Below are 72,089 nucleotides of genomic sequence, written 5' to 3'. Positions count from 1 at the left end.
CAATATTTACTAATCTTCAATGATTGCATTAAATAAAGTGGTAAAACCTATTAAATTTAGGCCAACAAACATATGTTTGGAGAAAATAGGACCTAAGGATAAAGTTTTGCTATGGATATCTATGAAAAAAATAACACTCATCATTAGAAGTTACAAAACATTGACTAAAACTTAAACTATCTCAAAGAATTTGGGTAAATATAAAAATCTATGTTGAATTTTACTTCCTAAAACTAAGCTTCTTTCGATTGTGATAGAACTGAATGAAACTAGTAGTGCTTTCTTATGTGGAGTATACTATTTGAGAGACAAACTTGGAGACATGAGACAAAAATTGTTAAGTAACAATTTAATTATGATTATGTCGAATGAAGTATTTTAAAAATACCTTTTTTCTTAATAATATTCAAGCACTTAGTAAAAGGGTAACACTTTTTTATGTCTAGATGTCACTTTCTTGGGATTCAATTTCGTTAAGTAAGTCATTCATCTATGACCATTTCCATGAAAGGTAGTCATAACTGACTAATTTCTCATGATTTTTGAATAATCCACTTAGCACTCATTGTATTGGTTGATGTTCATAGGGGTGAAGAAGTGGGATTGAAACTAGTGAGATGAATCACATAGCGTCAATCATCACTTCAGGGGTTCGCACCTGGTAATCAGGATTTCCCGAGAGGTAACCCATCCCAGACTTCCATTGGCTCGAGCATGCTTAACTCTAGAGCTTTCCCCACAATCAAACCCACTTAGCTTTCTACCCCATTTACTTTTTTATGCTTTCAAAAATATTATCATGTAGGAGGAACATAAGAGGAAAAATGTTTAAAAACTTGTGATTCCACACATTTTTCATTAGCATCTAAAGGAAAGGCTAAAAAATAAGGATCTATATTGAAATCAAAGTAACATCAAGGAGGGAAGTAATAAAAAAGACTATAAAACTTTGTCGAGTAAGAAGTTAATTGTTTTTATTATGATAAGACTAGACATCATGCAAAAAAATGTAGGGTAAGGGAGTTTAATGAATCCAACTAGAGATGTTAAGAAGGAAATTTCAATGAGAAATAATGTGAGATAAACACTTTTTTGAAGCCATTCATTTTAGATGTAACTTTATCTGTGTGTGATGATTAGTATATTGATTTAAGAGCCACAAATCAAATAATGCCTCATAGAGATTGGTTTTCATCTTCATGAGCGTATTAATATTATAGAAGTTTTCTTAGGACACTGTACGTCTTACAAAATAATTGTGGTAACTTATGTCTAGAATTACTAAATGGACATATATGGAAACTCGAATATATGATGTGTATTCATGGAATAAATTAAAATTTAATACTTATTTCAAAATTTGAGATCAAGGATTGAAATTTTAATCTATGAAGACAATATGGTATGTGAAAAGAAATCTTAATAACAACAAGATGATTTTTAAAGGAATTATAGTGGTAGGCCTTTAAAATATTCAATACATTGTTGTAAACCATCCAGAAATGACATATGGAAGTATAATCATAGATGATATTTGGAACTTTAGATATGGTCATTTAAATTTGAAGGATCTTGCTTTGTTATAAAGGAAGTATATTTTGATTTAGCTCTTCCTAGTTTGAAGGGTAAAATCCCCTTAATTTTTCATGGGATTAAGGTATAATTACAACTATGTACTTAGAAAGTAAGATTCTAGTAAACCTCTAAAAATTTAGAAGTCCTAGTGAATATTTTTTTTGTTTCAATTGATTTTTGAATCATTTGAGAATATTTTGATGTTTAAGAATTTTCAAATATTTCAAAATAAACTAGGATCAATATTATTGATAAAATAGTTAAATATCTTTTCAATTGGGATATAAGCATCCACATACTCATAATACTTATTAGTATTCAATGGTTTCATTTAATAAAATGGTCAAATCTATTAAATTTAAACCAACAAACATATTTTTGGAGAAAAAATAACCTAAGGATAAAGTTATGTTATGAATATATATGAAAGGAAATAACACTCCTCAAAATAAAGCGGCCAGACATTACGGGGGCTTCACTATGGAAGCAATAACATATCATGTGCTTTCATATTGGGGGATATATATTGAGGGAAAAGTGACATAATATAATGAGCATAAAATTGGCGGTAAAGGGTTTTTATATTGACAAGTATAAAAAATAGAGATCAAATTTAATGAGAAAACATAAAGGGGTATAAAAAATGTTAATGAATGGATATCTACTATATCTAGTGAAAGTGAGTTTTTGCTTTAATTGGGAAAATGTATTAGGTTCATATCGGTGGGGGCTTAATAATGTGATTTTTAGATGTATTTTCCTATATATAATCAAATTAAGGGTATTCTATATTATGCCATGAACATACGTGACATGTGATAAGTTCTTTCAGTGAAATCCCCACATTAGACATTCACTAAAGCTTAAACTATATTAAAGAATTTGTATAAATAGGAAATCTAAGTTGACTTTTGCTTTATAAATGTAAGCTTATTTCGATAGTGATGGAACTCAATGAAGCTATTAGTGCTTTTTTATGTAGAGTATTTGAGAGACAAACTTGGTGATATTAAAGAAAAATCATTAAGTAGAGATTTAATTACTATTACATCAAATGAAATGTTTTCAAAATGCCATTTTTGTTATTGATATTCATGCATTTAGAAAAAGGGTACCACCTTTTGATGATTTGATAGGCATTCTCATATAAGAGGATGATAGGAGGAAAGATGCGTAAAAACTTGTGATTCCATATAATTTTCATTGACAATTAAAGGAAATGATGAAAAATAAGGAGCTACGCCAAAATCAAAATCAAAAAAGGAGAGGAGTCATAAAAAACACTGCAAAACTATGTCTAGAAGGAAGGTAATTATTTTTTAATTTTTGTAAGCCTATACATTTTGCAAAACAATGTAGGGTAAGGGAATTTAAGGAATCCAACTATAGAAGATAAGAAGGAAATTTTATAGAGAAAGAAGGTGAGATATAAAATTGTTTGAAGTTAATCGTTTTAGATGTAAATCTATCTATATGTATAAATATGTGTGATGCTTGGCTTATTGATTTAGGAGCACACTTCAAATCATTTGTGATAAGGATTGGTTTTATATCTTCATGAGAGTATTAAAATTGTAGAAGTTTTCTTAGAATATCATTATTCACAAAATAATCGGTGTAATGTATGTGTGGAATTACCAAGCGCACATCTATAGAAAATTGAATATGTGATGTGTTGTAGCTTCCATTGTTATTTTCTTCTTATTTTTAATTATATCACAAAAAGAAATAAAAATAAAAACAGAAGAAAAATCTAACCTTTGTTTAAAGGTCCGCTACGGGAAAACAATAAGTCTGAAGGTTAATTAAGGCTCAACCCCGCAGTTGACCGCAACGTGAGCATGGTTGACCACAACGTGCGGCCAAGAATCATTACGGGGGTTCGTTTTCAATGTAGTTCCTTTATATGCTTTACCCACGCAAAGTCTAAGAAAATTCAAGTATTTTGTTTAATTTCGCACAAGTTAACTTGAACGGGTTTTGTTTCGGAAATCTGATACGACGGTATGCTTGCGAGAAGTTTTGGGCCGTTGATCGACAAATCACTGATCCAATGGAAATCAGGCAACAACTTATCGGATGTGACAATATATCGAATGTAGTTCGGGCATTTTGAAGTCCAGGTTAATCTCAGTTGTTCATCCAAAAAGACGGGATCCAATGGATATTGGGCGAAGAAAATATCAGGTTTTAGCGCTAAAGTCGGACCTAATAGATTATTAACTGGTGATATATATTTCCCATCAGGTTCATATGGGATTCAACGGAGCGTTGAACATGTGGACTTGATAGGATTTATTTCAAACGAGTTTAAAATCTCGTGGGTTCTAAAGGATCAGACCGTTGATTGAACAAATGATCGGATGACTCATGAACAACTAAGGCAGAACCGATGGGTTTATGAATCAAACTGTTAAATCTTTTCAGTTCTGTGGCAAACTAATGTTTCGCGTAAAATAGCCAATTCTTCTATTTAAGTGAGACAATCAAAATTAGCGGTGGATGATTAAAACTTCAAAGGAAGGTGATTGGTCGGGTTTTCTTGTGTTTTGGCCAGTCAAAACGTGCCCGATACATATGAAAGCCCAGGTTACGCATGGGGTTTCGTCAAAGTTTATTATAATTAAAATGGTTTAATCATTATTAAAGCTTCTACACAGAAACTCAACAACCGAACAACAGAGCTGAAAAGCTAGCAGTTATCATCATTGTCTAACTTTCGTTACTTCCTCTTATTCTATGTTCTTTAGAAGGAGGTGTCTTTTACTCTCTGTGGAATGTTTTGTAATAATTTTTACTCTAGACAGTTAGGAAAATAATTAAGTAGTTTGACAGTTTTGGTGATCACCAACTATCTTGTAATGTATAACAACAGGTAAATTTAGAAAGAAGGGATTCGAGTTTTGGAGAACTTGGAGACTAAACTACTGAATTCCTGATACAACTATTGATTAATCAAGAATTGGAACTTTTCCATACATTGTTGGGTATGATTTTGTGTCTTCTCTGTAATGTGTCATCTTATGTTTTCTTCCTTTGAGTAGAGTAACTGAAGCTGCGGTTCTTTACTTGCCTATGTAATAAAGTTAAATTCCTTAAAGAGCGCTCTTATACTTGAAGTTCCCATCTCTGCAATTCTTCTAAGTTACAGATAGTAGTTTTTATATAAAACAACATATTATCTATAATGTCTTCTAGTGTCATAGATAGTAGATCCTGTGTTAAACATCATATTTTCTATGACTTATTCAATATTTTTTTATTCTTCATTCATATTCAACAATCAAATGGCATTCTGATGTTATCATGTCACCTAAGTATTGAGGATCAAGAACCAGATTTCCTAGGTCCTTCATTTGAGAACATAATATATAATTGAGTGATAAACAAGTGACAAACAAGTGACAATATTTGTAATCATTAATGTCTTAAGCACAACTTCTATACAACCAAGAAATTAGTTTCTTAAGGTATAACATTAATTGGCGTCGTTGCTAGGGAGAGAAGACAAGAGCACTTTTCCCTAGGTTTTCAATATTTTCCTCTGGTGTTCAGTGAGGAGGAAATATTTGGTTGTTTTAAACAAAAGCAATAACACTGGCTCTAAGGAGACCCCATACAAGGTCAAATACCTCACAGCAGAAAGTTCAAGCCCTTTCAAACCCTAAAAGGCTAGTTTTCAAGAGGGTTAGAAGGCCTAAAACTCCACTTACACCAAGTCCTACGCTGTCTGTAACATGTAGTAGTTCATCAGATCTTTCACATTCATCTTTTATTGACCAAGAGTAACCTTTTACATTAAATTCATTTCAAGAGCCCAGCTGTCAAGAATAGTCTTTAGGGTCTGTTTTTTTCAGTATCCGCTATAGTTATTCAGCCTGAACCTATAATTGCATTACCACCTTTGCACACTCCATTTACTCCTTAGAGTTTCCACATCTGTTGGTGATCAAGGTTCAATAAATTTTGGAGTAAACATGGCAACTCCTACATTCTTGATGAATAGATATGCACCTCTTCAAATGCCACAACCATTGAATCAAATGCCACAAGAATACCTCAAGATTCTTCCCCACTTTATAGGGGAAGATGAACAAACAACGGAGAATCATGTATCAGTATTTTGTAACTTTGCAGAAAACCTAAATGTTGAACATCTGGATGTTTTTCTAAGACTTTTTGTTCAATCCTTGGATGGAGAATCTAGAAAATGGTTTAAAAGGCTTCATAATAACTCTATTCCTTCTTGGGAAGCACCCAGATATGGGGAGAAAAAAGAGACCATGGGTATTCACTAATAGAGTTTTACACTATAAAGAAGAAGTCTAACGACACTGTAGTTGAATTTGTTAGAAGATTTAATAAATTGTACAATAGTCTTCCAGTGGAGATTAAGCCCCCTCCTACTACTGCCAAAATAACTTTTTCAGGGGCTTTTGAGTCAGATTTTGGATTTACATTGAGGGAAATGAGATCCCCAACCCTTGATCAGATCCAAACAGATGCATTAGAGATCGAATCAAATCTGGTGGCTTTAGGCAAAAAACCAGAGACACAGCCTATCCAAGAAAAGGGAAAGGAAAAGATATAATCCTCTCAAAGTCAAACAATAGAGGATATGAGTAATGTAAATAAAACTTTGTCAGATAAATTGAATAAGTTAGAGTTGGAAAATAAGAATTCTCATAGACAAACACAGTATAATAAGAACCTTAATCGCCAATATAGAAGATAACCTTTGCAAATCTTGCAAAAGGAGAGGAAATATTAGGATCAAATTCAAGCACCATTGTATATAGAGGAAGATCCTAGTGAAGTACTTAAGCACCCTAGGGACCATGAAGATCAAATTTCTACGTTATATGCAATAGATGAAGATGATCTCAGTGTTGAAGGAGAAAAGTATAAATATGTTGAAACATGTGTTATTTGTGATGAAATTGAAATTGATGAATATTCGAAGCAACTCTCTAATTTTATGCAAGCAGAAATACACAAGAAATATGACTTCAGATCAAGGAAAAGATCAATAAGTCAAGAAAATGAAGGTGAGTAGCAAGTTCTAGCTTCCTCAGCAAAGGCAACTCCACAAGAATCTTAGCCTGCAAAACGAGTAAATAAAGGAAAGCAACAACAGAATGTAAATGGTAAGACATAAATACTTCAAGGTGAGTCTTGTCAAGACCAAAGTGGAAAAATTCCTTTGGAGAATCTTGTTTCAATTCCCCAAGTAATTTCAGTCATGAAGAAAGGAGAAGATGAAAATGAAAAGAATGTTAAACAGGGTCATTTGTTCAGTCTTACTAAAGAGTTGGAGAAGATAAGAATTCAAGTTCCCCTTACAAATTAGCAAAGACAGTAGCATATCAGAGGGAGGTTGCTAGGTTTATTAATTTAAAAGAAAATGTGAATATTAACGACACTGTAAATTTGCGAGAGGATAAACCAGCAGTGGTTTTTGGCCCACATGTAAAGGAAGTAGATTCTTCAACACCCCCTGTTTAGATTTCCTTATTGATCCATGATCTCCTCTTGCATAATTGTACGTTTGATTCAGGAGCTTCATACAATCTTATGCCATTGTCAGTGATGAAGCAACTAAATCTACAAGTCACCAAACCCTATAGAGACCTCTACTCTTTTGATTCAGAAAAAGCCAAGTGCTTGGGGTCATTAAGGATCTGGTAGTGTCACTAGCTGAGATTCCAGCTAGAAGCCTGGTCATGGATGTAGTAGTAGCAGATATCCTTGCTAGATTTGGAATGTTACTATCTAGGTCATGGGGGGCTAAATTGGGTGGTGTCCTGAAACTAGATTTTACATATGTTTTTATACCGACTTTTGGTGGGGATGAGAGGATATTGTACAGAGAAGCTAGATTTGTAAAAACAATAACAAAAACTGGAGCAAGTAATTTGCCTATATATAGCCAAGAGAAAGATGACTTTTCTTGCTTCATGTTTCATGATAATGCAAAGTTGGTTGAAGATAACCAGAGGCAACTTACTTCAGCCTGTGTAAATACAGAGCTGCAAACTGAAGGAATGTGGAAATGCTTCTTTGATGGAACCTATTCCAAGGAAGGAACATGTGTTGGCTTTCTTCTACCTAGAGGTAATATGTTCCCTTTTTCCTTTAAATTAGAGTTCAAAGCAACAAACAATGTTGCAGAATATGAGTCCTTGATTATTGCTCTGCAAACAGCTAAACAAATGGGAATTAAGTCAATTTATGGAGCTGATTATCAAACAAATAAAAAATCATTGTCAGACAAAACACCCTAGGCTTAGGGCATACATGAATGAAGTCTGGGATTTGGTTGAGATTTTTTTTGAAGCTTTTAATATTCAATTCATTCCAAGGGATGGGAATAGATTAGCAAATTCATTGGTTGTGGTTTCTAGTACTTTCCGGCCTCCTATTAATCCAAAACTAAGAAATGAGGTAGAAATGAGGCACAGAACTTCTATTCCTTATAATATTAAACATTGGCAAGTTTTTGAAGATGATTAGCAGATTAAAGAATTTCTTACTATGGTTGAGGAGTTTCAGGGCACAGAAATTGATCAGGATGAAGATGAAACAACAAAAGTTTTATAAGTTAGTGGTTTAAAAGATTGAATAGCTAATCAAAATGTTTTTCAATTGAAAGATAATATTTTGCCAAAGCGGCTTGTCCCTCTTCAAAGGCTTTTTAACCCTAATGATGTGGTTGTTGACTCGGGAAAAATTTCACAGGATGAACACATTCAGGATCATAATATTGGAACTCAAGAGAAACCCAGGCAAGTCAAATTATTGAGTCGAGTTTCACCTAATTATCAGGAGAGATATATTAAAAATTCCAAGGACTATGTTTATGTATTTGCATGGTCCTATGAGGATCTCAAAACATACGATGTAAATATTATTTAGCACAATATCCCCTTGAAGGAGGGAATTAAGCCGTTTAAAAAGAAGCTTAGACAGATAAATCCCCTGCTTCTACCCTCAATTGAAAAAGAGGTCAAAAAAATGCTTGATGCCAAAATAATAGCTCCGCTCAGGTACTCTGAATGGGTGGCTAATTTTGTGCCTGTAAGAAAGAAAAATGGAGAGATAAGGTTATGTGTGGACTTCAAAAATCTCAATAGGGCTTCCTTGAAGGATAATTATCCATTTCCTAAGATGGATCATGTGCTGTAGAAGGTAACGAGATCTTTTAGAATGTCAATGCTGGATGGATTCTCTAGGTATAATCATGTGGCTATGGATAGAGAAGATCAGAAGAAGACAACATTCACAACTCCCTGGGGGACCTCTATGTATGCCAGAATGCCTTTTGTGTTGATGAACGTAGGTGATACATTTCAGAGGGCTATGGACATTGCTTTTGTGGGAGATAAGTTTGTAGTAATATATCTGTATGATATTAATGTTTTCCCAAATTTTGATGAAGATCATTTGGACCATCTGAAAAATACTTTTGAAAAATGTAGAAGATTTGGGCTTTGCTTAAATCCCAAGAAATCTATCTTTTCTCTAGAAGAGGGCAAACTATTGGGGCATATTGTTTCTAGAGATGGAGTGAAGATAGACCCAGCAAGAGTACAAGCTGTGCAAAAAAACACCATTGCCAAGGAGTAAAAAGGATATTCAAAAGTTCCTGGAAAAAATAAACTTCTTATGGAGATTTGTGTCCAATTATGCAGAAATTGTAAAAGAAATTACTAATATGCTGAAGAAAGAGAATGAAGTGCAATGGACCAGGGAAGCTAGTGAATCATTTTCTAGGATTAAAGAAGCATTGTAGGCAGCTCCAGTCCTAATTAGCCCTGATTATAAAAATCTTTTCCAAGTTTTTTCATTCGCATCACTGACTTCAATAGCTGTTGTCTTACTGCAGAAGAATGATGAAGAGAAGGAGCATCTTGTTGCATTCTTCGGTATGATTCTTAAGGATGCTGAGTTGAAGTATAATATTCTTGAGAAGAAGGTGTATGCTTTGGTAAAATCCCTAAAAGCCTTTAGAACTTATGTGTTGCAGTCATAGATCATTGCCTATGTGCCAAATGCTGTAGTAAAAGATGTACTAGTATAGGGAGATGTAGAAGGCAAAAGAGGAAAGTGGATAACCAAGATCCAAGAGTACGACTTGGACATAAAACCCACAAAGTTGGTGAAAGGGAAAGGATTGGCAAAAGTGATGACAGAGTCGAACTTTCAGGCATTGGGTATCAACTTGCTAACATTTGTGGATGAAGGAACAAATGAAGAAAATGAAGAAAAGCCAGATCCATGTATGAAGATTAGGTATAAATCTTTATGTTTAGAATGGTACAAGCATATAGTTCATTATTTGTGTTATCTCTCCTATCCCCAATCCTTGGATAGAACAAAGTATAGAGCATTAAAGATCAAAGCACAGCCCTATGTGATTGTGGAAGGCAAATTATATGGGAAGGATCCTGTAGGAATGTTGTTGCTATGTTTAACAGAGGATGAGTTTACAGATGCAATCAAATATCATCATGAAGGGCTATGTGGAGGAAATTACAGTTGGAAAATGATTGCACATAAAATCCTTCAGACATGATTTTATTGGCCTACTTTATTTGGTGATACATTCAAGTTTGTCAGAAGCTGTCAGAAGTGTCAACTTTTTGCTAAGAAGAAAAGGTTAGCTCCATTGCCTCTAATCCCAGTCTTCATAGAGGAACCATTTAGACAATGGGGATTGGACTTTGTTGGAGAGATTAACGCACCTTTAAGTGGATAGCACAAGTCAATTCTCACATCTACCGATTACTTCACTAAGTGGGTAGAAGCTATACCTACTAAGAGGGAAAATGATCAGGTGGTGATGAAATTCTTAGAGGAGAACATTTTTAGCAGATTTGGATTCCCCATCAAAATCAAAACAGGTAATGCTCAAGTCTTTAATTCAAGTAATTTTATTACTTTTTTTCAAAAGTATAATGTCTTTTTGTCCCATTCAACAGCTTATCATCCACAGGGAAATGGATTAGCTGAATCCACTAACAAAACTTTGATGAAGATCCTTAAGAAAGCTATTGCAAAGAACCAAAAAGATTGGGATTCTATGTTAAAGCTTGCTCTATGGGCTGCTAGAGTGACTACAAGAAGATCTACATGAAAAGCACCTTTTGAATTAGTATATGGAACTTAGGCTCTGTTTCCAAGTCAACTCGTGAAGCCTATGATTGCAATGATTCAGGAGGCAGAAGAAGAACACAATGATTTGATAAGAAGAATGAATAAAGTAATGGAGCTAAGTGAGAACAAAGACAAGGTAAGAGACAACTTGATTATGTATCAATCAAAGATGAAAAGTATTTTTGACAGAAAATCCAAGGAGATCGATTTTAGAGTTGCAGATCTAGTACTAAGATGGGATACTAGAAGAGAAGATAAAGGTAAGCATGGGAAGTTTGATCCTCTCTGGTATGGTCCTCTTAGAATTGTTAAAGCAAGGTTCAATAACACTTTATTTCTCGAGAATATTCATGGAGAAACTATACAACTGCCTATCAATGGGTAGTACCTCGCGCATTTCTTTCAGTTCTAAATCATAAGCATTTATCATTGTAAATATCAGAGTGCATTCAATGTACAAATACCATAGAATTTGAATTGGTTGCAATATATGACTCCATACCCGAGGTGAAGGCACTGATCTACGGTTCTTAGTGCTTCTGTGGCAAAAGAACTATCCCTAGGTGGAGCCAGATGTTGTAGCTTCCATTGTTATTTTCTTCTTATTTTCAATTTTATCACAAAAAGAAATAAAAATCAAAAGAGAAGAAAAATCAAACCTTTGTTTAAAGGTGCGCTATGGGAAAACAATAAGTCTGAAGGTTAATTAAGGTTCAACCATGCAATTGACCATGAAGTGAGAATGGTTGACCACAACGTGTGGCCTAGAATCATTGCGAGGGCTTGTTTTCAATGTAGTTCCTTTATATTCTTTACCCTTGCAAAGTCTAAGAAAATTGATGTATTTTGTTTGATTTCACACAAGTTAACTTAAATAGGTTTTATTTTGGAAATCTGATGTGAAGGTATGCTTGTGATCAGATCTGAGTCGTTGATCGATGAGCCACTGATCCAACAGAAATTAGGCGACAATTTATTGGACACGACAGTATATCAAATGTAGTTCAATCTTGTTGAAGTCCAGGTTAATCTCAGTCGTTCATCAAAAAAGAGAGGATCCAATGGATATCGGGCGAAGAAAATATTGAATTTTAGTGCTAAAGCCGGACCCGATATATTATTAATTGGTGATATATATTTCCCATTGGATCTGTATGGGAGTCAAGGGAGCATTGGACATGCAGACTCGATAGGATTTATTTCAAACGTGTTTAAAATACGGTGTATTTCGGAGGATCAGACCGTTGATTGAACAAATGATCGGATGACTCACACATAGCTAAGGTGAACCCATCAGGTTTATTAATCAAATTGTTAAATCTTTTCAGTTCCGTGGCAAACTAACGTTTCACATAAAATAGCCCATTCCGCTATTTAAGTGAGACAATCAGAATTAGTGGTGGATGATTAAAACTTCAAAGGAAGGTGATTGGTTGGGTTTTCTTGTGTTTTTGCCAATCAAAAAACGCCCAATACATATGCAAGACAAGGTTCATGCATGGGGTTTTGTCAACGTTTATTATAATTAAAATGGTTTAATCATTATTAAATCTTCTATAAAGAAACTCAGCATTTGAACAAAAGAGCCAAAAAGCTTTTTCTAACTTCTGTTACTTCCTCTTATTCTATATTATTTAGAAGGAGGTGTCTTTTACCCTCTGTGTAATGTTTTGTAATATTTTTTACTCTATACAGTTAGGAAAATAATTAAGAAGTTTGACAATTTTGGTGATCACCAACTGTCTTGTAATGTATAAAAAGAGGTAAATTTAGAAAGAAGGGGTTCGAATTTTGGAGAACCTGGAGACTAAGGTACTGAATTCCTGATACAACTGTTGATTAATAAAGAATCAAAAGTTATCCTTACATTGTTGGGTATGATTTTGTGTCTTCTCTGTAATGTGTAATCTTATGTTTTCTTCCTTTGAGTATAGTAATTGAAGCTGCAAGTCTTTATTTGCCTATGTAAATAAAGTTAAATTCCTTAAAGAGCACTCCTATACTTGAAGGTCCCATATATGTAATTCTTCTAAGTTATATATAGTAGTTTTCGTATAAAACAACATATTATCTATAACTTTTTCTAGTGTCACAGATAGTAGATCCTATGTTAAACAACATATTGTCTATGAATTATTCAATATTTTTTCATTCATCATTTATATTCAACAATAAAATGGCATTCTGATGTTATCATGTCACCTAAGTATTGAGGATCAAGAACCAGATTTCCCAAGTCCTTCATTTGAAAAATAACATATAATTGAGTGATAAACAAGTGACAAACAAGTAAAAATCTTTGTAATCATTAATGTCTTAAGCACAATTTCTATACAGCCAGGAAATTGGTTTCTTAAGGGACAACATGATGTATGTTCATGGAATCAATAAAAGAAGATACTTATTTTAACAATTGAGAACAAGAAATGAGGTTTAATTTATAAAGACAATATGCTTTGTGAAGGAAAATCTTGATAACAACAATGTTATTAAGTATTGAGAGGTTTTTGCAGTGCATTATAATATATATGATTTTTTTGGATTCAACTGCGTTAAGCAAGTCATTCATCTATCACCATTTCCATGACAGATAGTTGTAACTGACTAATTTATCATGGGTTTTTGAAAAGTCCACCCATTGCATCGGGTGATGTTCATAGGGGTGAAGAAGTGAGATTGAAACTAGTGAAATGAATCACATAGTTTCAATCATCAGTTCAGGGGCTTGCACCTAATAACCAGGACTTCTCGCGAGGTCACCCATCCCAGATTGCATCTAGCTCGAGTGCAAGTAACTGTGGAATTTTACCCCCAATCTATCCCACCTAGGTTGCTACCCCATTTTCAAAACCTTACCTAGTATTGTACCCCATGAACCATTCAAGTAGAGCTCCCTTCACTCTTTTGTATTAAGTATTTATGGGTTTTTGCAATGCATTATATTAGATATCATTTTTTGTGATTAAACTACATTAAGTAAGTCATTCATCTATGACCATTTCCATGAGAGGTAGTTGTAATTGACTAATTTCTCAATATTTTTTTTTGAATAGTCCACTTAGCACTCATTGCATCGGGTGAAACTCACATGGGCGAAGAAGTGGAACGAATCACATAGCATCAATCATCACTTCTGGTGCTTGCACCCGTTAACCAGGACTTCTCAGAAGGTCACCCATCCCATATCACCTCTGGCTCAAGCGCACTTAACTGTGGATTTTTCCCACAATCCAACCCACTTAGCTTGCTACCCCATTTGAAAAACCTTAGCAAGTGTTGTACCTCATGAACCATTCATGTAGAGCTCCCTTCACTCGTTTGTATTAAGTATTCATGGGTTTTCGTAGTGCATTATATTAGATATAATTTTTTGGGATTCAACTGCATTAAGTAAGTCATTCATCTATGACCATTTCCATGAGAGATAGTCGTAACTAACTAATTTCTCATGTTTTTTTTTAATAGTCCACTTAGCACTCGCTGCATTGGGTGATGCTCACAAGGGTGAACAAGTGGGATTGAAAGTAGTGAAATGAATCACATAGCATCCGTCATCACTTCTGGGACTTGCACTCGGTAACTAGGACTTCCTGGTAGGTCACCCATCCGAGATTGCCTCTCACTCAAGTGTGCTTAACAATGGAGTTTCCCCACAATCAAGCCCACTTAACTTGCTACCACATTTGTAAAACCTTAGCAAGTATTATACCTCATGAACCATTCAAGCAGAGCTTCCTTCACTCTTTTGTATTTAGTATTGAGGGGTTTTCGTAGTGAATTATATTAGATATCATTTTTTTGGATTCAACTGCGTTAAGTAAGTCATTCATCTATGACCATTTCCATGAGAGGTAGTCATAACTCACTAATTTCTCATGATTTTTTTGAATAGTTCACTTACCACTGATTGCATTCGGTGATGCTCACAGGGGTGAAGAAGTGGGATAGAAACTAGTGAAATGAATCACATAGTGTCAATCATCACTTCTGGGGCTTGCACCTAGTAACCAGGACTTCCCGAAAGGTCACCCATCTCAAATTGTCTTTGGCTCAAGGGAAATTAACTATGGAGTTTTTCCCACAATCAAGCACACTTAGCTTTCTACCCCTTTGCAAAACCTTAGCAAGTATTGTAGCTCATGAACGATTCAAGTGAGATCCATTCACTCTTTTGTATTAAGTATTGAGGGTTTTTTGTAGTGCATTATATTATATATCATTTTTTTGGATTCAACTGCGTTAAGTCAGTCATTCATCTATGACCATTTCCTTGAGAGCTAGTCATAACAACTAATTTCTCATGTTTTTTTGAATGGTCCACTTAGTATTCATTACGTCAGGTGATGCTCATAGGGGTGAAGAAGTGGGATTGAAACTAAAGAAAGGTTATTGTTGAAGACATTATTGTGGAAGGATTTTAAAAGCTTGAATAGATTGGTGTAGACCATCAAAAAATGAAGTTTAGTATTATAACCAAAGGGTATATTTAGAACTTTAGTCATGGTCCTTTAAATTTAAAAGATATTTCATTGTTGTAAAGAAAGTATATTGTGATTTGTATCTTCCACGTTTCAAGATATAACATACTGAATCTGAAGGGTGTGCACTAGAAAATATTATATAAATGAAATTCTAGTAATAATAGATATAAAAAAGATCTTATTGATATAGTATGTTATAATGGAACATATGAAAACTTGGTCACTTGCCGGAGCATCTTCTTTACTTATATTTGTTGATGATAGCACTCATTATAGATAGATGTACCTCAATAGAAAGATGAGTGAAGTATTTGAATATTTGAATGAACATAGACACATGATTGAAAACCAGCATATAAGGATATTAAGACCCTAATCTTAGATAAAGTAGGAGAGTACCATTCAAATTAATTTGTAAAGTATTATAAAGAAATATATGCGTTAAAGTAGTGCACGAATTTATAGATTAATCATAAGATGTGGTAGGTGAAATAGAATATTAGTTGAATGTACTATAACTATTTTGAAGATTAAAATCCCTTTAATTGTTTGTTTTGTTAAGCTATAATTACAACTATGCACTTACAAACTAAGTGTCGAGTAAACCTCCTAAAATTCGGAAGTCTTAGTGAATATTTTTTTTGTTATAATCCATTTCTGAATCATTAGAGAATATTTGGATGTTTAAGAATTTTCTCATATTTCAAAATAAATTAGAATAGAAATCGATGCAAAAATAGTTAAATATATTTTCAATAATGATCTATAAATGGTCATGAATGTTCCACTGAAATAATTTTTCATAATGGATATTGAAATATTCTCAAATGTTTTAATACAATGCATTTCATTGCATGTCATATTTATTATTATTAGCTTAATTCTCTAATTTATGGAAATAATTAAAATTTAAAAATGAAAGAACAAGTAAATGGACATATTGTCCTCACAAATGAATATTAGAGATAACCTAGGAAACCCTACATGGGAGAAAACCTCACTAGAATGTAAGGCCCATGATCAACAAGATTTTCTTCTATAACTAAATGTAGGTAGAAAATGGAGAAATCAGAATGAAGTTTCCTTTGACATTGTGGACATAATGACCAGTACAAGATATTCTATCTCCTCTATTATGCTCTGAAATCCAACTTTCTACAAATTTCTTTGGCTAAAACTCCTTCAAAAGACAAGCTACAACTTGCTATTACAAATTTCTCTAGCCACAACCAACGAGAATCTACAACTCCCTGATTTATCAGTTACAATTGAATGGAGGTACAACCCAAAATATTTACAAGCACCTATTGGAAGGAGAACCAACCTCTAATATGGAAACTACAACTTTCTTGACATCTATGATTCATTTTTCATCCATTCTCAATCCAGAACCATGAATGCCACCTCTGCTTACAAAATAAAACAATTTGTCCAACACCATCACACCATCAACCTCAAACCAACTCGCACACTCCTATTGCATGCTTGTAGAATTCCTCAATCGATTATGCCTATAAATAATATTTCTTTCCTATATTTTTACCCTATTATCTTTTCTTGCACTCTTCCATGATTTATATTCAATTTCATATCCACATTAGCCTTCAATTTTTTCCTTTTTCTTGTTCATTTTAGTCTTCTAAATCTGCACTTCAAGCTATAAGGTTCTTTTCTGCCATTTAAAACTCAAACTGTGAGTTAAACTACTAATTTTGGTTATTTTGGCACTTTTCAGGGTTTAGCAGTGACTTTAACAGTAGTTCTAACTTTGATTGATAACTTAATAGAACAATGTAAACTTTAAAATGAGAACTATAAAAGTTCAAAATGGGAACTCTCACCAAAAAACCCCGAAAAAACATCAAAAACAGTGCTAAAAATGAAAAGTGTGTATACTGGAACGAAGGTTTTTTTTTAGGGTCAATTTTGAACATGTTTTAAAAATGGCAGTGAAAACGAAATTTTCATGCAAAAAAACCTTGAAAAGGAAAAGGTGTTGATACTAGAATGACAAATTTTTTTTAGGGTTAATTTTCAACATTTTTAAAAATTGCTAGTAAAACCGAATTTTTATGTGCAAATACACATTGGTTTATGAGGAAAAAAACACACTAATGTTTTTGGTAGAATAACATTTTCTTTCCTAAGTATAAATTCAACATGTTTTCAACCATAACATGCTAGATACAAAAGAAATTGGAATTTTTTCAACGATAAAATTAAAAAACCATGAAATTATGAACAAATTACATGACTAAATGAATCAAAATGTCATTATTTGTATATTGAATGAAACATACATTACATCTCTAATTTAATGTTGCATTGTAGATATTCTAAACAATAAAAATTATCATAATTAAGACATATAATCAAACAACATAAAAATGACTCATAACTTTTGATTGAAGACCATATGGAAATCAAAATTTTTATTTCAAGATACGATGCAAACATCACTTATACAAATTGTCTTAGACAACTATTCAAAATCACTTATATTTTCTTGCACACCATCAGAATTCACATCTTCAAATGAATGACTGGATGTAGAAGAAGGTGTTCCATATCCTTCTCTTTCATCAACTAGTGCCCCATCTGAGTCCCCATGCATGCCCACCATTTCAGATTTCAAAATTCTTCTAGATCTATGACTTGTTTCAGCAGACTCCCATCTCAACATTGTTCCTTCTCGTAACAACCTTTTCAGAATATCTATCGTCATAGCCAAGCTAGACACCAAATTGGTGTATGAGACCCCCTTGTTTGTGGGACAAGGGACCCACCTCCACGCAACGATTTGATTATTATTTCTACGAAGGCATACCTACTCTAATCCCTTCTGGTTTATGAATGTGTGACCTCTTAGGAGGAAACACATGATCTTAACCATTAGGCCTATTCATGCTCTAAGAAAGTGGATTTGATTAGCTAAATATAGTAATATAGAAACTCACAATTATAACTCATGATCACAATATATAACACACATGTAACACACCTCTAAGATTACAAATTATGATAATATGTTTGAGAATAGAAGCATAACTATTTCCTTTTATGCATCTCCAATGGGAATGTAATTATGAACTAGAACATTCATGCATGTTTTTTTTCCATTAAGACATTCATGCAAGTTAGTAAATTGGTGGCAACAAAAAAATTGGATAAAGGACTTTGGTTAACTATTATGTAGTCAAAGAAATCATTTTTGGTTAAATCATGATCATTCATTATTTAAAATATAATCTTTAACTATATATAGATTCAACACTTGAAAAAATCCTTAAAACTTTTTAACTAAAAATTCACAATTGAAATTTGTGATTTTAACAAATTCCTACCAACTTATAAATAAATTCAACCAACAAATTATACTTAAAAAAATTAAACCATATAACACTAACACAACACATGAGATAACATGGATACAGGTTGCCGCAGTGATGTGACCAGGGGTGTGTACTATGTAACTGTCACTTGGAAGTTACAAACTTATAAACCATAAAGCCAAATATTTTGGCTATATAACTAGGTTTTTTATTTGTAAGTTTTGTTTTTGTGTGTTCTTTTTCAATTAACCCCAAGAAAATAAAGATAAAGATTAAAAAGGTAAAGAAGACAAGGAAAAAAAAGTGTAGCTCTTAAAAGGGTAAGTTTTTTTTTACTTTAAGTATGTTAGATCACTTCGAGAAGCTAATTTTGTCCAAAAAAATGAATAAAATTACATTTTCGAAATAGAAAAAAAGAATATGGTAGATGAGAACAGTTACAATTACATCTTTGAAACGTAAAGAAAGAATAGAAATTGATTACCTCAATTTGACTTGGATTACGATGAAGGAGTTGGCTACATATTTATAATATTTTTTTGAGAAAGGCTAGTTGGGCATTAGGATGTGTTTTCATGTGTTTTTTAGTTATTTAATTATTTATAAGTGGAGTTGGTTAAACATAAATATTGTTATTCATAAATGAAGTCAGTTATTAGTAAGTGAGAAATTTTATGGGCAGAATGTAAGAAGTTTGTAAGAAGTGGGCACATGGGGTGATTTTGAGAATCGTCGTAGCCCCACCACCCTGCAAAAGCATGCATGCAAGTTATGTGATTTGATGCTGCGAGATTAATCATTGTAATCACATAACTTGCATGCTTCCACCCTGCAAAAGCATGCATGCAAGTTATGTGATTTTATGCTGCAAGATTAATCAGTGTAATCACATAACTTGTATGCTTTTGCGGGCTGGCGGGGCGAGGGCAATTCTCAAAATCGCCCCATGTGCCCACTTCTTACACTCTCCAGAATATTTTAATGCACACTTCTTACTCACAGAAAAATTCTCACTTACTAATAACTGACTCCATTTATGGATAACAACATTTATGTTTAACCAACTCCACTTATAAATAATTAAATGACTAAAAAACAATTTACTTTTTGGTTTTACATCTACATGAAAACACATCCTAAACATATGAAGAGATGTAATACGTAAATATATAAAAGGACAAAGAAAAAAACATGGGACATTTGTTTCATATTATTATTATGCAAATTCCCAAAAAAAAATGAAAACCAATTGAATTATTGAAATTAAAATAAATAACAATCTACTTGATTTCAAATTTTCCCACATTTACTTTTAATAGGAAAGATATATATATATATATATATATATATATATATATCTTTCCTATTAAAAGTAAATGTGGGAAAATTTGAAATCAAGTAGATTGTTATTTATTTTAATTTCACTAGTTTAATTGGTTTTCATTTATTTTTTTGGAATTTGCATAATAATAATATGAAACAAATGTCCCATGTTGTTTGCTTTGTCCTTTTATATATTTACTTATTGCATATCTTCATATGTTTTTCCAAAGACTGTAAAGTACAAAAATACATCTAATATATATATATATATATTATGTTTTAAGAAATAAAACTATTGGGCAATAGGATGTGTTTTCATGTAAATGTAAAACCAAAAAATAATTTTTTTTTAGTCATTTAATATTTATAAGTGGAGTTGGTTAATCCATAAATGGAGTAATTTTCTGCGTGTAGGAAGTTTGCACTATGGGTACATGGGGCGATTCTCAGAATTCCCCTTGCCCCACCACCCTACAAAAGCATGCAAGTTATGTGATTACGTTGATTAATCTCGCAGCATCAAATCACATAACCTGCAAAAGAATGCAAGTTATGTGATTACATTGATTAATCTCACAGCATCAAATCACATAACTTGCATGCTTTTCTGGGGTGGAGGGGCTAGGGTGATTCTCAGAATCGCCCCATGTACCCACTTATTACAAATTTCTTACATTCTCCGCACAAAATTTCTCACTTTCTAATAACTGACTCCATTTATGGATAACAACATTTATGTTTAACTAGCTCCACATATAAATAATTAAATGACTAAAAAACAATTTATTTTTTGGTTTTACATTTACATGAAAACACATCCTAATATTTTATGTTTAAAACTGTTGGGCATTAGGATATGTTTTCATGTAAATGTAAAACCAAAAAATAAATTGTTTTTTAGTCATTTAATTATTTATAAGTGGAGCTGGTTAAACATAAATGTTGTTATCCATAAATAGAGTTAGTTATTAGTAAGTGAGAAATTTTCTACGTGTAAGAATTTTGCATTAAAATATTCTTGAGAGTGTAAGAAGTGGGCACATGGGGTGATTATGAGAATCACGCTCGCCCCGCCTGCAAAAGCATGCAAGTTATGTGATTACAGTGATTAATCTTGTGTCACGACCCTTCCGTAATACATAAAAGTAAACTTTTTTTTTATGGTAAAATTTATGATAACCTTACATATCATCTTTAACGTAACTGGTTGTCGCACATAGTATGTCATTACATATAGCCGTTCGGAATTGATAACATCTTGGATATATTTCATTTCCATGTCAAACTATATAATTATTTGATTCACGGTTCGGCTCGTTTGCATGGTTTACATGTGTATTTATTTGGCAACCGGAATGTATGCATCGTTTGCGACCGGAGTAACATTTCCGGCGATGAGTTGTTGGTTGCTATTAAATTTCATGGGCAGCTGTTTAATGCCCCCAGCACAGGTGTCCTGGCTCACCTGCTTGGCCATGTGAACACGTCGTTCTTCGTACCCTCGGCCCTCACGCCTTTGGTTCCCGCTCCTTTTCTACGGTGTAGATCTATCGACTCAGATGCGAGGGCGGAGATCCATCTGAGGGTTTTAGAACTCTTCATAAACACTCGGAGTTTCCCTCGCGGCTCATTTGGTTCTGGAATAGCTTCGGGATTATGCTTGTCTCTTCACTCATTGGACTTGTTTCATTTTTCGCCTCCTCCAGGGCTTCATCTACAACTCAGAGGTTTCATGCTCAATTTCCCAGAGTTACCATGTAGGTAATGTTTCATTTTTTTTGAAATTAGCCCATAGTTTCGCCATATGTTATTTTTTCCTTACGGGTTTCACCGCTAGTTCTGCATGCATTTTTTAACAGTTTTTCTCTTGTGATTTGGGCGTATGAAGGTAAGGATTATGGCGATGCAACCTTTCTGCTTGTCGGTTGACGGGCCTTCAGCGTTCCGACCTCCTCCTCCGCGTGCCAGGTATGAAAATCGGCCATAGGTTCCTGATGCGATGACTGGGGTTTCCCTTATTGTGCCTGCGTTGGCTGTGATTCATACATGCTTGGTTTTTGTTTACTGGCTTCCAGATTTCTATAATCTGATCGAGGATTCACAGGACAGGATCCTCATGGTTTTGCATATGTTTTCGTATTCCCAGGTTTCGTGTTCTCAGCTTACCCTGTTGGGTTGTGAGGAACAGTCGGTTCCCTTGCACGGGATATGCCTTAGCCTTTTACAGCAGTTGAATTATTTTGAAGGAAAACTTGTTTTCTATGATTAGTCAACCAGATGTAATTGTTTATGTATAAATGATAAGGGATACTGTTGAACTGGCCGCGGAATATGGACCACTCTGTTCAAAGGGTGTTTTATTTACATTTTTGATGAATATATTTCTTTTACACTTCCAGTTTTGTCGTTTCCTGGAATAGACACTTTCTCTGTAAATGTTTGCTTAATTTTGGTTTTTCTCGGATGGGTTTAATAGCAAGCCATTTGTGTTTCAGATTTCTTGACCCGATATTCAATGGACTTGCCACTCTGAATCGGTTAAACGTTTAATCTTGTCCTTGATGTTTGTATAATCTCATGGTTTCATGCTACAGAAGTTTGCCATTGTCCTTAAGAAGAGTAGGAAAGTTATTATTTCCTTGCTGCTCGGATTTGTTTAAATGCTCCTTTTTAACTGATACAAAATTCTATTCTTTTCCGGCATATGGGTTCTTACTGTTGACATGCATTAATTTGTAATGAGAATATTATGGTCATTACTGAGTATATGTGTTTAATTGGTTTGAATATATATATATATATATATATATATATATATATAGATATATATGTGTGTGTGTGTGTGTGTGTGTGTGTGTGTGTGTGTGTGTGTGTGTGTGTGTATACTCCCGCTGTCGTATCCACGACCACGGCTATGGTGATTTATGCGGTTGCATTTTCGTTGTCCATTGAATGGAATACTATAGAATCTGGTTCTGGTTCATATTCCTCTTGAACCCTCTCTTAAAGTTATTCGTTCTCGTAATAATTACCTCTGTCAGTATTTTTTTAGTTATATGTAATTGTTTTACAGTTTTAAGCATACTGTCTCGTATTGTCATAGACTCATATAGTTTCTAGACACTAAACTATGTTCACACCGTAACATTAAGATGATTCGTCCAGCGGGTTTTCATACTTCAGTTTTGATAACCCCAGCTGGCAGTCTAAAATAGCTCAAGGCCTGTTACATTCCTTCCTTTTAATAATGGATAGACTCAAGTTATTTAAAGATAACTTAGTCATTCTATTTATGCATTAACTATTTGGAAAACGTGCACAGTACTTTTGATCTCCGACTTATTGTTTATATATTTTTTTTGAAGCTACCAATATCATGTCAACATCAGGTTTTCCCTTTAACAGTTATCTAATAATAAATTCGTAATATTTGCCTGAACCAGATATATTACAACAACATAATATTAATATAAGATTTTTATAATTTAATTGGTCTTCACCGCCAAACTACTGTGATTTTAGCTAACAGTATTATCTACAATCACTGTTGAACTAATTTTCTTCAAAAACTGTTACATACCTGGTTCGCCAGATTTGTATATATGCTTCAGAAGTTCACCTGTAATCCATTTTTGCTCTTGTCCACCCAACCACGAGATCCATCGCCAAGACTGAAATCTCCCCCCGAGCTATCTTGCAGGCCTACAGCCCTCAACAAGATACATGCAACTTGTGCCTGGTTATCTGGTCCTGACCAGACTTCATCAGTTTTTTTTTTGTCTATCACTAGAGCACATAATTTTTGTCTCTACCCCCCCTTTCCCTTGGAGGTCTCTCCAGTTAGGGAGGGTAGTTTCATGCAGTTTTCATAACTGATTTCCCCTTCAAATCTTCCTTTCAGAGGTTGCCAACATTTCAAGAAGTATATATTTCTTTTCAATATATATTTAACTCACAATAAAATAATATGATTAGAGTTTAAAAAAAAAACAGTCTTTCAATTCTATCTTTTACTACAGTAAAATTCCAATATTTACATTTCCTGGGGTCATCACATCTCCCCCTCCTAAGATTGGACATCGTCCCGATGTCTGATTCCCATAAACAATTCTGGGTAAGCTTTTTTAATGAGCTCTTCATCTTCCCAAGTGGCCTCATCAGGCCCATAGTGCTGCCATTGCACTTTAACTTGGGTAATAGCTCGCTTCCGCAGCTGCACTTTTCTCCGATCGAGGATGTTCAGTGGCTCGACCAGAACCTCACCTTCCGGTTCGACCTGCAATCAACAACAATTCCAGTCACTTCCTTTCTGGAATAAAAGTTTAATTAGATCAACCAGATTAGTTCTTACCTGTACATCCTGCCATTTGATCACATGTTTAGGGTCGTAAACATATTTTTTTAGTATAGAAACATGGAAGACGTTGTGGATTCTAATATGGCTTGGCAGGGCGAGTTGGTAAGCTACCAACCCCACTCTTGCCAAGACCTGAAAAGGTCCAAAATAATGAGGTGCAAGTTTGGCACAACCGCTCCATTGCAGGGTACTCTTCCTGGCTTGGATCCTCACATAAACATGGTCACCGACCTGGTATTCTTTGAAACTTATTTTTCGATCTGCAAAGCTCTTTTGTCTGTCCTGAGCAGCCTTTAAATTAGTCCGTACCCTTTTAACCATGTCCTCCATTTCTTTGAGCATTTCTGGCCCCAATCTTAATTTATCCTCAGGTCCACCCCAGCTTGAGGGTGTGCGGCATTTCCGCCCATACAAGACCTCAAAGGGGCTCATTTGGGTTGACGTATGATATCCATTGTTATATGCGAATTCAACCAAATGTAAATATTCCTCCCACTGAGTTGGTTTCTGCATTACGCATGCTCTTAGCATGTCCTCCACTACTTGGTTTACTCGTTCTGTTTGACCATCGGTCTGGGGATGATAGGCTGTGCTGAAGTTCAGCTGTGTTCCCAGTTCGGTAAACAATGCCCTCCAAAAAGTTGATGTGAACTTTACATCACGATCAGATATTATTGTCTTCGGAAGTCCATGCAGCTTGAACACATTCTGCATAAAAATGTGAGCAATTTGCACAGCCCTATAAGTGGACTGCACAGGTATAAAGTGTGTTGCCTTACTCAGCTTGTCTACCACTACCATAATAGAATCATTGTTCTTTTTTGTCCGTGGTAGTCCTGTTATAAAATCCATAGAAATAGTTTCCCATTTCCATTTCGGAATGGGTAAAGGTTGTAATAGCCCTGCTGGGTGTAAATGCTCCACTTTAATCTTTTGAAACTCCAAACACTTTGCTAGGTACTCAGCTACATTCTTTTTTATTCCCGGCCAATGGTACTCTTTTCGAAGTGCGGTGATCATTTTTTGGTACCCTGGATGTCCTGCATAGTGGCTGATGTGAAACTCATCCAACACCAGATTTCTAAGACTATCCTTATTAGGTACATACAGCCTTTTATTATAGTACAACATTACAGCATCATCCAATTCATATCCTTGTTGATTTTTCCCGCTGGAAGATTGCTGCACCTGCTGTTTTGTTTGCTGGTATTCAGCGTCTTGATCTGCTGCTATTTTTATCATTTCAATCGAAGGATTCCTCCATTTACTAGACGAAATTTCATACAAACATTGCGCCTTCCGACTTAATGCGTCGACCACATGGTTCTCCTTCCCTTTCAAGTGCTTGATTTCGAAATCAAAACCACTTAGAAAATCCGCCCAACAGGCTTGCCTCGCATTTAAGGTAGGTTGGCTGAAATAATTTGTCAAACTGTGGTGATCCGTTAGCAACAAAAATTTTCTCCCCATGAGATAATGCCGCCACATCTTTAGTGTGTGTATAATGGCTGCCAATTCTAAATCGTATGCAAAATATTTCTGTTCATGCTTTTTTAGCTTTCTTGATTCATACGCGATCACTCTTCCTTCTTGCATCAATACACTGCCCACACCTTCTTTACTCGCATTAGTACATGCCACGTAGTCCTTATTAGGATCAGCTATACTCAAGATGGGTGCGGTGGTGAGTAAATGTTTAAGTTGCTCAAAACTCCGCTGACACTCTAAGGTCCATTTGAATACCCTTCCTTTTTTCTGTAATGAGGTTATAGGGTATGCTACCCTTGAAAAACCTTACACGAATCTTCTATAATAACCAGCTAGCCCCATAAAGGACCTGATGTCTGCCACATCCTTTGGTACAGGCCATTCCATTATAGTCCTTATCTTTTCTAGGTCCACTGCAATCCCTTCCTTTGTAATTATATGGCCTAAGTACTATATTTCCTCCTTAAAGAATTTACACTTGCTGAACTTAGCATACAACTGGTGTTCTCGAAGAGTTTGTAACACCAATCTGAGATGCTCCTCATGCTCCTCCTTAGAACGGGAGTAAATCAGAATATCATCAATAAATATTAGCACAAATTTATCCAAAAACCCATGAAACACGTTGTTCATTAAACACATAAAGGTGGCGGGTGCATTGGTCAACCCAAAAGGTAGCACTACAAACTCGTAGTGTCCATACCGTGTCCTGAAAGCTGTTTTAGCAATATCTTCCTCTTTAATCCTAATCTGGTGGTAACCTGATCGCAAATCGATCTTAGAGAATATTGTTGCACCCTTCACTTGATCAAAAAGTTCATCAATCCGAGGTAAAGGATATTTATTTTTGACCGTGAGCTTGTTCAGCTGACGATAATCTATACACATTCGAAGCGTTCCATCTTTTTTCTTGACAAATAACACTGGGGCTCCCCACGGCGATACACTGGGGCGAATATAATTCTTGTCTAGTAGCTCTTGCAGTTGCATTTTTAATTCTGTCAATTCAGGTACGCTCATTCGATAAGGTGCCCTCGACACTGGTGCTGCCCCCGGTGTCAATTCAATGGTAAAGTCTATATCTCTTTTAGGTGGCAGCCCGGGTATCTCCTCTGGAAAAACATCCGCAAATTCTTGTATTACGGGAATGTTTTCCAGTGTGGCTGCTTTATCTTTTGAATTTGCATAGCCTACCTGAATGGCATAAATTTGACATCTTTTCTTGATACATTTAGCTAGTTGGGATGCAGTGATTGGCCGGAGCTGCACGGGGCGCTTAATCCCTTGCATTTCCTGTTTTTCTCCAAAGTCATCTTTGTAATAAATGGTTTTTGTTTTGCAGTTTACTAGTGACCAATGTTTTTCTAGCCAATCCATCCCAATCAGAACATCATATGAGCCCAAAGGAAGTACATTCAGATCTGCTACTACTGGCTGTCCTGCTACGGTTAAAGAGAAATTATTAATTTTTGCCAAGACCCGTCTCTTGGCCCCCATAGCTAGCTGTACCAGCCATGGATTCTTGAATTTTTCAGATTGTAACTTACACTGTTCTACTATCTTTGGGCTAATATAACTTAAAGTAGCTCCTGGGTCAATTAGTACAGCTATAGGAAGATTCGAAATTTTACCTTCAAATTCAACCATAGTCGGTTGGTATTCCACCTAACGGTCATCCAAGGCTGTGTTAATCCTTGGTACGCTACGTCCCACTTCACCAACTGTCGATGCTTCATGAATCTAAGATATCTGATCAGTACCCTTTCACTGCGGACAGCTTTTGATGTAGTGTGGTCCTCCACAGCCCCAACATTGAACTGGAGGTCTGGCCATTCCTTCGCCCTCCAGCCTAACAGGCTGTTCACTCACTCTAGACTCACTGATTGGCCTAGCCCTGATTCTCCCTGAGTGACCCTACTGTTCTGCCCTTTGCCAGCTCCCCTACTTCCATTGCTGCGACTTCCTTTACTATTCCCAATTGTTTTGTTACCTCTTCTTTCATTCCATCTTTTATTTGGAGCATCTCCTTTCTGTTTATTCTACTGGTAATAGATTCTAGCCTTACAGATAGCTTCATCCATTGTCCTAGGATTCTCAAACTCGATCCTTTCTCTTATATATAGAGGTAAACTACTAACAAATATTTGCACCTTGGCTTTCTCTTCCTTAATATAGGGCACATAGCGAAGCAGGGAGGTAAAGCGGTTGATAAACTCATCCATAGTCTGTTGTCCCAACTGTAAATCGTGGAATTCCCTTGCTTTTTCATCATAGAAGCGCTTAGTCAGATATCTTTCTTTGAAGTATTTCTGAAACTTCTCCCATGTTATGGTCCGTTCGCTTACCCCCTTGACGATCTTAACTTCCTCCCACCACAGGGTTGCTTTACCTTGTAACTGGAAGATGGCCAATCGTGCCTTCAGGTTGTGGTCATATTCATACAACTGAAAATATTTGTTCATGTTAATTAACCATGCTTCAGCCGCTTCTTCCTGTTCCCCATCAAAATGTGGGGGTTTAATTTTTCAAAATTCTCCCTGTAGCTCCACTCTCTGACGTTTTGAAGTCTGCTGTTCGAATACATTATTAGAATGGTCCTCCCTTTCTTCTGATTTTTCAGGTTCAGATTGATAGTTTCGTTCTTCTGTCATCCTCTGCTGTTCCGCACTGGGATTAGCTAGTGGTGGGTTCTGCCTATCCGACAAAATTTTCAGAATTATTTCCTGTTCCACCGTCAGTCGTGCATTATCCTCTCGTAATCGTGCCATCTCATTCTTCAGTTTCTGAACCGTCTCTAGTATTGCAAGGTTTGTGCTATGTGTCTCCTCGCCCATCTGTACCCACAGCTCTGGGTTGTCCTGAGAATTTGCTGCAGGTTCTTGACCTGCCATCGATCTATGCAAAGCGCTGCTAGCTCTCTGCATATTCACTGTTTTTCTATCTATTGCCTATTTGCGGTTATTTCCCTGTGTCTCACCCCTAAAAATGGAACAAGAAAAGGAGTTAGTTGATTTAGTTCTCCATCCTATAGACATATGAGATGGTTATCTGTACATTTTTAACATGTTGTTCCAGAGGCCACAGTATTGTAACCATGCTTTGATACCAATTTGTCACGACCCTTCCATAATACATAAAAGTAATTTTCTTTTTATGGTAAAACTTATGATAACCTTACATATCATCTTTAACGTAACTAGTTGTCGCACATAGTATGTCACTACATATAGCCGTTCGGAATTGATAACAACTTGGATATATTTCATTTCCATCTCAAACTATATAATTATTTGATTCATGGTTTGGCTCGTTTGCATGGTTTACATGTGTATTTATTTGGCAACCGGAATGTATGCATCGTTTGCGACCGGAGTAACATTTCCAGTGATGAGTTGTTGGTTGCTATTAAATTTCATGGGCAGCTGTTTAATGCCCCCAGCACAGGTGTCCTGGCTCACCTGCTTGGCCATGTGAACACGCCGTTTTTCGTACCCTCGACCCTCACGCCTTTGGTTCCCACTCCTTTTCTACGGTGTAGATCTATCGACTTAGATCCGAGGGCGGAGATTCGTCTGAGGGTTTTAGAACTCTTCATAAACACTCGTAGTTTCCCTCGTGGCTCATTTGGTTCTGGAATAGCTTCCGGATTCTGCTTGTCTCTTCGCTCATTGGACTTGTTTCATTTTTCGCCTCCTCCAGGGCTTCATCTGCAACTCAGAGGTTTCATGCTCAATTTCCCAGAGTTACCATGCAGGTAATGTTTTTTTTTTTTGGAAATTAGCGCATAGTTTCGCCATATGTTATTTTTTCCTTACGGGTTTCACTGCTAGTTCTGCATGCGTTTTTAACAGTTTTTCTCTTGTCATTTGGGTGTATGAAGGTAAGGATTATGGCGATGCAACCTTTCTGCTTGCGGGTTGACGGGCCTTCAGCGTTCCGACCTCCTCCGCCGCGTGCCAGGTATGCAAATCGGCCATAGGTTCCTGATGCGATGACTGGGGTTTCCCTTATTGTGCCTGCGTTGGTTGTGATTCATACATGCTTGGTTTTTGTTTACTGGCTTCCAGATTTCTATAATCTGATCGAGGATTCCCAGTAAGGATCCTCATGGTTTTGCATATGTTTTCATATTCCCAGGTTTCGTGTTCCCGGCTTACCTTGTTGGGTTGTGAGGAATAGTCGATTCCCTTGCGCGGGATATGCCTTAGCCTTTTACAACAGTGGAATTATTTTGAAGGCAAACTTGTTTTCTATGATTAGTCAACCAGATGTAATTGTTTATGTATAAATGATAAGGGCTACTGTTGAAATGGCCGCAGAATATGGACCACTCTGTTCAAAGGGTGTTTTATTTACATTTTTTATGAATATACTTCGTTTACACTTCTAGTTTCGTCGTTTCTTAGAATAGACGCTTGCTCTGTAAATGTTTTCTTAATTCTGGTTTTTCTCGGATGGGTTTAATAGCAAGCCATTTGTGTTTCAGAGTGCTTGACCCGATATTCAATGGACTTGCCACTCTGAATCGGTTAAACGTTTAATCTTGTCCCTGATGTTTGTATATAATCTCACGGTTTCATGCTACAGTAGTTTGCCATTGTCCTTAAGAAGAGTAGGAAATTTATTATTTCCTTGCTGCTCGGATTTGTTTAAATGCTCCTTTTTAACTGATACGAAATTCTGTTCTTTTCCAGCATATGGGTTCTTACTGTTGACATGAATTTACTTGTAATGAGAATATTATGGTCGTTACTGAGTATATGTGTTTAATTGGTTTGAATACACACACACACACACACACACACACACACACACACACACACATATATATATATGTGTGTGTGTGTTTGTGTATATACTCCCGCTGTCGTATCCACGACCACGGCTATGGTGATTTATGCGGCTGCATTTTCGTTTTCCATTGAATGGAATACTATAGAATCTGGTTCTGGTTCATATTCCTCTTGGACCCTCTCCTAAAGTTATTCGTTCTTGTAATAATTACCTATGTCGGTATTTTTTAGTCATATGTAATTGTTTTATAGTTTTAAGCATACTGTCTTGTGTTGTCATAGTCTCATATAGTTTCTAGACACTAAACTATGTTCACACCGTAACGTTAAGATGATTTGTCCAGTGGGTTTTCATACTTCAGCTTTGATAACCCCAGCTGGCAGTCTATAATAGTTCGAGGCCTGTTACATTCATTCCTTTTAATAATGGATAGACTCAAGTTATTTAAAGATAACTTAGTCATTCTATTTATGCATTAACTGTTCGGAAAACCTACACAGTACTTTTGATCTCCGACTTATTGTTTATAATTTTTTTTGAAGCTACCAATAGCATGTCAACATCAGGTTCTCCCTTTAACAGTTATCTAATAATAAATCGGTAATGTTTGCCTGAACCAGATATATTACAACAACATAATATTGATATAAGATTTATAATTTAATTGGTCTTCACCGCCAAACTACTGTGATTTTAGCTAACAATATTATCTACAATCACTGTTGAACTAATTTTCTTCAAAAACTGTTACATACCTGGTTCGCCAGATTTGTATATATGCTTCAGAAGTTCACCTGTAATCCATGTTTGCTCTTGTCCACCCAACCACGAGATCCATCACCAAGATTGGAATCTCCACCCGAGCTATCTTACAGTCCTATAGCCCTCAACAAGATACATGCAACTTGTGCCTGGTTATCTGGTCCTGACAAGACTTAACCAGTTTTTTTTTTTTTTTTCCTGTCTATCACTACAGCACAGAATTTTTGTCTCTAACCCCCCTTTTCCCTTGGAGGTCTCTACAGTTAGGGAGGGTAGTTTCATGCCGTTTTCATAACTGATTTCCTCTTCAAATCTTCCTTTCAAAGGTTGCCAGCATTTCAAGAAGTATATATTTCTTTTCAATATATATTTAACTCACAATAAAATAATATGATTAGAGTTAAAAAAAAAAAACAGTCTTTCAATTCTATCTTTTACTACAATAAAATTCCAATATTTACATTTCCCGGGGTCATCACATCTTGCAACATCAAATCACATAACTTGCATGTTTTTGGGGGGTGGCGGGGCTAGGGCTATTCTCAGAATTGCCCCATGTGCCCACTTCTTACAAACTTCTTACATTCTACGCAGAAAATTTCTCACTTACTAATAACTGACTCCATTTATGGATAACAACATATATGTTTAACCAACTCCACTTATAAATAATTAAATGACTAAAAAACAATTTATTTTTTGGTTCTACATTTACCTGAAAACACATCCTAATGCTCAACAATTTTATTTATTAAAACATTATATATATATATATATATATTAGATGTACTTTTGCACTTTATAGTCTTTGGAAAAACATATGAAGAGATGCAATGCGTAAACATATAAAAGGACAAAGCAAACAACATGGGACATTTCTTTCATATTATTATTATGCAAATTCCAAAAAAAAATTGAAAACCAATTAAATTAGTGAAATTAAAATAAATAACGATTTTCTTGATTTCAAATTTTCCAATATATATGTTATATTTAGAAAGTAAAAAAAATCTTACCCTTTAAAAAAATCTTATCATTTATTTTACTTTTTAAAAATAATATATATATATATCTTTCCTGTTAAAAGTAAATGTTGGAAAATTTCAAATCAAGTAAATTGTTATTTATTTTAATCTCACAAATTTAATTGGTTTTTTTTTTGGGGGGGGAATTTTCATAATAATAATATGAAACAAATGTCCCATGTTGTTTGCTTTGTTCTTTTATATATTTATGCATTGCATCTCTTTATATGTTTTTCAACTGTTGGGCATTAGGATGTGTTTTCATATAAATGTAAAACCAAAAAATAAATTGTTTTTTAGTCATTTAATTATTTATAAGTGGAGTTGGTTAAGCATAAATGTTGTTATCCATAAATGGAGTTAGTTATCAGTAAGTGAGAAATTCTCTACGTGTAAGAAGTTTGCATTAAAATATTCTGGAGAGTGTATGAAGTGGGCCCATGGGGTGATTCCGAGAATCACCCTCGCCCCGCACCCCACAAAAGCATGCAAGTTATGTGATTACAGTGATTAATCTCACAACATCAAATCACATAACTTATGTTTTTGCAAGGTGGCGGTGCTAGGGCGATTCTCAAAATCACCCCATGTGTCCACTTCTTACAGACTTCTTACATTCTTCGCAGAAAATTTCTCACTTACTAATAACTGACTCAATTTATGGATAAAAACATTTATGTTTAACCAACTCCACTTATAAATAATTAAATGACTAAAAAACAATTTAGTTTTTGGTTTTACATTTACATGAAAACACATCCTAATGGCCAACTAGCCTTTTCCAAAAAGATATTATAAATATGTAGCCAACTCCTTCATTGTAATCCAAGTCAAATTGAGGTAATCAATTTCTATCCTTTCTTTTAATTGTAACTGTTTTGATCTACCATATTCTCTTTTTCTGTTTCCAAAAAGTAATTGTATTCTTTTTTTTTGGACAAAATTTGCTTCTCAAAGTGATCTAACCTACTTAAAGTAAAAAAAATCTTACCCTTTTAAAAGCTACACTTTTTTTCCCTAGTCTTCTTTACCTTTTTAGTATTTATCTTTATTTTCTTGGGGTTAATTAAAAAAGAACACACAAAAACAAAATTTACAAACAAAAATCCTAGTTATATAGCCAAATTATTTGGCTTTATGGTTTATAAGTTTGTAACTTCCACGTGACAGTTATATAGTACACACCGCTGGTCACATCACTGGGGCAACTTGTATCCATGTTATCTCATGTGTTGTGTTAGTGTTATATGGTTTAAAGTTTTTAAAGTATACTTTGTCGGTTGAATTAATTTATAAGCTGGTAGGAATTTGTTAAAATCATAAATTTCAATTGTGAATTTTTAGTTAAAAGGTTTAAAATTTTTAGTTTAAAAGTTTTAAGGATTTTTTTAAGTGTTGAATCTATATATAGTTAAAGATTATATTTTAAATAATGAATGATCATGATTTAACCAAAAATGATTTCTTTGACTACATAATAGTTAACCAAAGTCCTTTATCCAACTTTTTTGTTGCCCACAATTTACCAACTGGCATGAACGTCTTAATGGAAAAAAAAACATGCATGAATGTTCTAGTTCATAATTACATTCCCATTGGAGATGCATAAAAGGAAATAGTTATGCTTGTATTCTCAAACATATTATCATAATTTGTAATCTTACAGGTGTGTTACATGTGTGTTATATATTGTGATCGTGAGTTATAATTGTGAGTTCCTAGATTACTATCTTTAGCTAATCAAATCCACTTTCTCAGAGCATGGATAGGCCTAATGGCTAAGAGCATGTGTTTCCTCCTAAGAGGTCACACCTTCGAAAACCAGAAGGGGTTAGAGTAAGTATGCCTTCATAGACATAATAATCAAATCGTTGCATGGAGGTGGGTCTCTTGTCCCACAAACAAGGGGGTCTCATACACCAGTTTGGTGTTTGGCTTGGCTATGACCTTAAAATTTGATAATAATAATAATTAGGATATAGATTGTTAGAAATTCATAATCTATAACGGTGAAAGCATGGTGCTGTGTTACACTTTTTGGCAAGAGATGGCACGTTTGGGTGGAAAAAATGATTGCTCGATTGAGCCCTTTTAAAGCGCTCAATTGAGACGTTTGAGCACTTAAACAATGTAATCCAATGTTATTTAGGATCTTGATTTAGCCATGTCTTTGCGGCAGTCAAATGAAGGATATTGGATTTTCAATTTATTTTCTGGCTCAAGTAACTTTTATTATATGGAATTTTATTTCAATAAGTTATTTATTAATTTATATGTCATTGTACTAATTTACTTCATTATTTATTTTGTGCTTGATAATTAGGTACAACACTAGCATGTTGCCTTCAAAAAGGAAGAAATTGCATTGTCATTGAAAAAGATCCAATATAGTGCAATTTTATTTAGCAAAGAATTAATGCTCTTCAATTTCTTCCAGATGCAATGAAAGAAATTGGGTTGAAGAAAGGGGACTTTAGTTAATCACGTGTGGCGAAAAAGGCAAAGGAACCCCAACCACCATTACATGGAATGATTGGAAAGGCATGCATTGGGAGATTCGCAGACATCAAAGATCCATTATAGGAGGAAAATGAGCAAAATGAAGCAGAAAATATTGTGGAAGAAGACAATGATGAAACTCTAGAGGATGAAGAGTTTGGATTACATGACATTGTTGATTAAATTTAAGTTATGCTTGGAAATCAAGCTCATTTTTGGAAACTATTAATTAGTTATACTTGTAATGTTTTGACTTTGACATTTTATGAGAAGAATAAGCACTCAATTAAGGTTGTTATGTGTTCAATATTTGTATTATGTGATTTTTGTATTCATTTTTATGTTAATCATTATTTTCTGAAAAAACAATGATTATTTTTTACATGAAATTCATAAAAAAAATTATTATTTAACCATTTTTAGTTAAAATTTTCCTATAAAAATTTGATTTTGACATGTCATCTCTAGAAAAGAATTACAAAAAATTATCAAAACATGTAGTTTTTTAGTTATATTTATTTTAAAAATGGTTATTTTTTTGTCAATTGTTAAAAATTATTGGTTTTTAGAGACAATTATTTTATTTGGATTGAAATATTAATTAGCAATGTATAAATATGTAGAATATCTAAAATTCAAAATATCGACCTTCTTCTTTAAATATGCAAAACAATAAAAACCTCACACCAAAAAAATAATAAAACAAGAAAATATGAAGAAGAAGACCACTTAAAAAATTATTAAATTTAGAAAATAATTATTTACATTTCATACATTAGAAAATTTAAATTCAAAAAATAGGTCTTTTAAAAAAATGGCCCGATGCAAAATTACCGCTTTTTAAAATCAGCATGAAAATCACTACCATTCTAAAACGTAATGTATATAAAAAAATTTAAAGTGTAAAAAACTATGCTCTAAAAAACACATATGTGTTCCGCATCACCCCTTTTCAAAATTGGGTCACTTTTTTGCTATCTCTACAAAACGGATAACAATATCAGTTCCCGTTTCAAACTTTACAATATTATAGAGAAAAAATTCCACAATTACCTCCAATAATAGATATTCCGAAAAATATACCCTTTAAGCCCTTTATTGCCTATTTTTAGCTATTTACCATTCACTGTTATGTATGACATAACTTCCAAACTCAAAGTTGTTGACTCATTCATCACAAAGCCCAAAGGCTTTCCATTATAAACATTGTTAAAATGACTTTGTGGGCTTATTACTCCTTTAAGCCCCAAGGGATTAATTTCATTTGCAACCGAATCCATACCCTTAGTATCTTTGTTGCATGGTACTAAGTGTTGTTGCTTGGTTCTCAACACCTTTATCCTAATATTTTATTTTTTTCACCCTTAAACTCATCCAAGATGGCACTCACGGGATTGTGTTTCCTGTGGGGTCTCCTTCACACTTATCATTAGTCCTTGTTTGTCTATATATACTACCAATGTGTCTAAGCTCTCTCATCCCATTTTTTTCCTTTGTGCACCTTTTTATTACCACCTAGGTTATGCAGGGATGAGTTGTTCTGATGTGTTCTGTCAATTGCCTCCATGGGTCAATCATAGTCTTGACAGGAATTTTGTCTCTGACAAGGGACACACTATTCCAATGCCTACGCATCCCACAAGTCCTTTATTACACCTTGCAAAGTCTTTTGGGGCTTGGCCTATGGGACAATGTCATGCTTACATCACCTCCGCCACATGGCGCTCTGTTAGTGGCAAACGTGTCACTGGGAAATGGACCACTTGACCACCCAAAAAGGACAAAAACACCTACCACATGTCCACTTCCAATTGGGCTATGTCACTGTTGATGTCATTATTCACTTGTGCATCTACGTCATCCATGTGAGCCAATCATATTGCGTCGCTTGTCTACTGTCAAAGGAGAGAGAAAGGGATTTCTAAGACCTTATTTCTCCTGATTTTCTTTTGTAAAAATTTCTAAGGGTCCTATCACTTTTTAACATTGTTTTATCTCTCTCACTTCACCATTTCACGCTACCTATTCCATTGTCATGAAACCACTCTTTTTTTGTGTGCCCCCCTTCACAATGTGTGTGGTTTTGAGAAGGGGGTAGTGCAATCAACCACAGTCGGCAATATAGTGATCGACGGTTTGGGAAATTTGCCCATTACGCGAACCCCCTGCATGTGAACTTTCGAAAGTGATCGACCCCTCACACTTGCATTGACTTTTTGATGGGGACTTGTTCTGCCCGATCCCCTCAGAACATGTACTCGATTTAACAATCAAGTGGGGGCCTCCTGCTCAGAAAACTCCACCAATCAATGCACTTGCCTCTGATGCCATTAGGGGAGTTTTGAGGTCTGAAATGGGCCTCCTAAGGAAATTATAAAATAGTAATGGAAATAATAAAATAATATTAGATTACATAATAAAATTTTATAGGGTAAAAAGAAAAAACTATTTTTTCAACTCGTATTTTCAACTTATCTCCTTACTGGTTTACTCAAATTTCGAGTAGAAAAACTCGTTGGATGAAGAAATTGATTCCTCATCCACGAAGTACCCATGTTGGATACTTTTGATTGACCCTATTGCATGAAAAATGAGTAATACATGAAAAAGGTGATTGTAATCAGGTTTTTCATGTATTTCTCATTTTTGATGTAGCACAGTCCATCGAAAGTATGCAACATGGGTACTCTTTGGATGAGGAATTAAATTTTTCATCCAATGAGTAATCCCACTAAAAATTTGATTAAAACCTTAGGGAGATAAGTTGCAAGTATGAGTTGAAAAAGTAGTTTTATTATTTTATTATTTTTTATTCTTTTTACTTTTTTACTCCAAAAATGGTGAATCATCGCCCATGGTTGATATCATCATCTTGAATCCTATTGGTTCTTATAAAGTTTATTTTCGTTGTACATTTTTCTTAAGAGGCCCATTTTACACCTCAAAATTCCCCTAATGTCTCGCTACCATGATGGACTAGATGTAATTCCATTAGTCCTTATGCTGTATTGCCAGTTCCACCCAACCCACGGCATCCCGTTCATTTCCTTAAGTTCTCCTTAAGGTTATTCTAGGGTATAATTGTTGGGCTACATTCGTCGGGCCCAACTATTATGGGGGATCCACCTATAACCAATAACATTGCCTTCCACTGATTTGTTGTCTACTCCATGTCAACTCGATCCTTTGGATAGATGCTCTACCAATCTTGTTGTTGGGTTTCAAAACTCTGCCAAACTAACACATACTCCAAAAAGCTCTCTAATCACTTAGATCTGCAAATTTTGACTTTGGGGTCCCTAGCTTTGATTGGATCTAGCCTTTGATCTAGGAGGCCATTTTTGGACTTCCACATAGGATTGGAAATCTCTTTCAAAGCTTTATCCATCTACTTGGGTTCCACTAATGTTTTAGATGATATCCTACTTAGGAAATGCCTTCAAACCATTTTCTCCATCTTTGCTCATCTTGCACTCAAAACACTTGCATCGTGCTTTGCCAATCCTTTTGGCATTAATCTCTTCCTTTTCCATCAAAGAAATCATATTTATAACACATTCTCCTCTTTTCTGGGAAAAAGGGGTGTGAATTTTTGGTAACTAGACAAATCTAGTTCAATTATTATTCATTTCTTAATATATTAGATAATATATTCTTTCTCTCACTCCATTATCAACAGATCTTAGTAGATACTTCTGAGATTTATTTTTTGCAATACATGAAAGGAAAAAAATAGACATACCTTTAAGAACATTTTGGTAACTAAAGAAATAGTTTGGGGAAAGTTAATCAAGGGTAATAAAAAAAAAAAATAGTTAACAAGTGTTCCCATTAATATTATATTTTCAATCCTCTTGAATCTAAAAAATCATTCCTCTAACATCTCCCCCTCCATGAAAAATCCTTTATTTTTTATCTCTCTCCAAAATTATAGATGTCAAACCAAATGGATTCCTCATTCATATGTTTTATTTAAATTGACCTTCAATGGATCCTCTAAAGAAAGTATATGCACTACTAGATATGGGTGTCTTTATAGATGACATGGGAATTATCATCATTAATTTTGCATATTTGATTGATATAGAAAGTAATAGTTATGCAAAATTATTTTCCTTGGAGTATAACTAGTAGGTAGAAATTAGGAATCGGTAGAGGAACCTCATCATAAAATCATACTTATGGTTACTCTTCAACATGATAAAATACTACGACACAGATTTCCTCTTACAGAGTTCGAAATAACTTTACACTAGAGGAGGCATTGGAAATACTTCATTCCTTCCTTCTACAAATAATGTCTTCCACTCTTTCTAATGCACAAATATTGAGAAATAATCTCACTCCTAGACTAGCGAATGTAGGAGGAGTTTATGAAAATTCCCAATAGAATATCTATACATATAAACAACTCAGAGTCCACTTAAAAAACATTTCTTGGAGATATTCCAAACATATTTTACCCCAATCCCACCAATTGAGGTTTCTAATTAATGGTTCGTGGATTAGTCATTAAAAATTTTAGTTGTGGGGGATCGAGGATCCTCCCACCTAGAAATTATATAAAGATTGTGGACATGTAGGCATGAATATATCTTTAATAGTTTGGGTGTTTATGTGGTGCTCATGTTCAGTGATCCCTCACACCAAATATCATCATTCAACTCAAGGGAGATTTAAGTATAGTGTCTTCATGGTTGGAAAAGGGATAAAAGTTTGAATGATGGGCATTTTATGAGGGAAACAGGTATGGAAATTGACCTTTATTTGGCATTATTGCACTTTGTCTATTCAAATATCCTATATTTTACATTTCTAGTGGCTTTTATATGTCTACTATATAATTTTCTTCCTGGTTGGAGGTAATCCTGCCATAATTTATAGTCCTTGGCCGTATGTTTGGGTTAGTGTCCTAATACACATTTCATTAAATTTTGAATTAAACAGTTCATCTATAATTTCAAAATGACCAAAAACATCAATTCTATTGATGTTCTTGTTATATTATTTTTCTAATTTTAATGAAATGTGTGTTCTATGTTATTATTCTTAATAGGGTGCTTGAGTTAGGAGGTGGAACCTAAATTGTGGAGGGCGTATCTTATTTAAAAAGAATGAAAAAAATCCTTCCTAACTCCAAGAGTGAACTCACATAACTTCAACTTATTTTGGCATTGTTTGGTGTGTTCACTTACATACTATATATACTTGGGAATATTTCTCTCTGAACTCATATTCAAGTATTCGCATTTTAGTTTCCCTCTATTATTTTTTAGTTGTTCATTCTCTCTACAAGATATTCATGTTACTTATTTGGGTGGTGATTAATGGGTTTATCTCATATTATGTTTTAAGTTCTTTTCTATATTCCCATTCGGGAAGGTTTAATCTTCTTCATCATCCTCTAGTGTTTTCTTCTACTTATAGTTCGGCTACAAGTGTCTTTTACTACGGATATAGGGATTTTTTTCTTCTATGTATCATTTGGCTTCAACTACTTCCTGGGAATATATTAGATATTTATTCATATGCTCAACATCTTAGCTCCTTGATCGTTTTTCCTTTACCAAAGGGTACTCATGTTGAGAGGGGGGATCTATTAGAAATTGTGGGAATAGGAGCTTTAGGCTTCCCATGATTCTAAGGTCATAATAGGTAGCTAAGATCTATGTGGCTACTATTATAAGGAACACCCCTTTAGCTATTGTAAGAGAAATATAGGATGTTGAGAGGGAAGCTAGAGTTGAAAAATAATTCATTTCAACTATAAAAAAGAAATAAGAAGTAAAGAGTTATATCCATAATAGAAGGATCACCAGAAACCATCAAAGAGTATATATGGAGAGTATAGGTATATGTTGGAAACATAAAATTATGATAGAAAAATTTTTCATGAGCAATCAAAAGCTCAACAAGAAATCATACATAGTTTTACAAGATTGGACAGTGAGGTATAAGTGCTAGCAAAAAATATAGTTGATCTAGAGTTTACAAAAGATGAGGAGGATACAAGGCCTCCAGAAATTATAATGTTGATTAACATACTACTTAAATGTTGTTTCTAGTCACAACCGTACTATACCATAATTGCACTTTTAGTTCTAATTTCACTAGTATAAAATGGGAAATTAGTGACTAGGTGACTAAAAACGTTAGTCACCATAGCTTTTCCAAGTGAAATACTACCAAAAATGAGAAATCTTAAGTGACACAACTAAAAATGACTAACATAAATGATTAATTTAGTCTCGGGTTAAAATATATGACTATATAATAAGTATTATAATTAAAAATGCCTAACGTGAATGACTAATTTAGTCTAGGAACAAAAATCCTTGATATCCTAGTTCTTTTGCATGTTGGCTTTACTATATTTGATCTCTTTGTTAGTGGATTAACGGAATCAAAGCAACCCTTACCTGCAACCGTCTATCTGTATTAATATTATTAGAGTGTTTAATATACTAAAGGGCCTCTGTCACTTGGCATTTATAGTAATGGTCTTCCTTTTCCACAAAATTAGTGCCCCCAAGTTCAATCTGATGACAACAATCCCTAAATTATCTTGAGAAACTCTCACAAAATTTAGTTTCATTGTGTGCAATCTAGGGTTGGTTGTTTAAAATTAAGAATGAAGATTAATCTTCAATAACTTATGACTAATTAAAGAAAGATATTGAATAAGAACCTTGAAATTGAATGAAATTTTATTGTCTCTTATTCAACCTATTATGAGATTTTTGGTAGATATTATTTCTTATTTAGAGATCCCCACATGTTAAGATCTTGGTTTATTATTAATACTAAAAACATGTTGTCCTTTTCTTTTTTCTTTTTTCAAGGAGAAACTAGGTAGGAAACCTAAAGGATGCTTCCACACGGTCATGGATGACATCTCTAGTAAACTCATTGATATAAAATAATACAGCAAACATATTGGGATTTGAACTGAATACTTTCTAACACATATCTAGCCAAACACTCAATGAAATCAGTATAACTAGTTGAAATTTCCCGTCATGGTGACATGTTGTTATTTATATTGAAATACTTGCTTAGTTAGAAAAAATAATATTATGTACCCCACATACAACTCTAACACTATATGAAATCTCTTATCTTACTATCTCATTATTCAAATATCAAGAAAAGAGATACATGTGAATCTTATTAATATTTATCCTTAAACCAAGTTTCTAAAATTTAAAATTCTATTTAAAATATCTATTATATACATTGAATTGCTTACCATTTTCTCCCAGCACCTAGGTTTTTCATATCAAAATTTTCACCATCACCGATCCTTGTTGAAACTTCGATGCACTAGAAAATCAATTTCCTCTAAAAATTCTTTACGGAAAATGACAATTAAAATAAATCTCATTAACTTATGAAGAGGAATTGTGATACAACATTTTAAAATGCCTTTTTCTCTCATTTCCATACAATTAAATTATTGGAAACCAACACCAAGTTAGAAAGAAACCAAACAGAGAGAGGGGGACATTTTACATGTCAATGTAAATATATGCAATGAAAATTCCACACTGGTTCACAAGCTTTCTGGGGGATTTCGAGCCATTTTCTCTATCTTTGGTTTTTTAACTAAAATTGGATTGAATATGCTGGGATTTTGAGTTTTTGGGGGTGTTCTTTCACAATTGTCCTGTGAGTTCAGTAATGGACTCTAGTAGCCATGTCGTCATAAATTTGGTGGAGATTTTGCACTAAAACGATGGATTGGCAGATATGTCACAAAGAATTCATGAAACTATGGTGCGGGATGCTTTGAAGGGCTTGACCTAACTTCTAGCAAAGGGCATCAAAGAGGTTGGCCAAGGGATAAGGGGCTTACAGCATTGGAGTAATTCACAGTTTCGAGGGGTTTTGTCTATTATGCATGTCGTTCTCACAACTTACTACTCTCTTAGAGGTAAGTTTGGCTCCAAAACAAACAAAAACAAACATTTTTAGGCAAATGGAAATATGATAAACTATAACAACATCTAGATCAATAATTAAAAATTAGTTACAAATATGTTATATATCATGTGCATTAAATTAAATCTAGGTCAGAAATCTTGTCGATGGAGTCCAAGGCTGGACATAAGAAGAAGAGATACCCCTTGATGAAAACTCGGTGGATGATTGGAGGAATTACATTTAACTGTTATCAAAAACAAATATTTTCTATAAAATTGCAATATGATAAACTATAATAAGATCTAGATCAATAATTAAAATTTTATTGCAAATATGTTATACACCATGTGCACTAAATTAAATCTCAGCAAGAAATATGGTCGATGGACTCCAAAGATGGAGATAAGAAAAAGAGCTACACCTTGAAGGAAATTGGGTGGATGTTTGGAGGAATTATATAGACAAATTGGTGCAATCCCTAGTAGAAATATTTAAGAATGAGGATCTTTTAATTTGGTCTCCCAATCCTTTGGGTGATTAGTCTCCAAAAACAAGATATCACTAGGCACAATTCTCTAGGACCTTCGAAAACCCTTGGTGTGGGAAAAACTATGGAAATTTAAATTCCCTCCAAATTCCAATATTTTCATGTGGAGCGTCCTAAAAAACAAAGTTCTTATATGGGTAATTCTTTAGAAAATATGTTTCAATGGACCAAGCAGATGCCCTCGTTTCTAGGAAAACTTGGTCTCCGTTGACCACCTGTTTATACATTATCGATTCACATTGGTAGTATAAAAGGAAATAGAATCTTGAGATGGGCCAACTTGCAGTTGGAAAGGAGATATAGTGGAAGATTATTTAAAAAAAATTATATTCAAGCTAAGCAATTAAAAAAAAATAAAAACTCTCCCTTTGATCATAGCACAAGACATTTGGTTGGAATGGAACCATGTGCTCTTCAAAAAGAAGTCCCACTCTTACCTTTATGTAATGCAAATTGTTTCTCTATGGCACTACCTCTACTCATAACACAACAACCTTCAAAATTAGTTTCTTGTTTGTTTAATGTTGAAGGAAATTTTATTCTCTAGGTTGAATTAGTGATTGAGGACCTAATGGGAATTGAGCATTTCCAAAATATTATTGGCGCAAACAATATTCAAGTAATGACTTGCATTTGACATCATATATCATATTTTAACTACCTATTATTCTTCTAGGAATTATAGAAATAAAATGTATGTCATATTTTTAGAGTGAATTTCAAATAATTAAAAAAAATATTTTGTGTCACAGAAAAATATGAGTGTGTGTCCATGTTTAGTAAAAAAAATTTGTAAATGATCCTTTGTTAACGAAGGGGGTCCTTTCTTTGGCTTATATGCCATAATTTAGGGATATATATATTCTTCTAAATTTTCCCTGAACTTGCATCTGGCCATGTCTGGTGATATATGACGCATCCATGGCTATCAACATTGTTGGGAATTCCATTGGCCTCAAATTTGGTGGTTAACTATGGTGGCCATATTAACTCAAAAACATGTCTTAATAGGATAAGGTCACCTATGAACCTTTCTTAAAAATAGAAAATTAGTACCCGCCAGCGAGTTATGCTCTCTTGTTAAATGAGGGTTGTAAATCTTATTCTTATTTTGGTAAATTTTCATGAACTTTGAATGTATTGTACGTATCAAGTATTGGCTATTGTTAATTCATGATTCTGAAAGTTCATCAACATGCATGTTTTCAATGTGCTATTTTTGTATCACTTAAAGTAATTTATTTATATTCACAATAGGCTGATGATCTCATATCAAGGCTTGACTTGGACGATATATTTGTTGTTTGGAAAGCAAAATTATTTTGTGGAAGCTTTACTCTCCCTTGTCCTCCCACTCCAGTAGCTGGAAAATTTCATCCACAATATGAAACCAGTACAAATGTTTCACATATGGTACTTGCAAGTTATGAACATGATATCAATGAAGCAAGTAACCCATTTGTTAACTACATCTAGATAACTAAACACCAAAGGAACAGTGGAAGAAAACAATGTATTTTTTCTTCTCTCTATTTCTTCATCTTTCTCACACTTTTCCCATCCAAGCAACTTACTGACTTACTCCAAGTGCTCACACACACACACACACACACATATATATATATATATATATATATATATATATATATATATATATATATATATATATATATATATATATATATATATATATATATATATGTGTATATGTATGTATATATGTATATATATGTATGTATATGTATATATATACATACACACACACACACACATATATAAGAATATAAGAAAGACAAGACAAGATAGGCATGGTAAGATAATTTTATTAATGTGCAATGAAGAACCATGATAAGGTCAATGGGACTCAAAGGTACATCTAGTATTAATAAATAGTTGGAGTGCAAAAGTAGCTCCTATTGCTACTCTAGAAGAAGAGATAAGTACCAAGCTAACAGAGAAGTGCCAAAGAAGTGCAGGATAAAATCATAACAAGTAGAAAGGATTTCAAGGTGTGATGAGACTAGAAACAGAGTCTGAATGTGGGGGGACAGAGAAAAATCCTTAATCAAGTCATATACCAATGTGAAGGGACTGAGAAATTCTCTAATAATGTCATTAGAAAAGGTTGCTTCAAGAAGCACACCTTGAGGTTGGAAGTTAAACTGCATAAAAAAAGATTTCTTCTAAATAGGTACTAGCCTACCCGGTCTAAGGGATATATATTCCATCAAATTTTCCCAGGACACCCAACCTCATGACTTTGTTGACATGCCATTTCAGTGGGGCAGGCCACAATAAGAATGTAACCCTAGTGGATGCATGGTTGGATTTGTACTCAATCTATCTCTTATAAAAAATTTTCTCACACACCTATTGATATTCACTTTCAGATCCATAAAATACAACATACTCATTACTTTCCCTTTATCTAAGCAATAATCTGTTACCAACGACTTGAAATCTTACAGTCTCATTTCTACTCGTGACAAATCAAATATGAGACGTTAATTCTAGTGATGAAGTTAATCTTTGTCATTTGGTTCATTTCAAAAGGGCCATGCTAGGATGGATAATTTGACGCTGGGGATGTGTTTGGAATGCCATAAGATTTCCCAGCTTTCTTTATTTTCAAAGCCAACATGCCACACTTAAGGTGGTACCTAATCCCTTTCATTTGGGCAACTTCACAGTTTTTAGATCAGATTTGCAGCACAATTTTCTACCAAAATTAACATTCTCAGGAAAGATGTAGAATCTTGAGACTGGGCAAGGAAGATATGTTGGCTTTTCTTGTTTATATTAGGGAATGGTAGTTTTTTTACTCACAACTATGCTTAATGATGTATCATTCCTGATAATTTTTTCATTGTTTATTAATGATATAAAATGCTTTTTCTAAAAGAAATCTTGTTGTTTGGACTCTATATTCATGTTGGAAACAAGCTTCTTATAAAAGTGCCAATTTCTGCAATATGTAAATTTGTGCATAGTTTTCCATTCGATGCTAATTATTTACTCTCCATTCCCACTTACAATTACATGTGCATAATTTCCCTTGTGACTTGTGTATGTAACTCGGGAAAGGTCATTAGCTATTTTTCAATTGTGATGATTAAAGCACTTCCTAGTCAGTGATTGTCTACCTAAAGACAACATATTCTGAGTCAGGTAAGGAAGTTGTGTTAATTTAAAATTACGAGGAACATGGCCATTACGATAGAAAAATACCTTCTTTCTAGAGGAGCATATATTTTTGTTTTGCTTATCAGGAAGGTATAGGAGGTAAGGATGTATTGTGATGTTTGCATATGAATTAAAGTAATTTGATGTCCTCAGTTTCATTTTATAATTATTATTGGATGATTTATCTAGTTATGTGGCCACAACATAATATTCCAAAACAAAAAGGCCATTAACCAGATAATTGGAAGGTTCATTTTTTACCTTGAAAATTGTTGAATAATGAATTAGGAAATTTATCACCTCAAAAGATTAAATCTTTTTAATAAATTATATTTATTATTGAAGGTTGACTTTTTACCTTGAAAGTTATTGAATAATGAATTAGGCAAGTTATCATTCCCCCTCTCCCCAAAAGGATTAATTATGTTTAATAAATTATATTTATTATTGTTTCAAAATCAGGAAAGTTAATTAAAATTTTCCTTTTGTATGTTAGGTCATGCAAACTTTGCTAAATTTTCTAGATGATCCTCAACTTCCTTCACTACATTGGAAAGAGTGCATGGCTTTTCTCATAACTTGAATATTGAAAGATCTCAAATCCTAGGTTTTTGCCTTGACATAAGAGTTGCAAGTTAAAGGATTGGGAAAATAGTTTATTTTTATTTAATCATTTATATGGTTATACTCTTTTGGTGTTTCCTCAGTTGCATGTTAAATTTAAAGTGTATGAAGTATCCTTGGAGAAAAAATATTTACGGGAAACATTTGAGGTGCGTAGTATTTGGAAGGCTTCTATGTGTGTTCATGTTGTGTTTAATGCCATGCATTTGGACAACATCATGTTTTCTTCCACAATATTTTGTCAAGAACATGAATTTGATGTTGTCTATAAAGGTCTTTTTTTCCAAGTCCTCTTATTGTAACAATATATGTATTAGTAGTTGACCTAAATTTATAGGTTGCAATTACAAAAATGCATTTATTTACTTTTATGATGTATTTCACATGCCAAGGATTCTTTTCTTCTTGTCCTGAAAAAGACAGGGATTCACAAGAAAGACTTATTGAACTTCTGCTCAGTCTTATCAAGGAGGGCGGGAAAGTCATGCTCGTATCATTGTTCAATCAGCCTTTGAGGAAAATGTACATGTTGAAGAACTTTTCAATCAAAATACAAAGGTTTTTTTCAGTATATATAAGTCCTTTGATTTATGAATTATTGAATATATAATTCATATCATATGCAACTGCAGTTTCATGCATTAGTGAAAATTTCCTTGATCTCCTGTCACAAATATTTTGCATAATCGATAAGTATATTTCTTCCATTTTGAGTGCTTCTTATATTATAATAATAAAGATTAGAGTTCTTGTATAAATAAATCAGAGCACTGATGTTTGGAATAGGATCCTTTTTTTATCATGTGAGAATAGCTAGCATATATGTCTTGTTGCTAAGCTCTGAAATGTAATTATACGAAAGAGCTTACAAAATGTTATACTGATATATATATATATATATATATATATATATATATATATATATATATATATATATATATATATATATATAAATTAACTTCCCACAAGAAAGAAACATTGAGGATACAAATCACATTCGAGTTATTGAATCCACTAACTTATCTTATTTAAGTTCATCTTTTTGGGTAATTGTATTATTTAAGAAAGAGGGTGTAAGTGCAATGAATTTTTAAGCTTTCATTATTGATCGAAGGTCTATGTGGAATATTTGTTTTTGTGTCAGGCTAATGTGATTGAAGGTCTTAGACTTCAGCAAAAAAAAGATATTCTCAAGGTGGCAGACATGATGTTTTGTCATCAGGTACACCAAATATACTAATAATTTAATTTCAATAGTTATATATTTTCTCTTTGTTGTCTTTCTTTATCATGTATTATATAAAATCAACTAAAAAATAATAGAATCATTATCATCCCACACTTTATATATTTAATGTCAAAATACCATATTTAATGTGCCCAACATTAAATTTGAAAAATTGGAAAGTAAAAAATATTAGTTCCTTTCTCAATTGCAAGGAATTAAGAGGAAAAAGAAATTGATTCTATGGCTAATGGAAGCTCTTTTCTACCCGAATATTGCTCCTACCCCAATATTGCTTCTTAGAGAGAGCAAGTGATTCATGTTTCTTCTCTTGGTGATATAGACTACTGAGAGGTGTGGAATTAGACTTGAATGTTTAAAATTTTCTTAATCATTGACCTCAATCATGTTTTGTAGATATGTATGTGGAGTTCAGGTCCTTGATGTTGGCTTAAATTAAGTTTGTTTAGGTAGAGTTAAATTCTATATTGGCTTGGAATTATGAAGCGTATTTTAGCTGAAGATTTATTTATTTTTGCTTAAAATTCATATATGGTGATTTCTTGAGATACAGGTGTTATCCTCTCTCTGATGATTTTGTTTCTAAATTTATGTTCTTTTAAATAGATGTTTAAATTATTTCCATACACAATGCAGTCTATTATTTGCAATTTTTTAAAGCTCTTCCCTAACATACCATCACAAGATTTACTTTTACTTCAACATCCTTTGTTGGTGCTATAACTCTTGAAAACTCTTGATCAAAGTACTTGTATATGAAGAATATTACTTTATGTTATTTCCTATTCAATTTCATGATTACTTTAATCATAACTTTTCTTGCATAATTTGATTACTATCTTCAACTTACTATGCAATATGTGCTTCACATGGACTCTTTGCACAAAGCAAAGAAAATTGGTTTTTTTTTTTTTATATACTATTATTTCATAATGAATGTCATTCCTAGATGCATAAGCCCAAATTTAGAGTTCCAAGAGTGAAATCCTTTTCTCTTTATACCTAGATTTTACAAAATATATTTTTTTCAATAAAGTGGCCTGATAAGAAGAATAACCTTATTTATCAAAACTAGAGTAATCATTTTGCCTGATTTAAAAGATTTATTTATCATATCAAATTCAATTTTACTGAGGAAATGCATTACATACTCTCTCTTGAGAGTGTACTTTGGTTTTATTCCTGTTTCTAAATTGTGTATACTGAAAACAAGTGGAAAGAAGCAACTATTTTTAACACAGATCATCTAGTGAAACATGCTTGGTTGTACTATAACTGAGACTACAACATTAAAATAATATGGTTTCTAAACAGTAATTTTTACCCTCTGGATAAGGCACCAATTAACTAGATCTTAAACCTTGACTTTGATACAGTTGGGACTGAAATATGGCCAAATACTAGAGCAAACGAAACTGTGTGAACTTTGTACCAACATTGCTTAGAGTCTTTTAGAGCTGGAGTTGTTTACTGAGGAAGGAGAGTAAATTTATATGCCCCTAAGAAAAATATTTACTGATGAGAGGATGGACGACCTGCTAATGCACTTTTGGTTGTTGTAAATGTAAATGTTTCTTTCTCTGACCATAATGATCATACACTTCAAAGGCATGTTGTTGAAACATATGTGCAGAGACTATACCATTTAAGAATAAGTCTATAAGATATTTTGGGTCTCTTTTGCAAGCCACCTCTTGTATATTCTCATTCATGATATGTAGTTTGACTCTTAAGTCATTTTCAGCATCTTGTATCATCTTTGTCAGTTGTAAATTTTCCTTTTTTTAGCCCTATCTTGTCAAGGGAAGAGTTAGAATGCAGTGGCAGCACTATGGCCTTATTACATTATCAACATTTCTCAGAAGAAAGAACTGCAAGTAGTAGATTACTAACTATTATATATGATAATGCAAAGGATAATAACAATGGATAAAAAAAGTTGGGTGCTATGATAATATTTAAATCTCTTCATTTTCTTCCAAGAATAGTAAGTGTGGCATTGAGGGAGACAACCCATGCATCATCTTATATTACTGATGGTGTTGTTTCAATGAGACTTGTTACTCCCATGGTATTTTGCGAACATGCTTCATTTGGCTGTAGCTGGAGTGTACCATCCACTGAGTTTATTGCAAGATAGGTAAGCTTTGGTGACTAAGATGTTTGACCCTATCCCTAGTTCCTTTCAGCTAGTTTACCTTAAATTTAATTATAATGGCACTTTACATATGGCATGAGATAGTCCTGCACTTTTATCTGAAGCTACTGCATTTGATGGCTTTAGTGTAAATATTAGATTAGGAACATTTTCAATGTTAAAATCTATATGGCACAGATACCGTTACTTCCATATTTATGAGGTCATTTTGTGTGACACGTTTTAAAAAAGAAGAGACGCATTATGTTTGTATGCATACTTTAAATGGGTGAAGAGTAGAAAGGAAACATAAAACATTTTGATATAAGCTCAAGTTATCTTCCTAGCACATTATTCAAGTTATCTTCCTAGCAAATTATAGGTCATGAAGGAGCATGTGTCATTTACAACTACCTTTGATGGATAGTTGGTAGATGGAAAATTTAAAGGTTTAATCTGATTCCACATGATAACCTTGGTATATGTTGTTTCTAAATTTAAGTTGTTCTTTGATTTATAATACAACTTCCCTTTTTGGTGTACTTCAGTGGTGATGAATATGATGCCCAAGAAAGAGTTAACAAATTGGCAAAAACATTAAAGGAGGAAAAACTAGGATCAAGCCTTCGAATTGCAGGCATTGGTATGATAAGTTGCCTTATACAGAGGGATGAAGGTCATGCACCCATGCGACATTGCTTTCACTGGTCCTCTGTAAATCAATGTTATGAAGAAGAACCTTTACTTCTCCATGTGGAGCCACCTCTGTCCAATTTCCTTGAACTGGTGTGACTTGCACTACACTCATCATTTTTCATTAGTGATGTTTAAAGTAAGATTTTCTATTACATTCATGGATTCTATATGTTTCGCATCTATTTTATCCTATCACAAAAATATTTATTTTCAGGACAAACTTAAAGTATACAAGGAAATGTAGTATCCACCTTCACAACATCAACAATGGCAGATGTATATGGTCATTGAAAAGCCATTTATCTGTAGAATTTTTCTCTGTAAGCTTGTCAAGTATCCTAAATCGGTTGATGGAAAAGGAGAGTTTACTACATCAATGACTGCCAATAGTTTCATGAAATATTTGATAGGAGTTTTATAAGAATTAGATTTGCATGCCCATGATGCAATGGAAAAATCAGATCATGTGAACATGTTCCTTTTCATATTGCACGCACAAAAATAAAGTGATCTCATTATTAATTCCAGGTAATCTGCCAACATGTGCTTTTCTTATTCCATACCACTGGTAATCATATCCAGTCAATGATGGGGTTTATGCATGGAATTACATATATATATATATATATATATAATTTTCTCACAAGAAAATTCTACGTACAGTAGGAAAGTAGAGATAACCCATGGAAAGGAAGATATTTTACATGATTTAGCTTACCAGTTGCATGATATGTCTGGTGTTCATATGCACAACCTAGCAGTTGGAAAATGGAAGATCAGGTTTTGACTACACTCAGTGGGAGTGGAAAACAGAGCATGGTGTATTGTAGATACGAATCCTACTGGGCATACTTGTGTTGTGCAAGTATGGTTCTCTATGTTTCTTCCCTACAATAGTGATATATGGAAAAGGTCATAGTGGTTATTAGTGACCACAATTGCATATCACAATAAAATATAAGAATAAGAATTTTGGAATTGATGCAGCTGTAATCCATATATCAGTCAATTCTTTCAATAAATTAGTTGTTATAACAAAATGTAATTATCTTGTATTAACTAGGAATTTTAGTTTGAAGTCTTGAATGATTATGGTCCATATTTGAAAATTTCATTTTTAATTGTAGATATACTGAGAGGTGCAGGATCCAAACAGAAAAAAAGTTGTATATAAGTCCCCATTGTCTGTGATTGGACCTCTGGATGGGTTTCCTGTGGCAAGACAATACCAATCCCTTGAACATTATTAAATGGAAGTGTCTTATTTCCAGGAGGAATAATACAACATACTATTATGATTTTCCATTGGTAAACAGTTTGTATGCCTCATTATGTCTTATCTTTCAACATTTGATTTGATAAATGAATATAAGATCCATGATTTTGGAGACCACTTCTATACACATTGTACAACCTAAAATATCATTCCAGATGCCCACAATGAGACACCCTATCCTCTCTCTGCTAGAGAGTCCAACTTTTTTGTGTTCTAGGATGATCCCTTTTGCTCCCATTACAATGTCTACATTTTCTCTCATTTGTACTATTGTTAGATTCAAAATTTTCACAAACGTGTTGAAAGAAATTCTCTCTAGATATCTCCTATAAATTTTTTTGAATTCACTTGTTATAGATGTTTCAACGCATACATTATAATTTTTCTTCTGTTATCTGCTGTTATGTGATGCCATGCAAGATAAATTTTTGTTATACAATGAAGTTTTTTTATTATAGGTTTTTGAAACATCGTTGCGGCGCATTTGGACTATGGCCTTCAAAATGGAGATACAAGCAAAGATAAAGTTAAATTCAAAGCTTAGGAGCTCATATTTTCTGAAAAGTAGGGTACTTGGGAAAATCCACTAGTCATGGTAGAGCGAGCACCTATTGCAAAAAATGTAGGGATGGTAATTTGGTGCAGGGAGATGAGCACTTTTGAGTTCCCTGGTGGACAAACTATTTTAGTGGTGGAAAATGATGTTACAGATAACGTGGGTTCTTTTGGTACAAGAGAAGATGCCTTTCTTCCTTCTGTGACTGATATTTCTTCTCAAAAGAAATTGCATTTGATATATTTGGATGCCAACTTTGGTGCAAGAATTGGAGTGGTAGTAGAAGTCAAAGCTTGCTTTAAAGTTGGATGGTTTGATGAGTTGTCCTTGCACTGTGGGTTTCAAAATATTTATCTCGTTCCAGAAGACTATAATCTCATTGGTTGTCTGTAATATCACATGAGCTAAAGCTAGAATATGGTGAAATCAAATGGATTATAGATGACATCATTTGTAAGGAAGATGGACTAGGTATAGGGAATTTATCAAGTAGTGGAGAAATTGAAAGTGCTTATTCAAGGGCATATCAGGAAACTATCACATTGACATATGTAACATGAAGAACAATTGGTATTGGTGCATACCTTGCAAGGTTCGTAACGTGCACCATTCAGCTCCTTGATTCACCTATAATAGTCATTGGATACTCAAATCTAAATAAGCTTCTTAGAGGGGAAGTGCATAGGTCCCATATGAAATTAGGAGGCCCAAAAATCATGGTAACAAATGGTGTTGTTCATCTAACTATATATGATTATTTAGAAGTTGTCTCAGCCATATTGAAGTTGCTTAGGTATACTCCTCCATGCATAGGAGGACCTCTTCCTATTGTGAAGCATCTAGATCCTTTATATAGACTAGTTGAAGTTGCTTAGTTATACTCCTCCATATAGGAGGACATCTTCCTATTGTGAAGCATCTAGATCCTTTATATAGACTAGTTGAATATGCTCCAGAGAATTCAAGTGATCCTTGTGCAACTATTCGTGGTGTAGAAGATAATGGTAGGTGGCTTGGTGACCTCTTTGATAAAGATTGTTTCACCAATACATTAGAAGCATGGGAAAACATAGTGGTTACTGGTTGAGCAAAGTTTAGGGGCATCCCTATGGGTTTTATTGACGTTGAGACCCAAACAGTGATGCGGGTGATTCCTGTAGACCTTGGTAAACTTGATTATGCTGAGAGAGTAGTACCTCAAGTAGGCCAGGTCTGGTTTCTAGATTTAGCATGTAAAACAACACAAAACCTGCTATATTTTAACAAGGAAGAGCTTCCATTGTTTATCTGGGCATATCAGAGAGGGTTCTCTATTGGTCAAAGGGATCTTTTTGAAAGAATTCTTGAAGTTGGATCTACCATTTTGGAGAGTCTTTACACATTCAAGAAACCTGTGTTTGTTTACAATATAGTTCTACAGGAAATCATATCCCCAGCAATAAGAAACCTAACATTTTTGCAAAGTATGAATTTGAGAAATATTGCATTGACACGGAAGCCACCTTCACAGCTCCGAAGTCTTCCAAAACTAGAATATCTAGACTTAAGTAATAATGACATATATGGTGTGTTTCTCCCGAAGGTTGCTAATATTGTCAGTTTGTTTTAAATTTTAATTCATTCTCTGGTAGCCTGCCTACTAAGCTCAACAGCTTGAAAATTTGAAGTATCCTGATCTCAATTCCAATATATTTTTTGGTAGCATTCGCCCCCCAGATGGGGAAGTTGTTAAAATTGTCGTATCTAGATACCATTGAAAATTCCTTCTCTGCACTTTTCCCTATAGAATTCAGCCATCCTACTAATTTAGTCACTCTGGATCACAGTTACAATGCACTATCCAAATTGTTGCCAAAAGAAATTAGGGGCATGGAAAAATTTAATGTCTATGCATAGGATCAAACTCGTTTAGTGATGAAATACCAACTGAAATTGGAAAACTATGTAAGCTTAATATATTATATTTTCGGGGTTATAAGTTCAGTGGAGACATTCCCCCAGAAATTGGAAACCTTAAATATATGATGAAACTTGACCTCTTAGAGAATAATCTTGAAGGATCATTACGAGACAAAATTGGTATTTTTCACAACCTTCTGTATATAATGAATATGATTAATGGATTAAGTTGATGGATTCCAAACATAATTGCCAATTGTAGGAAATTTTAGGTATTAAATTTGTTATTCAACACTTGGACATGGCCATACCCTGATGATTTTAAAAATCTAGATTTAATTCAGAGTTTTATTCCTGAGGCAGATCTTTTGACAGGACCCCTTCCATCGTGGCTTGGTGGATGGAGAAGAGAAACTTCTATAAGGCTATCCATAAACTAGTTTTAAGGTCATTTACCTGGGGAACTGGCAACTATTCATCTCTCAAAACATTGGGAATTGATGCTAACATGCTCTATGGATCAATAACATCAGATATTTGTCATGCCAAGAACCCAAAACATCTCTCTTTGTCACTGAATCATTTTACAACTATCATAGAGGACACTTTCTGAGAGTACATGAATTTGATAGAATTGTTATTGGATGGGAATGATTTTTCTGGTGGAATCCCTGGCTATCTTTCAAGTATTCCTTTGGTAACCTTAGACATGCCACAATAATTTCTCTGGGAAATTACCATATGAGCTTTGCAGTTCACACACATTGCTTGGAATATCACTCAACAATGACTTCCTTGTGTGTGGGTTTTTTCCGTCCATGTCTACTTCCAACAATCTCTAGAGGTTTTACCTTCATAACAATTATTTACAAGGATTTACTCCTAAATAGGTTGGAAAAATGAATAATTTAACCAATTTATCACTTCATGGAAATAGGCTTAGGAAAAATTTCTCTGCAACTTTTTTACTGCGTCAGTATTGTGGTTGTTTGTTTGGAAAATAATTATTTGTCTCGCACAATTCCAAGAAAGATTGGGCTGCTAGAAATGTTGGATAACCTTTTCCTTTCTAATAGCAAGCTTTCTGGTTCCATTCTAGGTGAAATTTGTGCTAGATACAAGGAAACATTCCCATTACCCAATTCCAAGTTTACACAGAACCATGGAGTGTTGGACCTTTCGTGGAACAATTTGGCTGGTAACATTCCTAAGAAGATTGGGAATTGTAGCGTGATAGTTGAGTTAAACTTACAGGAAAACCTACTTACTAGTCATGTTCCTCGACAACTTTCTTGGTCTGTAGATCTGACTTTGCTGGATTTGTCCTTCAATTTTATTAGTGCACCCATTTTACGTGGTTTCTAGAGACTCCAAAACCTTCAAGGCCTAATTTTGTCTCATAACCATTTTTCTGGTACTATTCCTATGGGGTTAGGAAGGATTTTAGGCCTTGTGAAGCTTAATTTAAAAAATAATAAACTAACTGGAACCCTTCTTCTGACACTTGGAAATCCAAAAAGGCTCAGTCATTTAGATTTGAGCAACAACAATCTCATCGACAGTCTCTTACCATCATCTTTTTTGAATCTGGAAAATCCTTTATTGTTTTATTATATGAGCCATAACATATTTACTATAGGAAATCTATCTTCACTAGTGCTTTTTTTGGTTCATAATAATAGTCTTATTGGAAGCATTCTTATAGAGATGGATAAGATAGCCTCGCTGATGTACTTGGAACTATCCTTCAATCATCTTTAAGGTATGATTCCTCCGAATTTGTATCAAATATTTGGCCTCGAGTTCATAAACTTCTAAGAAAATAAATTATTGGGAGAGATTCCTGAGAGATGCAAGAATTTTAATTTGTCATTACCTTCAAACCTAGGACAATGTGGGCAGCCAACTGGTATTGTGTTTCCCTCAAGATCCTTCTTCAGTAAAGGTGTTATATGGGGCATAGAAATAAGGAGTAAATTTTCATTTCTTTGCTTGATGTTGGTCGTTATTAGGTGGAGTATGTTGAGTCACAAGGCTTCGGTGTAAAATCCAGAGACAACAATGCTCACAACTCCTCTTGAACCCAATGACTATGGCTCTATTCTTCTTGGGCCTTTATCATCCTAGCATTGATACTTCTCATGGTATCTGCTAAGTATAGATGTACTACTTTTTGTTTCCATTTGAATGCTCGTTCACATCTATAGTACTTATCTCTTACATATCCTAATCATATGCATTAAATGAGTCCACCTTTTTAGTTTGCTTTTAACATGTGTCAGAGCGGGGACTCAAATTTTATTTTATAAAATCAACCATGCCTTTAACTTGGAAATATTTCATCATTAAGATACTAGATTATGCTCCCTTCACTACCCATTCTTTGCTTCCTTCATAGACTCTGTCTCCTTTGTCTATAGTTGCTTCCAAGTGAAGTTTTCCACACATAGGACTCCATCCTCTCAAGGTTTTTGAATTTTGTCTAGCCCATAACTCCATGATTTCTGAAAGTTCTATTATACATTTGAACTCTTAGATTGTTTCTTGCCTACAATAAGCGTTTATAGAAAAAATCACGAAATAATGGAAAGATATCAAAAATTTAAAATCAAAGTTTCATTTCTCTTATTTGTCAAGAAGACAATGATTCAAATAAATCACAGAGGAAACATCATCTAGAATAGTATATTTATAGAGAAAACCACCCAAAGAGGGGGTGCCAAAAATGAATACTATTGTGTACATACTATTATGTGCTAAAAACTCAGGAGAAATTTCATGTACAAGGGTACAAGGAAGAGAATATAATGAATTCTTGGAGCTATTTTATTGGATTTTGGAGGAACACTGAGAAGGATATTCCTCCTCCAAGTCAAAAACCATTGTATATATATCTCTATTAAAATCCCAATTTGTACAGAAGAAATCCTAGTTAGATGGTTGACTATATGACCTTATGAAATGTGTTATTTCTTGGGAGAGTTATCTCACTAATGGTATCTAAAGGAACTTGAATTTTGGTTTGTATGACATGAACTATCTCACGCTCTAAGATGGAATTTCTATGGGGCCCCTCAAGAGGGTGGGGAAACTCATTGATGAAGAGCATATGATCCATTGAGGTATCATGGATCTAGAATCAGAGAAGGTGTTGCACTTGGTGTGCCACATGGTGCCTCCAGTAGATTTGAGCATCAAGAAGAAAAAATGTGATTGCCCTAAGGTTCGCCCACGTGAACAAAGATATACATATCTAATTTAAATATTGGAAGAAGGTCAAAACTGAGTTCTGTAATCCTTGAATAGACAATAGAACCCCCTTTTGATCACATAATGAATGGGATGATGGAGTATGAAATGTCTTTAGTCTTAGTCTCTTGTAGAGGTGTAATAACCTAAGTGGGTGTTACCCAAATAAAAACCTAAGCTATACATCCAATTGACAAATAGACTTGTGAGAGGTTAGCCTATGAATATACTATATTTCTTGTTATTACAATTTTTTGGTGTCATCTTATTAGTTATTCAAAAAATTATTTTCTTCTTTGATTTATGATAAATTTTTTGACAAACTTACTACATTTATCTTCTTTTTTTTCCTTGGAAAAAGTCATAATTTCTATTAATATATAATAAATTATAGTTTGTAGATGCTTAAGCATATGCATGTTGAGGCCTATTGCCTGTCAGGTACAAAAGAGCAAAAAGGATCCAATGATATCTTCTCCACGTAGGGAACATTAGGTATTAGTTACCTAATTTCCGGTGCCTGTTCTTTATAGAGAATATCTATATCAAAATTGTTTCTCTCTCTTAGTAGAGAGAGAAATAAACATCAAAATTGGTGACTATTCATCACAAACTATAGTTCAAGTGCAATAAAGATAAAATAGCATAAATATATACAAGTGTTCATGCAAAATAAGATGGGCCTATAGCCCATGATCATGTAGATCGATGTAAGGTCTATGATAATGCTAATAGAATGCCCCATCAATCTCTTCTTGAATTAACCAGTCATTGTTCTGCCTAAGCACTGCCTCTTTGGATAGGAAGTCTACCCCAGAGTTGTGCTCCCTGGTGAGAAGATGTCCCCATTGCTGGACTGGAACTCGTCAGTGGAGGGGAGGACAGAGGGTTAGTAGTATCATCCCTATTTTCCTTGCCAGAGTCTGTAGTAGCCCCTTCAGTATCTTCAGTGGATTTGATGATTTTTTTAGATTCGACTTCCATATCAAGCTGTTTTGGAATGTCCATGGGCGGTTCCAGATCCATATCATGTGCCAATTTCTTGTTCTTGCGAATGAGAGGGCAATCTCTATATAGATGGCCAACCTTGTGACATCTCCTGCAGCGATATGGTATGCCTTCATAGTCAATCAGTTGCTTATGGGATGTATTCCTCCACTGAATAGTGATGTGCTCCTGTAAGCCTCCCCTGGTGTCCAAATTGATCAGAATTCTGGCATAGGCCATCATACCAGTGGTCTGATAGGATTTGTCATACTCCATATATGTGCCTATAGAGTTACCAATCCGCCTGAATATATCCTTAGACCAATATTGCAGAGGAAGTCCCGGAAGTTAAATCCATACAGGTCCAACGTTGATTTGTTCAGTCTCGGGATCAAATAGAGGTGTCCAGTGTTTTAAAAGAACAGAGGCATGTTCAAAATGACAATAGGAAGACAATACCCAATTAGTGTGATCAGCCTGAGCAAATATCAGAGCAAACCACCCCCTCACAAAATTGTATACGAAAGGGATATCCACCAGGTGGTACCCCCAAACCTCAGATGCCTAGATCTTCAATCGAGAAAATGTGTTATTCCTTCCTCTAATGTGACCAACCAAAACCCTATCAGCAAAATCCATAGTATCCCCCCAATGTACGTCTTCTTCAAGCGTGAGGATGATGTTGTCTTCCTTGGACTTGTAGCAGTTGTATTTCTTGTGTGGTCTACATGTCATGCGATGAGTCAGATCCAAAGCCCTCTCCAAGCTAGGGTCAAAGGAATCAGGGTTAGGGTTAGGGTTCCATGGTATAGCAAGGATGGAGTCAGATAATGGAGGGATGGATGTGAAGCTGCACGAAAGTGGAGCAGTTGCAACTCGAGGTAATTGGCCAATGGACAGGGGGTCAACACTAGAAACAACAGCTTATGGGTGAGTCAGTCGGGTCTGCACACCAGAAATAGGAGGCTACAACTCAGGGGAGGGGTTTATGCAGCCCATAATGAAACCAAGAGTAGCCAGGGAAGACGGAGGCGTAGAAAGTGACAGCCAAGTAGGTGGTTCATCCGGAAGAACAAAAACATGTGTATGCAACAGTCCAGCAAATGGAAATGCTTCAAAATTGCCAGATAAGCCAGTGCTAAAAATACCTTCAGATGCAGAGTACATGGCCTGCCAAATGGAGCCTTCCTCCAACGGTTCATCCGAGTAATCGATAGTATTGAGGTCCATGTTGACAGCTGCGCCTAGAACGGAGGTAGCCTTGAATATGCTGCCCAACGAAAGTCACCAATGGTAACGGACCTCTTTTTTGGTAGGTAAGCATCCACAGGGGATTTGAACCAATGACCTATCGCAAGGAGTACCTTAACAGTGCACCCATTCACCGTCAATCCAAAGTCTTGTGGGAAACTTACTACATTTATCTTGTTTCAAAGGGGATGCATATTTTGTAGTCATTAATGTATTTCCATGTGTCCATTATAACCTTAAAAAAAGAAATCTAATTAGAAGAGAATTTTTGGCTTACATGTGCTGCAAGGGTATGTAAGAGTTGGTGTTTCGGTGAAAAAACCAGAAACGAAATATGATTTTGAGCAAATGTTGAATCTTTCAAAAGAGAGCATGCAAACAAGAAAATTATGGCGACAAAGTGATTGATGGAGAAGAGGAGGTTTCTTTCATTCTTGTTCAAATTATGGATTTTGAGCAAAACCTTTCATCTGGGAAGAATTAAATTTAGGTTGAAGGTGAAAACATAACAATGTTGCTTAATGTGGAAGATGTGAAGAGAAACATACTTGCAGAGAACTTCTCTGGGTCAACATAATCAAATAAAATGTATTATGAAGAATGTGGTTTTTCTCTTATGGAAATAGATAGATCCATAGTGATTGTACCAAATACAATAGGGAATTTAACTATGGAGTTTGTAGGAAGCTCCGTTGTGAAAAATGAGGTGGAAATTGAATCTGTTTTTGCCCGTAAATATGATAAGCTAGGAACAAGAGACATTTCTGGCTGTCGTGGGACTAAAAATGAAGTTTTTTTAGGAAAGGATCATGGAGTAAAAACTGATGCGGATCCATTACTCAAAGTTCATTATGATTTGGACCAAATAAAAAATTATTATGGTGAAGATGAGTTTAGTGATATTGACAGTGCAAAAGTTTTGCATATTCTTCATAAGCATGATTTGCAAGTGGACTAAAAAATTGATAAACAAGAATCCAAATGTTAAGAAACATTGGAGACGAATAATGGAATTTTTGTTTCAAAAAGTTGGAAAATTATAATTCTTATTGGTGAAGAACCTTCTGAGCTAGCAGTTGCTACACATTTGCAGTGGCGAAATTGTCATGTAACTATTTTGGAAGTATGAGATTATAGGGTAGGTGGAAGATTTTATACATATCTTTCAGCACTTTCAGTGCTAGTGGATCTAGGTGCTAGCATTATTACTGGTGTTGAGGAAAATGTGGCAACCAAAAGAAGGCTAGATCTATCTACATTGCTTTGTACACAACCTGGCTTGGAGTTGACATTGCTAAATACATACTTCCCCCTGTATGATTTTGTGACTAGTCAAAAGTTACTGCTACCTTGGATGAGGCACTTGAAGCATAATATAACATCCCACTTGATGATATGGTGATTATTATTGCTCAAAATGGAGATGTAGCAATGCACATTTCTCTAGATGAGGGGTTAGAATATGCTCTAAAAAAGGCGATGCATTACTCAATCAAGTCAAACTGGTTCAGATTTGGCAAGAAGTAAATGTCTTCTTAACAATTCTAACTGTCAAAGAACAATTCCATATTCCTCAATGAGAGACCTAGAGGAATTAAGTTTGTAACACCCCCACCTTCTAGGTCCACCCAAGCAACCAACTAGCTAGGAAAAATGTGTTGAGAGAGGTTACTATAAGGGATTCAATGTCCTTAGTGACCTTAAGGAAATGGAATCGATCGAACATTGCACACAGTGATCCAAAATCATCAATAGAACCCTTGGGAGACAAGTCAGTCACTCAAACATCGTGTCCCTTGGTTTCACTACTATTCTAGGTCTCATAGGCCATGGTTTCTCTCATGATATGGAGAAGGAAGAGACCAACAATTTAAAGTCACTCTCACAAGCCTACCTGCTAGTGACCGTGGACAAAAAATGCCAATTATGTCCAACGACCCTCAGATTTGAGCCATTTTTCTATCTAAGAATCTCGGCCTCTTCCAAAAACTTGTTACAACCTTTAGAATTCATTAAAGACATGATAACAATGCTGATCAATCAAAATAAACCTTAGGACTAGGCCTGAGCATCCCCAAACGGGACTACAATTATGTCAAACACTTGGCATCAATGCAACCTACAGGTATAGGATACCAAACATATCATAAATGAATGAAAAAACTTATGAAACATAATCAGAAGGATCACCTCCTTCTCCATTAGACTACTACATCATCAATTTGGTCTTGCATCCATCCATTTAATAGTTACAAGTAAATACATGAAATAGCCATGACATGAACCAGCCATTTAGCCATGCTTATAACCAACATTAAACCATATAAATATTAGAGATATGATAGCCATTAAATCCACATATAAATCAATGCAAAAGAAAGAGAACTTATCTTTTATTAATCATAGGAAAATCTAACCAGGTTCAAGAATTCCATGTACCACCTGACCATAAACATGGCTGAACCAAATCTCTCTTTTAGTCAGTCATCCTCGTGTGATATTCGAAGAATGAATGTGGGATATCAGATAACAACCAATCCAAGAAAAATGAAGTGAATCCAGAGGATAAACCACCTCCATGCTCAGCAAATCATGATCACACCAAAATCGGTGCTCTGATCACAACCAAATCAAACTTGGGATGCCATCTAGAATCCATTACTATCCTTGAGGAATTTTCAATCTCCTTATCTCTCGGGCTTTACCGCAATCCAGCCATAGATAACTAGGCCCTAAATCGAAACCACTCTCTCAGTCATTACCGCAATCCAAACCCAGATAACTAGGCCCTAAATCGAGACTTCTCCCTTAGGCTTTACTGTGTATCCCACCAAAATTGGTCAAGGGATTCCTAGGCCTTTGGGAATGGAACTTGAGACCACCTCCACCCCGAATCCTCAAATCCATAAGGAAAACCAAAGCTCAAAAACTGAAATAAACATCCCAATACCATGGCATCCAGAAAAAGGTAAAGCTAGGTTAAAAACTACTGTGATAGCCTAGAAAAACCATGCTACCGACAACAAGAGAACCATACACCAACATGGAAAACCATGCATTTCCAATCCAGCTAGGAAATCACACATGAAAAAGGTTACCTAGATGTATTCCCGTTGAAGTTGCTTGATCCTTCTTTCCTTTCCTTGATCCTTTCTTGCCTTCTTTCCCTTGATTTTCCTTCCTTGATCCAAAGTTAGAGTGTTGCAAGAATCTCTAAGTGACCATGAGCGAGAGAGAGAGAGAGAGAGAATAATGAGAGAGCTCCAAACTTTAACTTGACAAAAGCCTAACACTGACTAAGAAAACTTTCCAACTGATCCTCATAAGCCTTTTTATTAATGAGGCCTCTAATTTCTTAATTTTCCATTATTTTCCTTCAATTTCATCCTCACATGCAACCTGTGACCTTTGACTTTACTATTATCCTCATTTCCTTTATTTTCATAAATAAATGTGCAAAAAATGCCTTTTTCCTTTTAATGCCTTTGCCTTAGCCTTTGCTAATTTCCTTAGCCAAGAACACACATCCAGTGATGTCCACTAGGATATCTTTGCCTGAGATTCAACTTGGAATATGTTTCCCTTACCCTTGGTCTTATTTTTCCTTTATTTACTTTATTACATGTAATTTTCACCAGGGCTATTACAGAACCCTCCCTGTTATATGGAATTTGTACCTATGGATAAGTATATCTGCCCTAAGTGGGTAGTTACGATTAGAACAACTAAAGTAAATTGTTTAACATTTTCCTACAATAAACAGATAAGATAAAATAACCTACTTGTGATCCTTTACTTCCTTTGATCTCCTTTGAGTTTCTCCCTTGCTCCCACTCAAACTGAATTCTCTCAATTGGTACCTGCCAAAATAAACAGAAGACGACAACAATCAAAGCATATGATCTGTTTATTGTAAAAAAACATTTGAACATACATTCATCATAGATATAGACAAAAGTATTGGAAAAGGAACAAACAACTTTATTGATTGATAGAAGGAGAAGTTACACCCAATGTGGTTTGATCTCGTGTCACTCAATCAGATTAGTCCATGCCCTCATCACACCAATAGAAACATCAATCCAACATCATAACATTACTTTGCAATGATTTCAAGTCTCTAAACCAACAATATTTCTCTATCATATAAAAACTTCTTGGCTCTATGATGGGAGGCCAATTTATAGATGAATGCAAGTGGTTTTGTCATTAATATGGCATTGAATGGTCTTCCATAATTGGATGATTAGTTTGCATGTTCAAAGGGATGAGAGGATATAGGATTAGATGATCCAAGGCTATCCTAAGTCAATCTCATCTTGATAGGATAGGAGTTGGGTTCCTTCTAGAAGGCTCTAGAATGGAGGAATATAATCAAGATCCAATGAACATTTCGAAGATTCTCACCCAGCACAGGCTTGAGTGGGCTTAGGTGCTCTGCAATGCAGCCTTCAATGGGGCTACCTATTCTACAGAGCACTTACCCCTGACTAAGGGTGCGTTGGTGACCCAAGGAAGCACTTCAACAGGGTTTTAAGTCAAGAAACTCTCATGGATGAAAGCACTCAATGAGGTGGCATGTCTAGGACATGTAGCAACTGAATTAGGGTTTGACAGAAATTATTTCTACTGATCTGATTGTTGGAAGTGATGTGTCCAAATAGACCTGAAACAGCTACCCCCTAGACCATGAAGTCAAAAATGATAATGTTGAGTTATATGATTTATGATGATCTAAAGCAGATGGTGATGTGCATCAATTACAATACATAATATCATGATATCTTTGAATTTTTCATGAATTGCTCAGGGAAGGCATACCCATGCTCAGCATATAAACTTTTTGTTACATGTACATAAATCATATAGTCCTCTATAGATATAGACCCAGGATAAGATGACCATCTCTGTAAATCCATCATACAGATGATTTAGTACTCTCCTGAAATCACAGCCTAGATGGATGAAACTAGATATGAGGTCCTCTATGTCATCCAATCGTTTGCTCAAGTACGTGTCTAACCATGTCAAAATCTGATCTGAAGTCGAACATGGGAAGACACCATCTGATTACCAGTGAGTGATGTAAGTTGTTAACAGATGCGAGATAAATCACCAATAATGATAATGATTCTCAAGTTACTAGACTACATTCTACGTGGTGTGAATAAATGTTTTGATGCCAAACACCATACAAAGTCTTTCAGTCAAAGGCCTATGATGTCAACCTGTCGCCGGAAGTGAGAAACTTGTCATTGATGTATACAAGCCTCAAGGTACTGCAAGGGTGTTTCTAAGTCAATTTCCTGGATAATGTGCTCATGTCGACAAGAAGCAAATCATTGTAGGAAGGCTTTGATGTATCCCCCATCAATGACATGAAAAAAGTGTATTGATTTTAAAGACATAATGTGATCAATGACACAATATTCAAGAATGGTTGTCAGGTCCTTATAATACTAGTGATTACCCCATTACTATTGTAGGTGTATCCCTTATTAATATTGTTGTGCCCCTCTTGTCCCCATATTGTTATTACTGTGCCCCATAGAATCCCTCTACAGTTATTTTTGTGCCTTTATATTATTATTGTTAGGTCAGCTGGGTTATATTGTGAATCCTTAGAATCCTATATACAGAAAGGGGGTTTTGTCATTTGAATCATCAAGGAATCATTCATTTGTGTAATGTAAAGGAGGTTTTCCTCTCAAAGAGGCTGAATTCTAAGGCATTGATCTATCTTTTCTATCTTTTTGTGCGCTGGTTTCATAACATTTGGTATCAGAGCTTTGGATTCTAGGGTTTCCCTGCTCCAAATAGGTCTTCATGGAATTTTCACTATAATTTTTTTCTAAGACATTTCAGAAGTGAAAAAAACCCATTTGAGACAAAATTGCACTGAACCTTGAGTGTGAATTTCAGAGCTTTTCGTGCTATATTTGCGGAGATATGATCTGAGGAAGTTGGTCTTTTTGTAGACTCCTGAATTACATTCCAAACAGGTAACCTGGGGAAAATCATCATAACATTCTCTCTAAGCATAGGATTGAAATTTCATCAGAAGGTACAGAAAAAGGACAGACTGTAGTTTCTTGTATATATTTTTCAGAGCCAAAGGTCGAAACAGGGACACATGGCACATCCTACAAGTTCGCTCTACTGAAATAGTCTATAATCAGGTCATTGTGGGAGATTTGTCATAACTCTTCCTTGGAGAATCCAATTTGTATTAGACTGCTGGCATTGGAAAGAGGACACAAAGGGCTACTACAGGTCGCAATTTCATAACTGGATGATCCAAAATTACAGAGATACATCAGAGCCAATGTCGAGCTCCTACAAAGTGAAAAACAAAGGTGTCTAGATTTCTTAAAAAATTTTCTTAAGCTTGGTTTGAAAAATTATTTTGAAGGAATTTAAAGGGAATTGTAGAGCATTATTATTGGTAACTGATGCCTCGAGGAAAGAAAATGCAAACACCTAGTAAGCAACCTAAAAGCTCTAGCAGGACTCATGAAGAAGAGGAAGAAATGCTACATGATATATCAAAATTACAAGACCAAGTGCAACAAATGTCACTCTCACAAGAGCTAACAGAAGCTAAGATAAATGGCATGGAATCTAATATAAAGGGCATGGAAGCTAAGATGAATGGCATAGAAGCTAAGATGGACAATTTGAAGACAGATTTGAAGACAGGCATGGCATATTTGAAGACAAATTTGACAAATTTTCTACAGGAGATACTTACTAATGGTGAAAGGGTAGTAAAGGAAACTCATGATGTGAACAAAAGTAATTTTAATCATGATTTCATAGACTCTAATGTTGGATTGAAGACCCACCATATTTCAAAAATCGATATGAGGAAGTTTGATGGCAAGGATTCCGCAACATGGATATTATAAATGGAGCAATTTTTCGATCTCAATAATGTGCAAAACACACAAGAGGTACGCATTACAACTTTATATTTGGAACCAAATCAGTTTGTATGGTATCAATGGCTTTTCTCTCGTAAACAAATTATCACTTGGGTAATTTTTACGAAAGAATTAAAAGCACATTATGAGGATACAAAAAGAAACTACTTTTTTAGCCAATTGATAAGTCTCAAACAAAAGGGTTCAATAATGGAGAACATTCAGGAGTTCCAAAAATTGAACATAAGGGTAAAAAATATTCTAGAGGAGCATAGGATTGATGTGTTCATAGGGACTTTAAAGGATAATATCCAACATGATGTTCACCTTTGGGAACCTGATTCATTAGAGAAGGCATTCAGGTTAGCAAGAAAAATGGAAAGCAAAATTATGGCAACCAGGAAGCATACCACTCACAACTATAAAGATGGAGGTGTTGTTGCCCCTAGTCTTCCACAACCTATAAGGTTGAAACCACAACAATTGGAAGAAAAAAGAGCAAAATGGATTTTTTAGAGTTGTGATAGAAAATACACTAAAGGTCATAAGTGTGCTGAGAAGAAATTATTCTACATAGATTGTGAAGAGGAAGAAGAAAAGGAGCAAGAGAGGTCAAAAGAAGAGGATATACTCCATGAACAAAGCCTAGATAAGGAAGAAAGGAATCCGATCATATCTTGTAATGCATTGGCTGTATTACCACTCCTCAAACCATCAAGATAGAAGGACAAATCAAGAAGAAAAAGGTAATAGTGTTGATTGATTCAGGAAGTACCCACAATTTTATTCATTGTAAGGTAGAAAAAGAATTGAATTGATTCGTATATCTAGCACTAGAGTGTTAAGTGATGGTTACAAATGGAGGAATGATAAATTGCTCTGGAAAGTGCCATAATATCAAGATATCCATGGGAGAATATGTATTGACTAGCCCAATGCTTTCCATTCCAATGGGAGGTGCTGATGTTGTACTAGGAGTCCAATGGCTACAATCCTTGGGTACAATAGCTTTTAATTTTCAAGAACTTTTGATGAAATTTTCTGTAGAAGGAAAGGAGGTTGAATTAAGGGGTATTGCAGGGAAATCGAGAAAGATAATAAGCTCTCCAAAAAGTCTTAGACAATCATTCCAAGGTATTTGAGACTTCCAAAGGTCTCCCACCTATTCATGATCATGATCATGCTACTCATCTGATTCCAAGAAGTGTTCCTCCAAACAACAGGCTGTACAGATATCCCTATGCCAAAAAGAGTGAAATTGAATGTATGGTTGCCGAAATGCTAGAGGCTAGTATAATTCAACCTAGTTAAAGTTCTTTCTCTGCTCCAATATTATTGGTGCACAAGAAGGATGGATCATGGTGCATGTGTCTGGATTATAGGGAGCTCAACAAGCTCACTATTAAAGATAAGTTTCCCATTCCTGTCATTGATGAATTATTGGATGAATTGCATGGATCAATTTACTTCACCAAGTTGGATCTTCATTCAAGATATCATCAAATCATAATGAAGACTGAAGACATACCGAAAACAACATTTAGAACTCATGAGGGTCATTATGAATTTTTGGCCATGCCTTTTGGCCTTACCAATGCACCTTCTACATTTCAAGGTTTGATGAATCCCATTTTCAAACCCTTCCTTAGAAAATTTGTGTTAGTACTTTTTGATGATATACTAATCTGCAACAAGTCTTGGAAGGATCATGTTGAACATGTTGACAAGGTGCTACAACTATTAGAGGAGAAACAATTATATGCAAAAAGATCCAAATGTTTCTTTGGAGTACAAGAGGTGGAATATCTAGGTCATATTGTATCTCATGAAGGAGTTAAGGTATACCCTAGAAAAATTAAAGCCATTTAGGAATGGAAAATCCCCACATCCATAAAGCATCTGCTCGGATTTCTCGTGTTGACAGGGTATTATCGCAAGTTTGTTAAGAATTATGGGAGAATAGCAAACCTCTAACAACATTATTGAAGAAAGATGAATTTTCATGGACTCCAAAAGAAACAAAGGCCTTTGAATATCTTAAAGAGGAAATGTGCCAAGCACCAGTCTTAGCTACACCAGACTTCAAAAAAACATTTATTGTGGAATGTGATGCTTCAGGAAATGTAATTGGTGTTGTTTTAATGCAAGATTAAAGACCCATTGCTTTTGAAAGTCGTCCAATCAAGGGAAAGTTTTTACACAAAGCTATTTATGAAAAGGAAATGTTGGCAATACTACATGCACTTAAGAAATGGTGACCCTACCTAATCAGAAGACACTTCAAGGTAAAAACATATCATGATAGCCTTAAATAATTTTTAGAACAAAGATTATCCTCTGAAGAGCAACAAAAGTGGGTCACAAAGATGTTGGGTTATGACTTTGAAATCATCTACAAAAAAGGGAAGAAAAATGTGGTGGCAGATGCACTCTCAAGAAAGGATGAGGATGTGGAAGCATTGTTGTGTGCCATTTCTATTATCCAACCAGATGGGATAAACGAAGCAAGGGAGGAATGGAAGAATGATGAAGAAGTGTGGGAACTTATTCGTAAGTTACAACAATATTCCAGTACATATGATACATTTAGATGGAAAAATGATTCGTTATGGTACAAAGAACGCTTATACCTCTGTAAGAATTCCCAACTCAAACAAAAGATTCTTATGGAATTGCACACTTCTCCCTTAATAGGGCACTCAGGATTTTTAAAAACTTACCACAGGGTTAAGAAGGAATTTTTTTGGGATGGCCTTAAATCGGATATTCAAAAGTTTGTGGCAGAATGTTTGGTTTGCCAACAAAATAAAGTTGAAACAATTAAGACCCTGGGTCTATTACAACCTTTATCCATTCCAAGCCAACATTGGGAGGAGGTTTCAATGGATTTTATCACAGGTTTACCCAAGTCTGAGGAAAAGAGTGTCATAATGGCGGTAGTTGACAGACTTACCAAGTATGCACACTTTTTTGCATTATCACATCCATTTAAAGCCAGTACAGTTTCTACTGCATTTATGGAAACAATTCAAAAGTACATGGAAACCCAAAGATTATTGTAAGTGATAGAGATCCCATTTTCACTGGAAATTTTTGGACATAATTATTTTCTTGTCTTGGTACTTAGTTAGCTCATAGCCCATCTTATCATCCTCAATCTAATGGAAAAACTGAGATAGTAAACAAATGTTTGGAAGGATATCTTTTTTGCTTTGTATCTGATAAACAGGTCCACAATGGGTCAAATGGTTGCCTCTAGCTGAATGGTGGTATAACACTTCCTTCCATACATCAACAAAAATGACCCCATTTTATGGCACTTTATGGATCTCAGCCACTATCCAACGCATCATATTTAAGAGAAAATTCTAAGGTTCAAGTAGCAGAAGATCACATCAAGCATCAACAACAAGTCCTCCAACTCTTAAAGGATAACCTCGTGTTGGCGCAAAATATAATGAAAAAACATGCATATCAACATCGCAATGAAAGAAGTTTTGATGAAGGTGATTGGGTATTCCTATGTCTACAACCATATAAACAAATGTCCCTCAAGTAAGCTAAGAAGTATAATAAATTATCACCAAAGTATTATGGTCCGTACAAGGTGTTGCAAAAGATCGGTACTATGGCATACAAATTGGAGCTTCTTGTAGCTTCTCAAGTGCACCTAGTTTTCCATGTTTCATGTTTAAAGAAGGTTATAGGTGACAAGCTCCTAGTTCAAACAATATTGCAGAACTTGATGAGGAAGGGAAAATTATACTGGAATTGGATGCAGCCACAGAAACAACAACTCAACAGATATGGAATCGATCAATTTCGGAGTATCTCATCAAGTGGAAGGACTTATCCGCTGAAGTTTCCACATGGAAGGATGAGAATTTTATACAGAAGCATCAAGAACTACTCAAGCGTTGAGGACAACACTTTTTTGAAGGAGAGGGCCATGTTAGGTCCCTATAATACTAGTGATAACCCCATTACTATTGTAGGTGTATACCTTATTAATATTGTTATGCCCCTATTGTCTCCATATTGTTATTACTGTGCCCCGTAGAATCCCTCTATTGTTATTTTTGTGCCTTTATATTATTATTGTTAGGTCGGAAGGGTTATATTGTGAATCCTTAGAATCCTATATGTAGAAAGGAGGTTTTGTCATTTGAATAACCAAGGAATCATTCATTTGTGTAATGTAAAGGAGGTTGCCCCCTCGAAGAGGCTGAATTCTAAGGCGTTGATCTATCTTTTCTATCTTTTTGTGAGCTGGTTTCATAACAATGGCACTCATGAAAATCAAGGTTTATGAGTATTGCAAAGGATGAAGTTTAATGAGTGGCTTCTCTTGAACATGTCGGTGACACTGAATGAATTGGCAGCATTGACCCAAAACCAAAGTGATGGATGGTGTGATAGACCATAAGTATAATAACCATCAAGTAGATAACCAAACCGAAATACTCACAGAGATGAAGTGAAAGTGTCATGTTCAAGAGAGACTTGCTACCATAAAGTGATTTATCCATTTTCCCATTTTCCCCAGTCATTGCTGACTAACACCTCTTTATTGTTTAAGCAAACTTGAGGAGGATAACATATGATTGATGTATAAGTATACCCTTCAGTTGAATCCATCACGATGTGATGTTTTAACGAGTCTAGCAAACATGAAACTCAGTCTTGTCATGATGGACAAGTTTGTCACTATTTGATGATTTAACGAGTTTAATGACAATGAGAACTTGGTATTTTTCATGTTTAGAGAGTTTGAGAAGGGAAAAAAATAAAAATCCACAA

At 34.7% G+C, this 72,089-nt stretch overlaps 1 pseudogene; it reads left to right on the top strand.

The window, feature by feature from the left end:
• Positions 1-29,060: 29,060 nt before the first annotated feature.
• LOC149158697 (acetyl-CoA carboxylase 1-like) lies at positions 29,061-54,589 on the top strand (annotated as a pseudogene).
• The last annotated feature ends 17,500 nt before the right edge of the window (positions 54,590-72,089 follow it).

The sequence above is a fragment of the Pinus tabuliformis genome, chromosome 5_2 (genome assembly GCF_031772625.1).
Source record: "Pinus tabuliformis cultivar Carrire ecotype Pingquan chromosome 5_2, CPIR1, whole genome shotgun sequence".
In the NCBI taxonomy this organism is placed as follows: domain Eukaryota; kingdom Viridiplantae; phylum Streptophyta; class Pinopsida; order Pinales; family Pinaceae; genus Pinus; species Pinus tabuliformis.
Note: the sequence above shows the minus strand (reverse complement) of the source record. Positions and strands in the feature narration are given on the sequence as shown.